The sequence below is a fragment of the Camelus bactrianus genome, chromosome 2 (genome assembly GCF_048773025.1).
Source record: "Camelus bactrianus isolate YW-2024 breed Bactrian camel chromosome 2, ASM4877302v1, whole genome shotgun sequence".
NCBI classification, from domain to species: domain Eukaryota; kingdom Metazoa; phylum Chordata; class Mammalia; order Artiodactyla; family Camelidae; genus Camelus; species Camelus bactrianus.
Genome location: NC_133540.1, coordinates 50,726,313 through 50,798,401, shown reverse-complemented (window position 1 = coordinate 50,798,401; position 72,089 = coordinate 50,726,313). Strand labels below are relative to the sequence as shown.

The 72,089-nt window shown below is 39.4% G+C and overlaps 1 protein-coding gene across 2 annotated transcripts; it reads right to left on the bottom strand.

Moving 5' to 3' along the window:
- Positions 1-15,620: 15,620 nt before the first annotated feature.
- On the bottom strand, positions 15,621-63,734 carry TNIP3 (TNFAIP3 interacting protein 3). Of its 2 annotated transcripts, none has more exons than XM_074341495.1 (12): positions 63,612-63,734; positions 47,138-47,224; positions 43,896-43,976; positions 42,149-42,214; positions 40,297-40,428; positions 38,103-38,231; positions 33,971-34,090; positions 30,957-31,082; positions 27,179-27,229; positions 26,180-26,278; positions 23,257-23,317; positions 15,621-16,688 (listed from the first exon to the last, which is right to left on the bottom strand). In XM_074341495.1, exons 1-12 carry the CDS (start codon positions 63,642-63,644, stop codon positions 16,660-16,662), a joined length of 1,014 nt encoding a protein of 337 aa, XP_074197596.1. In that variant the 5' UTR covers positions 63,645-63,734; the 3' UTR covers positions 15,621-16,659. The 2 variants fall into 2 exon arrangements, with proteins under 2 accessions (XP_074197596.1, XP_074197595.1); XM_074341494.1 differs by having other exon boundaries at positions 26,180-26,293; positions 63,612-63,732.
- Positions 63,735-72,089: the final 8,355 nt, after the last annotated feature.

The window sequence follows — 72,089 nt, the reverse complement described above, 5'->3', positions numbered from 1 at the left end:
TTATTTAGCCCCAAATAAATCACTGAAATAATTGGAAGCAGGAAGAGCTTTTGCGCACTGTCCTTCTTTATTTGACTGCTGCACACATCTCTTCATAAACTGGTTTTACCCAATGAAATGACAAGGGGTTTAGAACTACTATGGAATATGGTCAAATTAGTGAACCAGTAACACCATTGGTTCCAAAAATAAAAATGTGTAGGCACAGAATAAGCATCATAGGAAAACATTACCGAATCTTATTAGGAATGCTGTTGGAAGTCGCTCTGATGGGAGGGTGGAGCCCAGTTCCTTTAAGAGGAAGGTTGGGACAATTGAGTTCACTCTCAGCTCCTCTCATTAAAAGGGACTTAAATGAAGACTCCTGACTGCGAAGGGGAGGCCAGCCAGGCTGGGTGAAGGAGGAGGCTTCTGCTAACAAGCCTGGTATGGGGCCTCATACAGAAAATCAGCACAATGGACTTCTTTTGTTGCTTCCACATGGCCTGATGTAGGAGAGAGAAGGCCCTGATGGGTTAGTTAGGGATATCCCCTTTGAGGGCGCCCTAGAAAAAGAGCCAGATGGTGAAATAAAGACCAGCTGAGATCAGTGTGACGGAGGCTCCACAGCACCTTTAGCTGTGGCTCTGTTACGCCAGGAGAAAACGTGTCTGTTCCCTTTCTAGTTAGATGCTCTGCTTGTGTGGTGTGGGTGGCTCAAACGTGCTCCTATAAATGCAAAATGCCAAGAGCAATGCAGAGTGTTGTTTTAACTGTACACACAAAGGCGCCCCAATTAGCCCACTTCCCGGGATGTAAGTATTTTGTTGGTTGCCATTTTACGTTCTGCCTCTGGGGAGGAGCTGGGCAACCATAAATCGCAGATGGGCTGGTTGGGAAAGACTTACTCTAACCCACTTTAGCCAAGCAGCTCATGCTCTTTTAAGCACTTGCAATGTGCTCAGCACCCTCATGTCCTCGGCATCTGTGAGTATTCGGGCTTCCCAACAAAGAGGAGGACCTGGTCCCTACAGTTTATTCCCCGCTGCTTGGCCTTCAGATACTGTTCTTATCGTGAGTGAGTCCAAAGGAAAGGTCAGATTCAAAACTGGACAGTCACTATTGCAGGACTGTTTTCACAAGGAAAGTGTGAGGAAATCGCTCATGAATTGGTTTCTCCCTCATACACCAAATGGTGTTATAAAAAGTGCTGTGAAACCAATGGGATAGAACCTGGAGAAAGCTGCAGGATGGAGGCCTTGGAGGCTGGAGATGATACAAACGGTGAAGAAAATTTGCAGAGTTCACCTTTGTATTGTCATGATTTTTGCTGCTTTGAAGGGATTCCCTTAAGAGATTTGTTTATTGCATCAAAGCAAGACAGCTGACTTTTCAGAATATCTATTATCTACACTGACACTGGCTCTTCAGTTTGCCAAACAAGAATTCTTGCCATATGTTTGGCATCTGTAAAGTAGCTTTTCTCCTTATCTTCAATCAGTGCCAGAAGTTCAGTGATCCTTCGCCACTTCATTACAAAGCACTGGTGGTTTCGTCTTGGTCTTGCTGGGTAGTATTGTGTTCAGTTAGCTAACGCGTTTCCCTTTTGCTTTCATTTCAGTTGTACTTAAATGAAAAACTTATTGTTGACATTGGTTATTTTCAATTGTTAAACAGTCCTCAACTTTTGGGGGGTCAGTTTTAGGAATTTTATGTGTGATTCTGTTTGGGGAAAGACACGTACTGAGTCATGGCAGTCATGACATTGTTTATGGCGCAGGTCGACTGCTTCTCAAAACCCAGGCATCGTTATTAATCTTGCTCTAGACAAGCCTAAGTATCTACAAAGGTAGACCACCACCACCGCCACGGCCAACAGCAATGACACACTAGCTAGGGGATGGGGAAGTTTCAAGAGAATGAGCTAAAAACAGACAAGGTATTCCAATAAGTAGATTCTGGAATGGAAAAAAAAAAAAAAACCCTTATTGAAAAGAAAAACCAAACCTTGTGACCAAGAGTCCTGTGGAGGCATGCGCATGCATATGGCTTTCTTTTCATACTTCAAAATCTCACTTTAAGCACTGAGATCTTAACTATTTGTTGTTAAAGCCATTTCTAAGGATACCTGAAAAGACTTCTGGGTGGAGTCTTTAGCACTAATAAAATTCAGAATGTCAGGATCACACTGTCTTTCCAGTTGGTCCACCATAGACTTTCTCAATATGGTTTTGGTCAGCTGTCCAACATGGGCTGGAGAGGTGAGCCCCTGAGAGCACCCTCTGCCCTGAACCTCTAGCTGCTACGTGAGCAAGCTTTCCCACTGACAGGACTTCTGCTGAAGGGAAGGCAAGTCCAGCTGGAGGCTTGCTCAGAAGCTGTGTGCTCACAGGATGTCTGAGTCCATCTGAGCTGCTAAAATACCACAAACTGAGTGGCTTATAGACAGCAAAGATTTCTTCCTCACAGTTCTGGAGACTGTAAGTCCAAGACCAGGGTGCCAACGTGCTTCGATTCTGGGGAAGGCCCTCTTCTGGGTTGCAGAACTTCTTGGCCTACTTCTTCTGAGTCCTCACCCTCTCACTGTAGGGGAGTGAGCTGGCTCTCTAAGGCTTCTTTAATAGGGCACTGATCCCATTCATGAAGGCTCTGCCCTCGTGACCTAATCACCTCCCAAAGGCTCCACCTTCTAATAACATTACCTTTGGCATTAGGTTTTCAACGTACGAATTTTGAGGGGACACAAAGATATAGACCATAGCACCAGAGTATCTTTAAGTCAGCAAGGAATACTCACTTGAATTGTGCCCCCCAACCCCATCCATATGTTGAAGTCCTAACTCCCAGGACCTCATAATATGACTTTATTTAAAAATAGGATTATTGCAGATACAATTAAAGTTAGGATGAACTCATACTGGAGTCGGATGAACCCCTTTTCCAACATGACTAGTGTCCTTATAAAAAGGAGAAATTTGAACACAGATATGCATATAGGGAGAATGCCATGTGCAGAGGAGGCAGATATGGAGTGAATGTTCTATAAGTGGAGAAAGCCAGCGATGGCTGGCTAACCACCATAAGCTAGGGGAGAGGCATGGAAAAGATTCTTTCCTACAGCTCTCAGAGGAACAACCCTGCTAACACCTTGATCTTGGACTCCTAGCCTTCAGAACTGTGAGACAATAAATTTATGTTACTTAAGTAGCCCGGACTGTGGTTCTTCACCACTTAGTCAGGTCCAAGCCTGCTAAGAAATTTCTGAGGCAGTCTTATATGACGGTGTCATCTCTGCAGGTGTTTTTATTTTCTGGTTTCTCCAGACCTTGGAAAAATTTTGTGAGGAACTCTAGGCTGAAACTGTTTACCAGACCAGGACCAAAACCATATTGAGAAAGTCTATGGGGGACCAACTGGAAAGACAGAGGAGGAATGTTGTTTTTCTTTATTCCTTCAACTCCTGAACCTTGATCTGCAATTGCCCAATAGCCTAGCTTGTGGGGGCTGGGGGGGGGGGATCCCAGGAGCAGGAGCTGTGCACAGAGCTGTGGAGGCTCGTTTATCTGAGTATGATTTCTTCATGAATTTTGAATTAAATAGCCATTGATCTGACCCTCAAGTTTTGCTACCAGATTAGCTAATCTAAGTATATTTTAAGTTTCCAACTAGAGAATAGAAAAGTTAAGTGGAATTTGAGTTGATGTGGAAATATACTTACCTCTTAAATGTTAGATTCACACTGCATTAGAATGAATTAAAATTAACTTTAATATTACTACTATTAATAATGTTCAGCACTACCATGTTGATGCCATGGTGGTAAAGCAGTTTCTGAGGTTTTGCTGAAATGTGACCACCGCTAATAACAACTGTTTTTTGAATGCCTACTATATGCCAGGTGATTTATGTATATTATCAATCACCCAAAAACTCTTGTCAGAGATGTAAACCTGCAGTTAAGATATAGGGACTCTGTGGCAAAAAAAAAAAAAAAAAAAAAAAAAAAAAAAAAGCCAAGTAAATTGCTTAAGATTGTCCAGGTAGTAAGTGGAAGAGATGGACTCAAATTTAGGTCTAACTTCAAATCCTACAAATTTCCATGACATTGTGTTATTATTATTATTTTTTTTTCTTTAAGAAGGAACGTTATTTTAATGTAGTTAGAAACAATAACATATTTTTATTTTAAAATTTTGCAAGGCAGAACAGGAACATATTCAATCATAAGAGTAAGTTTGCTCTCCCAAACCCCAGGAAAATAATGGATGCCTTTCCAAAGGAAGCTGCCATTCCTCCACTGGTTTTGTAGAGCGTTCATCTACAGAATTTAATTTTTTTCTAGATTCCCAGTTTTAAATAAAATTACTTTCTGCATCTTCTACATTTATTACACTAACTTTAAAATATACTAATTAGTTGATGGACATTGAACTAAGGAATTTTCAGTCTAGTAATTATGTTAAGTGGTGGCACCTACTGACGATGAATGATACTGCAGTCTAACATCGTTAGAAACCGATTCTCAAGACTTGAATATAGGAAGAAACTGTTTTGTTAGGTTTTAAAACTACAGAATGCATCTTCCTGGGGAAATATGCTATGTCTAGACTATCAGCAGTTACAGAGCATGCATGTCACATTTGTCTGACATCTCAGTTTTATTCAAACTTTATATATGAAAACAAATAAATACTGTGACTTAGACGGCACAATTAGCCTGAAATTTTTTTTTTTATCTATGATGGAAATCTTCCAAAACTGTCTATATTTCAAACACGTTCATTCCACGTCGGTGGAAAACTTTTAGAAATATTGGGTCTAGCTCGTTCCCTTTGTGCCAAAGATGAAAGAGTCTTGTCCCAGCACTGGGTCTAGGCTCAGAGACGAGTTCAGGCAAGACAGAGTTCTAGACTCTTACTCTTCATTCTTTTCATCTGAATTCACCACAGGATCCCCATTTGTGTAGTATATACCCAATCCAAAGAGAAAAAATGTTAAATTTGGAAATCACAAACATATGGTCAAAAGAATTTGGGGAATGTGAGAAGTTCCATAACCTTGGAATGACTGAAAATTGGTAGCGATGGTAGAATTAAAATCTACCATGTGAGAAATTCTGCAAGTTTTTAAAGGACTGTGAGCAACTTCTAGTAAGTCCAACAGCAAGCACAATTTCAAACCTGATAATCAGTCTCTTTTTGCTGGAAGTTTTAAAATTCAGTTCTACTTGGAGTTCTTGGTTAGAAATATGCCTTTAATTTTATCATGTAAGACAACAAATAAATCACCAGCATTAGCTGCAAAACACAGTCAACATCCTGAAACACATCTATTATATATAAAGAAAGATACTCAAATTTAGGCAGAATTTTTAAGTTCAAAGAATAGCTTTATAAAACTGAAGAATGAGTCTATTTATTATTTGATTTACAGCTGGTTAGATGTCCAGATTTTTTTTCTCATACATGCCTTTGTGTTCTACTTTGCTCTGTCAGACACCAAAGGGACTTAGGTGTAGCCTAACAATAGGCAGGTCACTTCAAAATTGCCAAGTGATTGCTCAGAATGACATCATAGACCGAGGCTGGCAGAAGTAAGCACTGAAAATAGGTACGGATATATTACTCTAGCAAATAGCCAAGCCTGACTCAGATATGTGCACATTAGCTGCTACCATGTTGCTGAGAAGACATGCATTTGGCTTTTATTCAAAGTGACTTGGTCAACATGGAAACTTTATTGTTGCACGTAACTAGTGTTTCAGAGGTAGGGAGGCTCCAGGGCTTGTTAATTCAGCAAATCAAGAAAGCTATTAAATATTCTGAGTTATTCTTTTCATTCTATCATCCTTGCCATCTTGGACAGGCACTTTCATGCTTGCAAAATGATTACACATCACACCCATTCCTCCCATCATCTGCAGCTGTGTCTTCCTCATCGGGATCTGTAACACCGACTCTCAGGGTGTCCTTCCTTCTCTGTACTTCTAGCCTGTCCCATCCACTGAAGTTAACCCTGTGTCTTTGAGTGATATGTGACAAGATAACCCTTTTTCTGTTTGGTCTACTCTTTTAATAAGCATAATATATCTGAACTTAACAGAGAATAATCACTTTTTATGCCTCTGTCTTGCAGAGGTTAATCTTTGGATGGACTTCTGATTTTTGGTTAATTCTATTTACGTTCTCTTTCTCAACATGCCTTAAAATCTTCCGAAGGTGAGAACAGTTCACAATGTGAGGCTTGTTACTTGCAAGCTTCACATGAAAAGATGTGAAAGGTCGTACAGTAAAAGCTGGGTTGGACAAAGTGTTTCCTGCAGTTACAAGGACAGGAAATCCTTCCCTGCACAGCTCCTGTTTTCCTCCTACCAAGCACACTCTGGGAAATGTTACCCAAGAGAAATCTCTTTAACCAACACAGTAAGCAAAGGGAGTTGACATACGTTGATCACCACCCAAGTGCCAAACTTCACATATTTGATATGATTTAATTTAAAAAAAATCTTAGATTACTTTCTTGTCCCTTTTCAGTTATGAGAACTGAGGGTCATTAACATTACACACACTTGCTCATGTTCATACCTGAGGCAATCAGGAGCGAAATCCTTACCTGCCTCCAAATCCTTTGCTCTTTCTACAAAATTTTCTACAAAATTTGCTCACTTATTACATTCTTATTTGATAAAACAAAATTTCTTGCAGGACTTAAGATAAAAGCTCTCAATTACTTCTATTGGTAAAAAATCCTTATTTTTAACTTGACAACTTTTTTCATTTTACTGGAAAGCAATAGGTAGAGGGCACAGGAGATAGATGCTAAATTATTTGGTAATGAAGCAAGAATTAGAATTAATGTTCCAAGGTAAATTAAAAGTTTGCCAAATATTGGTAGTGGTAATTTCTTCTGAAAAACATGATAAAATTGGAAAATAATTAAATTTATGATTATAACATGAATTTATGTCAGAAACATTGGCTCTCTACTTTCCTATATTTAAAAAAATTCATTTTAACTTTGTAAATTTTTTTGGTAATGAATCTGTGCCCTAGGATTAACTTTAATGCTTAATAGTAAATATAGACTTCTGTCATAGTGTTAGAGCCTTATTAAATTAGGAATAATATAAAGTAAATAAAAGGCTAGTTGTCTTTTTGGGAAAAATGGGTCTACATTTTGCTGATTATTGAAATATTAATACATAATATTACATTATATGTATAATAATACACGTAATTTTATGTAATAATAATATACAATGATATATTTTGATTAAAAAATTTACAAAATTTTACTAGAATACTTAAATATTATATTTTGCTCAATTTAAATTGCCAAATTTTGATTGCTGCCTGTGATTTATAGAAGGTAGATGATACTTCTAGAGACCTTGAAAGACTAAGGAATAGGTTGGAAATTAAAAGGAGCTTCAATCTCCCCCCAGCTTCAATGCATTCTCCCCACAGCTGCTAGAATAATTTTCTTTAGACAATAGAAAGAATAGAACTGGCCTCTCTTTCTTTTGTATCACCTATCACGCCACACACACTACAGTTTGGTGCAAACAAAAGAAATTTCCAGTACATGACATTGTATTAGAATGTAACATCCAAAATAGATCATTGATGAAGATGAGAGTTAGGATATGTGTAGACTTGACCAATTGTCCAAAGATGTACTGATTCACAGAAAATTTTGAAGCCATCGGGAATTTTACCTTAACTTCTCATTGAGGAACTACTTTGTATTTGAAGCAACATCTTGCTGCAGAATAAGCTGAAATTTGTAAAGCTAGGATTTAACTTGGCTGGAAAGAAACACCACCTGATTTTTTAAAGCAGAACTCATCTGGTATAGCTCTTCCACAAAGGAATTCCATTTCCTATGATTTATTTATTAACAACCTATTAAAATGTAAATTATCAGTTATATGCAAGCAGGCACTTCATTGAAAGAAATCAGGAAATTAGACATGGGCTTTGGTGGTTTTATTTCATTGCAACTTTTCCCAAAGTTGCTTCATTTAAATACCTTCTTAAGGGGCTTTGTCAGATTTCAGAGGAAATTCAAATGAATAATGAAATCTTATATTTTATTATAGTATTTTCCACTTTAATGTATATTAAAATGTACTGTGCAGTGATCCAAGGTAATATTTTGTAAGACTGGCAAAAATAACATTTGAATTGTTTAACTCCTCTGATTATATTGGATTTGATTATGTTATTATAAGGCTACCATCAGTTCTACTTTCCATTTTAAAAGATATAATAAAAATATGTATATGTATATGTATGTAAATTCCTCACAAAATCCTTGACATAAACTCTGAGCTTTAACTCCATATTTGTGATTAAGATTCTTTTGTAGGTTGGAGAAACTAACTGACTTAAAGAATTGATTGGAGAGATACTAGGTTACTCAGATGAATAACAAACAGGGAAGTTGTAGAACATGGTCAGTCTTCAAGGCCAGGGTGGCAACCACTGCCTCCTGTTGACTTGAAGTCAAAGTTCTGGCAAAGGAGCAGCCAGCTGGCCTGGTTCAGATCACCTGGTTGCCTGTCCCTTGCCTAGGAGAGGACAGGATACTCCTCTTGGAGAGAGGGTAAGACCTCAAGGGCATCTGAAAATAAGTGACCATCATTATACTTATGACAATGGGGTAACGGTTTGTTGCTGCTGACAGGAGGACGAGAGTTGGAAGTTGGAGTAAAGGTCAGAGACTGAACACTAAGTGTAAAAAGGAGGAAGAGAAAGTAAAAATAAAAATAACAAGACAGAGGTGTAGCAGAGGGCAAGGCAGGGTGCACAAACACTAGATAGGAACCTGCAGCGGGGAGTTACAGATGCAATCCTCACTACCCCACAATCTTCAGGACAGCCTGTACAAACCATGAGAAACTTGCTGCAGGGATGAGATTACTTGTGGATCCTCTGAAAGGTTCTGAATTTCACATCTGGGTTTCCATCTGGGCTGACATGAGGTTTGGAGGTCATGGTGAGATAGTAAAATGAAGATGGCGAAACAGAGATGGCAAGCCATCTCAGAGGGTCTGGAAGGCACCGGGTAGTGTGTGGAATGCTTACTCTGGGAGAATCTGAAATTCACAGAGGTTGAGTAGTTTGGTCAAACTCACAGAGTTACTGTGCTGCATGCCGGAGGTATAAACATAACTAGGGTACCACTCTCTAGGAGCAAGCAGACAAGCACATAAACCAGTAGTTTATAGAACAGTGTTACTAGCATGATGGTGGTAAATGTATGCAGCAGGGGTGTTTGGGAGCACAGAAGGGGAAACGAGCAAGTGCCTCGGGGGAGACTTCTCTGAGGGCAGCTCTCTATGAGGCCGGGAAGGACGCCGCTGACTTGGCAGTGGAGGGTGCTGGAGGAAGACCTGTTTGGTTGTGAGTTGTCTTGGAAGCCATAATAAGGATTTGTGCACTATTCTACAGGCCACTGCTTTCTAAGCTTTTAAAACAGGGCACAACTTTGGTCAAATGAACTCTTAAATGGAGCTCTAATCTCCACGCCCAAAGGCAGGGAAGCTTCGCTGTGATCAGGTAGGTCCAGGGCCCTGCGCACTTGCCTCTCCATCACCCCTAGTGGTGACTCTTAGGACTGCTCCAGGAGACTTCATAGAAACAGATTCAGAAACCAGAGCCTCTGCCAGTTTTACTGGGCTGCCAAAGGGTGACATGTAAGCTATCTGACTCATTATTCGAAATTTATTATTTCTGTGAGTGTATGGGGGCTGTACACAGATTTGTTTTTTCACCAACACCAATTCTATTCCCACACTGTTTCCTTAGAAGAACTAAGCAATTACAAAGAGTGTTGGTTATAAATAAAAATCTTTTGCACATATTGTAATAGTGTCCTCACTGGTCTCCCCCAGTCTTCTACGGCACATTCAGGTGCATGTGAGGGATGCTGGGGAAAGCAGTGGCTGGGTGTCTGGGGTAGCTCAGTGTGGAATCAGAACAGCCTTGAGATGGTCTACAAAACTGAGCTCTTTCAGCTCAGGGCTCCGTGCTGCTAAAAAAAAAAAAAAAAAAAAAAAAAAAAAAAAAAAAATGTAAGCCGCTCCTGGAGAGGTTAGGAGGGATGCAGGGCAATGTGTTCAGCTGAGATGTGGACCGGAGGTGTAGCCCAGGTGAGGGGTGATGCAAGCACATCAACAGATGCTGAGGGGGAGGGCTCAGGAGAGAAACAGAGAGATTCAGGAGATATTGGGGAGGTAGAATGGGCAGCAACCTGATGGCCCTTAGAAGAAGCAGAGGGCAAAGGGGCCAGTGTTTCACAGGTCTCTGGTTTGCAGGACTAGATGCATGACAATTCTGTAAATGAAAAGAGCGAATAGAAGACAGAATGGCTTTAGAAGGGAAGGCGTGATTCATCAGTTTAGGACCTGCTGAGCTCTTTATTAGGAATCAAGAGAGGGGTCTGGATTATGAAATAGGAATCTGGAGACCCCCCAACGTAAGTTCCCACATCTCCTGAGAGCACTTGGGGTCATACTGTTTATGTTCATGCTAGCATCCATCATGCCTTTTTTGAAACTTGAGTTACATAAAAGGAATATGAGAAGACTATAAAAAATAGAGGAAATTGAAGAGAAAGACATATTTTCAGTTTAAGCAATTCAGGAGAGGTCAGGAAGCAGGAAGACATCGGGGCCTCCACCCAGGAACAGAGAGAAAGGACCTATGGAACTTAAACAGGATCAAAGGAGGAGAGAAGGTGTAAGTCTCATTCCTGACATGCCAACTCGTGCTCAAAGCTGTAACCCCTTATGGGAAATGCAGAGGATCTCAGCCTAGGTGGGGCCCTGCGATCTTGCTCACGTATGCCCTCATCCTGCCTTCCCAGGGCAAGTGGATACAGCCTGAGTGTGGCAAATGCCCGGGAGGTGACACACTGAGCAGCGTCATCAGCACCCTTATCTCTTAAAATACCCTCCAGATATGACTGTGTCAGGATCAAGGTTTTGTTCCACTTTGATTCTCCCAGCAAGCTCTCATTCCGTTCCCAGAGCTGGCTTGTTCCTGCTGCGGTGTGCTCTATGTGTTCTTTCCTGAGTACACAATCTACAAACCAGATTTCCAGGGGGACCAAGAGAAAGGTTTTCTTCCTTTGATTCCTTTTTCCATTTTTCTTCTGCTTCAGCACAGCCAGCCCCCCTGTTTGCAGAGGCGTCCCGCGTGGAGGGGGCTCGTGCTTATCAGCTGAGTGTGTCTGTGTTGGCTGACAAGGGTCATCATGCCACAGCCACAGAGGAGGAAGAAGGGAGCCGTGAGTTCCCCCACAGTTGTGCAAAAGGGATCGCCAGTCCACCCAAGCACACTCCTGCCAGCCGAGGGCAGACTCAGGAAAATCAAAATAAGATGGACACTCCCAGCAAGTTAATTCTCAGTGGTAAGTTGAACATGCAGGGAAACCTAAGGGTTGGGTGTAGTTTACTGAAGAAGTGGGTCATGAGCCTTATAAATTGTACTCTTCCTTCTGATGCTGAAATGGAATAAAGTGGAAGAAGAGCAGAGAGGAATTATTTCAACTTCTGAGCGCAGGGCGCAAATCAGTGAAACTCACATGCAAACATTAAATTCTCTTTATGCTACTTAGAGCGTAAGTAGCAAGTAGCAAGTTAACTGGTTTTTTCTTTCAGCGGCTTAGGATAGAGTTTGTCAATATTCTTGGCAATATATTATACACACAAAGATTTGAGGCAAGATGGAAAAAATTAGTGTGATTATGCAAAATTTTCTATTTAAAATCTACCCAGCCATTAATGGAGAAATTACAGACCCCCCAGTGTTGCCTAGAAGGTTGGGAAGGCAGAGGCAGGGTGTGTGTGTGCACACGCGTGCATGCGTGGCGTCTGGTGTCTGGCTGAACTCGTGGGTGTGTGCCTAACAAGTGTACTGGTAGAACTTTCCTCGTCTATGGAATCACAAAGGCTAAATGTATAACTGTTTCCCTTTGACACTTTTCTCCCTTGGAACAAAGACTGATGAGAGTGAAGAGTAGATATGTGAGAAGGAAACTAGGCAAGGGAAATGATTTCTAAAATTATTGAAAAGCAGGGATTATAGCAAATATTTTCTTTCCTTTTGAGCTGATAATTAGAGCTTAAGCAATTTTGAGCCAGCAAAAAGAAGTTCATGGGGTGGTGGCAGTGGCAATGCATCTGATTTTATATCTCCTTAGGATTTACTGTCATTCAGGTGCCCAGGAAGATGGGAAGAAAAATGACAGAAATGAAAAGTGGCAAAAGGACCCTCAAATTGAGGAGAATAATGGCTGCTAAATGACTCTGTCCTCCCCTCCAGGTATGGATTCAACCAAAAATAGTGCACAGAGCAAGAGGCAATGTGAGATATTTTGTGCTGCCTAGACATTTTTGAAAATAAGTGGGTATTTAAAGAATAATTGTTAAATTGAATTATTGAATTGGGAGATCATATGTCCTTTAGATTCAATTCTACCAGTGACTGAGCTACATGAAAAAGTACTGGTACATGAAAGCAACCATTCAGGACCATACTTGTACATTTAATGCATTTACATTTTTAAATTTTAATTTATTTTTTATTGAAGTATAGTTGATTTACAATATTGTGTTAGTTTCTGGTGTGCAGCAAAGTGATTCAGTTATACATATATATATATATATATATATATATATACACACACACACACTGAATATATACATACATACATATACATATATATATATACTGAATCCTTTTCATATTCTTTCCTATTATGGTTTATTATAAGATACTGAGTAAAGTTTCCTGTGTTATATAGTAGGGCCTTGTTATTCTACCATTTTATATACAGTAGTTTCTGCTAATCCTAAACTCCTAATTTATCCCTTCCCCAACCCCTTTCCCCTTTGGTAACCATAAGTTTGTTTTCTATGTCTGTGAGTCTCTTTCTGTTTCATAAATAAGTTCATTTGTGTCATATTTTAGATTCCACATATAAGTGATATCATATGGTATTTGTCTTTCTCCTTCTGACTTACTTCACTTAGTATGATAATCTCTGGGTCCATCCATGTTACTGTAATAACATTATTTCATTCTTTTTATGGCTGAGTAGTATTTCATTGTGTGTGTGTGTGTATATATATATATATATATACACACACACACGCACACATACATACACACATACCACAACTTCTTTATCCAGTCATCTCTCAATGGACATTTGGGATGCTTCCATGTCTTGGCTATTATAAATAGTGCTGCTGTGAACACTGGGGTGCATGTATCTTTTCAAATTTTAGTTTTCTCCTGATATATGCCCAGGAGTGGGATTGCTGGGTCATATGGCAACTCTATTTTTAGTTATTTTAAGGAACCTCCATACTGATTTTCATAGTGGATGCACCAATTCACATTCCCACCAACAGTGTAGGAAGGTTCCCTTTTCTCCACACCCTCTCCAGCATTTGTTATTTGTAGACTTTTTAAATGATGGTCATTCTGACCGGTGTGAGGCGATACCTCATTATAGTTTTGATTTGCATTTCTCTAATGGTTAGTGATGTTGACCATCTTTTCATGTGTCTATTAGCCATCTGTATATCTTCTTTGGAGAAATGTCTATTTTAGGTCTTTTGCCCAATTTTTAATTGTGTTGTTGTTGTTGTTTTTGAAGTTCAGTTGCATAAGTGGTTTGTGTATTTTGGAAATTTGCCCTTGTTGGTTGCATCATTTGAAAATGTTTTCTCCCGGTCCATAGGTTGTCTATTCATTTTTTTGTTTTGTTTTGTTTTGTTTTTTGATGGTTTTCTTTGGTGTGCAAAAGCTTGTAAGTTTGATTAGGTCCCATTTGTTTCTTTTTGCTTTTGTTTCTATTGCCTTGGGAGACTGATCTAAAAAAAGTTGGTACGATTTATGTCAGAGAATGTTTTGCCTATGTTCTCTTCTAGGAGTTTTATGGTGTCATGTCTTATATGTAAGTCTTTAAGCCGCTTTGAGTTTTTTTGTGTATGGTTCGAGGGTGTGTTCTAACTCCTTTAATTCATCTTAACGTTAAATGTATATGTTTCTTTTTCTACGTAGGAGCTTAAATGAGATTCTTAACTCAGGGGGTAACATAAATTCTATGCAGTATCTAGTATTTTTTCTTACCAAAATATTTTCTCCTAAGAAATATGCTCTTGCAGAGCAATTTGGTGAAAACCCATAGAACCATAAAAACAAGTAGAACTTGCTGGGGTAATCTAGAAAGCAGAATTGTGGCTTGCACAGAACTGGCGGCTCTGGGTCAGTTTTGAATCCTGGCTCTGCCCTTCTTTTGCCATGAGACCTTGATTAATCACCTGCAACAAGGGGGTACTTATAACTCTCTTGCCGGATGATGGAGCTCAATAAATAAACTAAGGAAAATCCTCAAGAAGTTAGTCCATGCTTAATAATATTAGAAATTTAGTCCAAAATATCCTTTTTGTTGATAATGAAAATGGGGTTTAAAGAAAAATTGATGCTATTGAGTGTTAAGGCTGGCCTAAATCCCAGACCTAACTGAACCCCGAGGAAAGTTTCCTTCTGACATCACATCACAACCATGACAAAGTAAATATACCCTTCTCTTCATGTCATACCTTCAAGTCAAAGCTCAAATTCTCCATGATCATTGAAAACCTAAAATGTGCCTAGTCTTACATTTCCAAAGGAAAAGAGACTGTGTGGTGTGACTTCCTCTCATTTCAAAGGGACACAGCTCTCCTCACACAGTTTCTACAAATTGCGTGGGATAATGAAGCAAGTACCACAGCGGAGGGGTATGGCCTTTCTAATGAGCTGAGACAGAGATGTCCCCAAACAAATGACTCAGGGGGAGGGACACAGGAGGGACTGGCTGACTCTCAGGCCAGGGCTGTGCAAATCTATCTTCTTAGAACGACAGTTGTACTCTGAGCAAGGGGTCCTCTTCGCACATCTGTAGTCACCCACGAGGAGTTCAGATGAAATTAGGTCTCACTTAAATTGGATTTTCTCCCAATACATTAGCATTTGTACAATCTTGCCAATGCTTGGAAACTTGCTAATTAGTAATAGGATGACTTCAATAATGGTAATAGGATGGTTAAATCATGTTTTACTGCTGTTGAACTGACCTGTATCAAGACTATCAAGGGGTACTTCTTGTATGTATGTTCAGTTTTTATTCTGGTGGGCACAGCTTGGTTGGCAAATAATCTACTACTAGAAGTTGGTATCACAATGACTTTTTCACTAATCTGAGGAAATGGAAATTTTAAAAAGTACACCAAAATGTTTCAATAAAACTGTTGTTTTTCTGATTCACTCAGTAGTGAAGTATTGGCCCAAAATGATGTATCTCTTTAATAAGTAGTAGGAAAAATAAAGCTTTAGTGAATTAAGAGAGGGACAATTCTTTCTTAAGAATTATCAAGAATTAAGTAGCCAGAGACTGAGGTTGAAAGTATTTAACTTCGTAAGGCTCTTTCCCCTTCCTACTACACAAAGCTTCAAGTATTTCCAGGAACTGAAAAACAAAAAACTGAGCTGGAATTAAGCAGCATAACTTCTGGAAGTCGGAGCTAAATTGTCTCAGCTGTATCTCTGGATTGTTTATTCGACTGCAGTTTCAGCCAATGCTCCTGGTTTTCTTTAGATCCTAGAAGTATGGATATCCATGGATCTCACATTCCTGCTTTATCTCTCCTCACAAAGAGGATCACCAGTTGGTCCTCGCAGAATCCTTATTAAATGGATGAACTTAATACTTTTAAATCTGCTTAAGCTTTAGACATCTGTTACGTCCCTGTATAAATTAATTGCAATAAAATTTGGCTACATTTGTTTTCCAATTTAATTGGTTTGAGAAGTCAGAGTTATGTTTTTCATTAATAATTACTCACATGCACAGGAAGGAAAACAGATTTAGCTGCAAATCCATATATCTCTGAACTACTTCTGTTAGTATGTACGAATGTAGCAAAGACATCACCATCACATTAGGATTTTTATATTTCATAATCTAATCCACCTACAAATGAAGTAGGCTCACAATTTCTCATCTTAAAGAAATGATTTGATTAAAGAATAGTTCCAAGTTTACCATTTTATTCAGGCTGAAATACTCATTTAGTTTAAGGAAATATATACACCTCTTCAATCCTATTTACCGGATCACGAAGACCAACAATGATGAACATAGCATCTAGTTACACTGGCTGAAGAATTAAGCCCCTATAAAAATAATGGGAGCAAATATTAAAGTTTTAAAGCTGCAGAAAATTTCCCCCCAAGGGGAAATTTTTAAATATTTAAATCAACATGCAATATCATTGCACCCCCAAGTGGAGGTGCTGATATCATGAAATCATCCCTGTAAATCCAGCAGCGAGGTGCGGAGGAAAGCTTGGGGGAGCGGCGCAGAATCCGTCGGCAAACCTCACTGGGAGGAAACTGGGAGCTGTGACGGCTGTAGAGTCCGGCTCCCCGGACCTGGTCAGCACCTCGGCCGTAGCGGCCGCGGCCGCATCCGTGCCAGAGGGGACCCTCAGCGCGCCCCAGGAGCGCAGCAGCCGACCGGCAGCGGCGCAGACACGGCCGCGGCAGAGCGGAGGGAGTGGGGGGGCCCGCCGCCAGGCTCCCCCCGGGCCCGCGCGCTCCTCCGCTGTGTGCGCGTCTACTGGTTGACTTTCTTTTCTGAGAAACCTATGAGAAACAGCAGGAAAATGTTTCAGATTCAAAATTAAAAATTCATCTCTCTTCTTCTGGCTGAAGGCTAACAAACTTCGAGGTTGGCCAGAAAAAGAAGTATTTTATTCATGAGCCCCTACGAGTTTGCACTGAGAAATCAGGCGGCGGCAAACGGAGGGTTATTCTTTTCGGCACTGACATACGCTCACCATTTGGTGAGCTCACCTGAGGCCTAGTTCTAACCATGCCCGAAGAGGAATAGTCTATTCTCATTCTCGCTGGCATTTGGTGGCTTGTATTTGCTTATGAAAGTAAGTCACATGTGTTACTATTCGGTTCAGTACTCACCCCAGAGAGAGAACCGCCAAATAAATTAGCTTAAAAACCCATAGAAAAGATCACAGTTCTTAAGGTGTGATAGTGTATCACGAAAACAGATACCGAAAATTTGGAATATTTTCGTAGGACCAGGACAGACTGCCACAAATAGAACCACAGAAAAGACAAAGTCGATGAAGTCTACTTATGGTAACAGGAAAAAAAAATCATGTTATCGCCAAGAAATAGGGTGTTTTCCTTATTCATGGTAACAATTTAGTGTATCTTAAATGTTTTATACTTGCTGTTCTGCATTTGGTATTTAAAAGACACGCTAAACCAACATTTTAGTAATAGGAAGATAAGAAGTTACTTTTCCAGGCTTAAAAAATATTCTTCTAAGAACTGTGGCCATTACATTAAAAAAAAAAATCTACTGGAAACCATAAAACTCCTAGAAGAAACATAGGCAGAACTTCTTTGATATACATCGTAGCAATGTTGTGTCCATTTTTCTGATCTAGGCCCTCCCTATCTATTTGTCTATCTACCTGTATCTATCCATACAGACTGCTAATTAGAATGTTTAGTCTTTGCTTATGAAATCAGTGTTTTAATAGGAATATATTTACCATCTGTATTTTCATATGTTGCTGTACATGTAAATATGCTTTTGCACTGTATTTAATAGTCCCTTAGCAAAATCACTTAGTTTACTGCTAAGCTGACCTTTAGAGCATTAAAGGTGAGGTGTCATTTCTCCTGGAATTCTTTTCTAACAATCTAGAAACAGGCATAGAATTATCTTCCTTTAAGTTTCATTAATCTTCTCTATTAACCACTGGCGAGATAATTAAGAAAGGAACGTATTTTACAAAAGAAAAATATTATTGATATTTTATCCATCTGTATTGAAAATTCTGCAAAGCATAGTCTCTAAGTTTCTTCTCTTACATTTCTTAAGTAGTTTTTACTATTTACACTGGTTCCCTTATCTCTTCATACTATTAGACGCTGGAAAAAATCCAACAAATCGAAGCTATTTACTGTTGTAAAGTCATCTGTAATGTTTAGATATAGACAGTTATAAAGAGAAACAAAGTGAGAAATAAAGATTCTGGCTTTCAGGACAGGACCATCAGAATTTATTTAAATAATATATGTGCAAAATACAACACTATTATATTTTACTTAATGTAGAGCATGGGGTGGTCCAAATTGCTTCGTGGTTATAATGTGGGCTTTGGAGTTAGGCTGCACGGGCTTGTCTGTGTCAGCTAACAACTAGCCAGGTGGGGTTAGACAAATTACCTTATTTCTTTGCTCCTCAGTCTCCACAATTTAAAAAGCAGGGACAGGAGCAGTCCTCGTTTCACAAGGTCGCTATGAGGGTTTTGATGAGATGATAAGTATAAAACACCTAAAATACAGTTCCTGGCATAGCTAGTGTTATGGGGTAAATTGTGTCCCCCCAAAAGATGTGCTTAAGTCCTTGCCCCTGGTACCTGTGACTGTGCCCTTATTTGGGAATGGGGACTTTGCAGACATAAGCAGGTTAATACGAGGTTATACTGGATTAGCCTAATCCAATAGCACTGGTGTCCTTATAAGAAGAGGAAAATTTAAACACAGACAAGGAGGGAAGACAGGCATGTGAAGACAGAGGCAGAGACTGGAGTTCTGCTGTGACAGCCAAGGCCATCTGGGGCTACTAGAGGCTGAAAGAGGCAAGAAAGGACCCTCCTCTGGAGGCTCGGAAGGGGGCGTAACACTGCCAACCCTTGATTTTGGACTTCTGGCCTCCAGAGCTGTGAGAACATAAATTTTTGCTGTTTTAAGCCACCTAGTTTGTGGAACTTTGTTATGGTAATGAGTTCAGTCAGTATTCAGTTAATGAGTTATTACTAGACATTGGTAAAGGCCAATTATAGTGGTTGGGCTTTGATCTCTGTATTGTAAAGAAATAATTGTGTTTGCTCACAACACAGTCTCACATCCCCAAATTTCGTGCCTCTCCAACTATGTAAGAGTTGAGCTCCACCTCATTAGACAGAGTTCAACTCGGCACCATATGGAAATTTTGGAAGGTCCAGAAGTGACTGGCGTACAACACAGGCAGAACAACACAGCCTTCTGACGTTCCACAAACGAGGAAATAAACAAGCTGTTTTCAAGGTTATGCTGACTCTATTGTGCCATAATTGTTCCGGAAACATGGAAGTCATTTGGCATCCCATTCTGATAACAGATAAAATGAGATTAAAATGTTCTTTGTAAAATCATAGGTTTAAACAGAAACTGGAACCCAGTGTGGGAAAATGCCATTATTTAATGCTATGAACAGGGAAAGCCAAGTAAGTCTCAAATAATTCGAAAACCTTTATTTAGATCTTTAGTTCCTGAAAGAAGATTTGATTTCAGTGTGTCGCCAAGGTACTCTAAAAGAACCACAGATGTAACTGAGAGCAAGGCTGGGAATTAGTTGACCTGAAGACTGTTCGATGTGGTACTCTGTACCTACCGACCTAAATCCTGGGCCAGGGAGGACCCTGCTCTGGCCTCCTCCAGCCAGACTCCCCCCCCCCCCCACAGTGTGTCTGCCTTCCTTTAGCACGAGCCTGTGGCTCCTCCACTCAGACCCCCAAATTCTCTGCCGAGTGACCCTGGGTCTGCTTCCAGGCCCCATGTGGTCCTCTTCCCTAGGCCCGAAGCCAAGGAGTGCTGTTTATGAGGTGCTGAGGGCGATATGGGTCAAGTTGTGATGTGCTGTCTGGACTGTCCTCAAATTCACCTTCAAGACCCCTCAGAGAGGGAGGGTGGGAGGAGAAGGTGGTGGACAATGGCTCTGGTCTCCTGGTGCCACTGGGTCCTGGCAGAGCTGGCTGGACTCTGAGCAGTCCGAATTTGACTCTGGCCTGCCAGGATATTTATCAATAGGAGGACAGACTATACTTCAATAGCTTCTAAGCTTGAGCCATAACATTTAAATATTTATACATAAAGTATGCAATTCTCCTTGCATTCTTGCCCCAGACCCTGGCAGTGTTACAGGAGGATCTAATGCTATCAGAGAAATTCGCCCATGACGCACCCACTGTATCTTCTAACAATCACAAGGCTACCACTCTATAAATATTCTATGTATAGACATAAGAGCCACTATTTCAGTTTAAATTATAAAAAAAAGGAATAATTGCAAAAAAAAAGATACTAGGATAAAGTACCTATATATACCTACATATATTGGGGTCAGAAAAATAAATTTGTCAGGAGTCATAGGAAATTAATAAAAACCAAGAACTAGGACAATCTATAAAGTACACTAATTGATGTTAACTTAAATATCCACATTTTTGAAAGGATCCTTTTCATTTAAATATAACATATTTTAAGTCTTTATTATCTGAATACAATGTATAGTGGTTTTAAGAAATAGTTTCTTTGTATAGATGATCAGAAACAGAGTCTAATTTTTTCACTCATTTTTCTTTCCATTGCTTGATTTTTGGTATTTCTAGCCCAAAACACAGACTATACTGATCATTTGTGTATGTATTCTTGAATAGTGCAGAATAAAAATATTAGTCATATAATAAGACAACAAAAAGATCTGTATCATAAAAAGATTTTTAAACCTACATTTGTTTAACAATCAATACCTCAAAATTCTTTTTTAGAATTTGGAGCAATTAGGTTGGACTTACAAATCAAAAGGAGCTTTCCGATTAAATGAAACAAAAAATAACAAGAATCAGTACGAAATTAAATGATGGCACGTGCGATGTTGGTGACAAGGGTGATTTCAGAGCGTCTGACAATTCTCATGACCTAGCCTGAGCTTTGAGATAGTGTCAGCTTTGGGAGCTGGAAGAGGAGCGACAGGGATCCCGAGCAGGTAGATTTTTAAGGAAGGGATTTCTTTTTATGGTGGTCCCCTCGCCATGATCAGCCCTTCTCACCTGCTGCAGACAAGCCACAGGCAAGTGCAGGGAGGGACAAATTTTGGACAGTAACATACCTTTTCAATTTCTACCAGGGCTGCCCAAGCAAGATCCAGGTCATAACACATTTATTATGCACTTACTCTTACATAGTACCAGCTACATAGTTCTTTTACCTGTGATATCCGAAATGTCAAATGAGAAGCACTGGTAATATATGCTGTGAGTTCTTAGGAAGAAGAGATCATTGAGCATTAGATACTAGCTGTATAATTAACCAAGTTAAGGCCCCCAGGCTTATTTTTATATGTATTATTTTAGAAATTTTTAATATGGTGAGAGAGGTTGATTTTCAAGGGCACTACAGGATGTGATTCAAAGCACAGGTTTTGAAGTCTTATACACCTGGAATCTAAGCCCAGGGCTCAGTCTTCTTAACTCCTAATTTCCTAATTTAAAAACTTCCTAACTTCCTAATTTAGAGATGCTACTTAAATTCTCCAAGCCTCAGTTTCTTCATCTGTAAAATGGTGTAATAATAAAACCTACTTGATAGCATTGTTGTGAAGATTAAAACAATGTTTTAAAAAATACTTAAGTTCCTACATAATAAGGGTTTATGTTTTATTATAATTTTATGTCTGTAGACACTGATACAAAGCATGTTTATACATCACAAAGCTCTTCTATTTCTTCCCAAGTAGACAAGAATCGGTAGGTCTCACACATTGACTATAAAATTATATTTCTGCATATTATTTAGTTTCTGAAGGTCATCACAATTCATTTCTATTTTATATAATCATTAGCTTCTATTACATTGGTCCAGGAAGAATCCAGTAGTGATATATAAATGGCTTTAAGAGATTATTGAAGTCTCTACTGGGTAATTGTACTTTTTACTGATTAAACTTCAATTCAGGAGGAAATATTTTTAATATTCATCCCAGACCAATGTAATATAAAATGGAAAATTATAATCAGGTGAAACTCAGCTGTTAGACAACAATGGATTTCAAAAACACAGGCATTATGCAGCAGTCATTATGGTTAACAGTATGCCTTTCTATTAAAAGCTCTCTCTTATGACTGGAACCCCAAAATGTCATTAAAACCAATGGTTATAGTTGTAATAGAAAGAAAAGAAAAAAGAAAGTGCTACAGTTTTCTGATAAATAGGTATACATTTTCTTATAAAGTTCTCACTTTTTATCTTTCTTCTCCATAATGCTACTGTAAGCTATGGCCTTTGCCACTCCCCATGGTTCTCTGTACAGCTGTCCAGGTTGTGTACTGCACAACTCTAGGAGGCTCTGTTTACATAAACTACCATGAAGGACCCTTTGGACTTGTGAAGTTCACAACCTGCAAAGCTACAAGTGGTATCTGTGGCTCCCTACTTCCACTCCATAATGGACCCCTTGCATTAAAAACCAGAATTCTGTGATCTCAGATCTGAAGTAAATGAGATTACATTTTAAGTATATGGCCTGAAATTGGAATATGGCTCATCTTCAGCTTTTCTCGATAGATTCCAATCTCTGGAAATGAACAGCCTAGAATCACAGGCATGTGTCACATGGATTTTAAACATGTGGCAGACAATGCCGACTTTTGACTATACGTGATGAGACTACAAGTGGGATTATGATCATAGCCCAGTTTACATAGCACACTCCTGGGTGGCCTCATGAGACCACAGAAACAAGCGGTAGAAAGGATAGCACATTCTGGAAAGAGAGAGGAGAATGTTAAACCAAAGAAAAATAAGACAGAAGAGTACTCTTAGTTGTGAGTACCTTGTAGGTGACTTTTTAGTTCTTCCCATAGTACTTCGAGGTGGGTATTGTGGGCAACTCTGGCCTAAATGTGGAGTCTGACATTTAGTCATTATGGAACACAGATCTGAGCCTTGGGTTTCCTCTGTCTGTCTGCCAGTGACATTTAAAACATCTGTCTAGCAAACCCAATCTGGAATAGTGGCAGCGCATGTGTCCTTTGTAGGAGAATTTCAGAGCTTTGTTGTTGTTGTTACAGTATGGCTCTGCTGGCAGTTCTCATGTCGAACCCCAGATGGAATACTGACTCTGAGACCGCCATAGGAGCAGAAGCCAGAACTGAGATCCACGCATGTCTGCATTCCAACATTCTCTTTTCCTAGAGGAGTGCAGTTTCACCCCAGGTGCATCACATTAGAGTTGTGTATGCAGCATAGCTTTAGAGTAGGTACTCCCAGAGAATGAATGGATGTTGAGTAAACATCCCCCCAAAGATCCCATTGAAATGTAAACATGAAAGAATGCTCACTACAGCTGTGGTCTTACCATTTGCCTTGTGCTGCGCATCTGGCGGAAACTGGTCAGGAGCATACCACTGATAGTCCGGCTGTGTGGGACAATAAAACGTTACTGTAGCAGGGTGGGCTTCCAGCAAAACAGAGTGGCACGTTAAAAATATAACCAAAATGTGTGGCTTTTGTTACATGGGCAACACAGTAGTAGTTTCTATCAAAACCTGTTGCCAGTCTTGCTCACCTCTCTTACCTCCCTCATCGTTACTACCATCTCCCTCCTCCCCTCCTAAATCCACTCTGTGTTTGGCCAGAATTTCTTCTTCTTCGGGACTGTGGCTTTTTTGGGAAACAGATGTGTTTGCGATATGTGCAGAAGTATAAACACTCTTGTAAAACTTACTATGGCCCATAAATAAAACAAAACAATTTACCAGCAACAAAGACTCTTTTTAAAAGCCTCACCCAGGAGGAAACAGGAAGACCCAGGCAAAAATTTACACGTTTCATGTTTTTTGTGGTGGTTCAAGGAAGAAATCTAAGCCATTATGTGAGGACACAGCTAACAGAGGCTCAGGATGTTAAAGTGAAGAAAATCTGTTCCTCTGCAGACTACTCTAAACTGCTCAGATAATTCAGACTAGAGAGGCAGCCAGAAGAGCGGGCAGACCTGGAGTCTTCTCCTGGGATTTTCTCCTAGATTTACACCAGTTAAGAACTGTGAGATATTGAACATCAAGAAACATGTAAAATGAACTGCATTGAACAAATCATAAGCTATAGACTTGAATTTCAAAACAGAGTTCCAAGGTCAGAATCTTTGTATTAAACTACTTGGAACAGAGCAACTTCAGCTTTACCTGCCCAGGAGGTGGGAAGGTCTTCCTGTCTTCCTGCTCCCCGTCCTCTGGCTTACACCTGCCTCCTACCTCTCCCCAAGACACAGAGAATTCAGACCTTTTGTTCTGTTATTCAATCACCTCCTGAAAATAACTCAGGAAAAATTTCTCCAGCAATGAGCCAATCGAGAACATTTTACAGGACTGCCAGACCACAGAAAGTAGCCCAACAGTTCAGTTGTCTGACAAGACACTAAGAAATGCTGCATTTATACAGTCTGACCCCACTGGACCCTCACTCAGACACCTAGGCTCTTAGCTGTTTTTGGTGCATGAAAAAACGCAAAGAGGAAGTGAGATCACTTCTGTTTTTCATCTTCTCGTTTATTTTTAGATGTCTCAAATAACACATAGGATAAGTGACGTGAGCTTCAGTTTTCTATTCCAGGACAGTTGCCAAAAGAAGGTGAATATACCACAATTTTGCAAACACCATCACATGTGCTTTAATACAGCCTTAGAAATAAGCATGAAACATGAAATATGCTTTTAAAGTGAACTCTGGGAGTTTCTGTAAATTCTATCATCATACTGAACTGAATACTGCCTGAAAATGTAGCCATTATAAATGGTTTAAAATCTTTTCCAATACAGACCTTTATTTGGTGACAATTTTATGTGATCTGGACTGTTTTGTCTCTTATAACTGATAGAAAAATTTGTTGAGCTTTTATAGCAGGTGAGTTTCTGCCTTCTTTCCACAAATGAAGATTTGAAGAAAACAGTCATTTTTGCTTCTAGATAAACTTGAATGACTCATTGGTTTTATAGTTAAGCTTTCACAAGAATATTTCCCCAATTCTCCAACCTGTGCTAACTCCTTAGTAAACTTCTCTCTTTTTATGTTTCCCACAATATAAATTTACTTCTACATTCTGAAAAAAAAAAAAAAAGTCTAAGGAATGAGTCTTGCATTTGGAGATTCCCAGAAATGTTTCTAGTGCAGAGTAAAAATTAAGCAAACAGATAAAGAAGAAAAGGAAATGGAGGAGGGAGAGCAGACAGAAGTAGCAACCAGAACAACATGACAAGAACCAAACTCTCAGCTGTGCGCCGTGTCACACCAGGGTCAAATAAGAGATGCTCATTAAACTCCAAAATCCTTCCGCCACCCAAAGAGTCATTATCTCCTCCCTTGGGAAAGCCCTCCCTTGGGCTTTGAGTCACACTCAAATGCAAAAGTATGAAAAGTTTCAGGCAAACGAGAACCATGCACGCTAGCTAAGTGCTCTTCTCGGAAAATCCCTAGTTAAAATCCCAGATCCTTTGCATAATTAGAAACACAGCTAATAGCAACTAAGGAGGAGGGGGTTGTCTGAGCTAATCCAAAATGCAGGAAAATGCGTAATTTACTTCGTGCCTAAAGAGTCTGTGTAGGCAAATTAGGAAGTCGGGACAAGTACCCAGACCATGGGGAGGGCGGGTGGAACGCTGCTACTGAGAAGGAAGGGGAGGGTGCTGAGTCTGACTTATTCGGTTTGATTGTCCAAATCAATTCCACTTACAAATAATTGCTCCACTCTTCATTTCATTTTGCCTGGGTAGATACAGTCATAGCAACTTAAGTGGGTCACTTTTTCTTGGATCATTTAAAGAATATCCTTTCAATTGGAAAATGTCAAAAACTATTTTGCACAGATGTAGCAATTTAGTAGTTCAATATTAAGTTTACAACTAAAAAGGCATCTCCCAGACTGGTTTGCTATATTCACTTCGCTTTATACACAGACATGTCCCTTTGGAAGAGTCAGTATGTCATTAAAAACAATCCCATATAAAATGCGATACGTTCATTCAGGGAATGTTAGCTCAATTTGATGCCTTTCAGTTAATTTATTCATATCTATATGTCCTGTGGATACAGTGTCCCAAAGATAATTATATTGCACATTGACCATTGTTAACTCTGAAGATTAGAGGCTGAGATAAATAGGAGCTCTTTATGCAGATAAAATAATGTGTCAAAATTCCAGAGGCAGACATTGTTTCTACCAAAAGAGAACAGCAGCACACATTAGAGACGTAAGCCATTGTTTGTTGGATGAGAGCTCTACTTACTGGGTGCTGCTGCAGATCCCGCATGGCCCCAGGAACTGCCGGTCCACGTGGATCCCACACAGGGAGCTTCAAGCCGCAGTTACAGGTTGGGAAATACATCTGAGGAGAATGGTGCTGCCGGTTCACCGGGAGTGGGTGAGATTGCAAAGTCACACTGACACTCACTTTATACAACCACAAGGTTTGGTTTAAATCTTAAGGCTTAGCCTAAATCTGGCATAATCGTGAGTCAAGAGAGGAGACCTGTCAGTGTAGACTGTGGATGGATACCAGTGAAGCTCCCAGGCCAAATTCTCCTTAAGGTAAAACCTTAGTAATTTTTCTGTGTTGAAGAAGTTAAAAACCCTGGAAAGGTGTCGAGAGTGAACTTTATGTTTCTCAGTTATCTTCCCAGGGTGTCCTTGCTTAAGAAAAACCAGCCATTAAGCCAAAAAATACATTTTCTTAAACTGCAGCCAGAGACCCTTCTGGCATAACTAAAGTCCAGAGAGGAAATTAGGAATTAAGAGAAATAATATTCATTCCTTAAGGCTACTAGAGAACAAGGTAGAAGGCTTCAATGCCCAAGAAGATACTCTGCTTTCTCAAAAGAAGGCACAAGTCTTTGGTGTAGTTTTCCATTGTCAACTGGTTGAGCAACTTCAAGAAACACCAAGGAAATGTATTTCCTAGGTGTTTGTGGGTCTATGAAGAAATTTCCATTCACACGAACATACACTAAACCTTGTGCTCCTGGTAACATGTTCTGTAAAGCGTGTGTTTTTCATGAGCATTAGGGTTGAGAGACCTTGGTGATACTTAAGCATTATCTCTCCACTGACGTTTCAGCTGACCATGAAAAACATGGATTGTTCTTAGGCCAATCTGTAGCAGAGCTTGAATATGCCTTTAATTGAATCCGTTAGAAACTGCTGTCCTCGGGAATAAATGTGTGAGTAAAACCTAAAGTTGGTATTTCAAACGTGACAAGAGGGTTGATGACTCTAAGGATCAACATACCTGTTTTAATTGCCTTTCTAGTTTTTCTTTCTCCATCTGACAAGCTTTGATCTGTGGAAGAAAACAAAGGCATTTGTGTATCAGAAAGAGCTCAAGTGTCCTAAAGCTATTCTTAACCTAGCTCGCGGTGACCTGCTCAGAAGCCCAAGGGTGAGGCACTGATAACAGTAATGCCAATGAAGAGTTGAGTTTTGGATTTTCCAGACACACATTGGTTCTACCTTGACATTCCCAAATGAAGTCTGGAAAGCTTGCTGGCTAAAAATTGTTATTCCAATTTGTTGGTGCCATTGTAACTCTCAGTTTTAGGTTGATCTATTTAGCTATATAAAGATATAGACATAGATATTAATATAGAAACAGCATCTACTGCTTACTGAATGTAATTGGGATTGATCAGTGGCACATTCAGAGGCTTCCACAATAAATTTTGGAAGTTGCATATGCACTTAATACATGCCAGACACCGATCTAAGTGCTTTACGCTTAATAACTCACCTTCAATTCTCCCAGTACCCCTATGTGATATGTAACATTGTTATTCCTATTTACAGGGGAGGACACTGAGGCATGAGATGCTGAGTAACTTGTTCAAAGTCACACTGCTATACTTCATGCTTCACACTATTTAAAGCCCAACCTTAACTAGCAGAGTCACCTACCTGGAGTTCCCCCAACATCTGGCATAGCAAGGGAAAGCTGGTTTTTCTTGGACTCTTGAGTCATGCCATTGTCAACCCTACACTCAATGCTCCACATCCCTGTGAAGCATGGTCAAATGTCTCCTACTGTATGATATTCTTCCAAGTCCCACCTACAGAATTATTCTCTCCTTCCTTGGTCCTCCCATTTAGCATTTTACATTTACTATATGACTTTTCAGGTCCAATGTGTACTAGGGACAGTCAATTCTCATCATTTGCATCAGTTATGTTCTATAAAGTCACTATGAACACTTAAATAGCAAATACTGAACCATGCATGACTCCCAGGGAAATGCAGGCTTGGGTTCCTACCAGCCCCTGGTCATGCCATTTTTGTTAACTGATTAATACATTATCTTGTTCTATGTGAATTTCTGTTAAAGTCACCTTATTTGATGAATATTCTAGATCCATTAATATTGAACTCATGGCCAACAGCACTATATTCATCTCTAAATGAAGCTTATCGGACATGTTTCTTTTCTCTGTAAAGCACGTGACAGCCTTCCTGTGCTCGGGAACATGAGAGGGCGCTTTGGCACGATGCTTGGGGGCCACTTTAAAAAATGATATCACCAACAAAAAGCACAAAAATGGGGAAAATGTGGCACTAAATAGTCCATGAAAAAGACGCTTCTTACAGGATGAGGACTGAAACAAGCATCACCTTGTGGACCTCAACTGGGAACAAGTGTTTCAGGAAACAAGTTTTTTGCTGCTCTATGCAAGTTCACAAATGACCTTGAAGGTGGCACAGGAGTTGATTTGGGGGTGACAAATATATCTTAGGGAGTAGGCAAACTTGCAAAAATGAAATCTGCAAATGGATGGACTATACATGTCCCCCTCATTATATTGTGAGTCTTTTAACAGCATGGATCATTTTTTAATTCCCTTACAGCATAAAGCTGACTGCTTTGCAGAAAGGAAGGATCAAAACTAGATTATGAGGCATTGAATGTGGCATGCTAATTATACAACTAAATGAAACTATTAAAAATTCCCCTTTCAATAGGCTATTTATGAAATACCTATGAGCCATGCCTTTAGCTACATGCTTTTGTAATGATTTTTTTCACTTAACCCTGAGAACAACTTTGTGAAGTTATGAGGTATGTATCATCATCTATATTTTACAGGTGAGTATACTGAGAGAGGTTAAGCAACATTTTTAGAGACAGAGGCTTCAGAGTCATAAGAAACATTTTAGAGATCATATAGCCCAACTTTGCCATTTTGCAGATGAAGAAAAGGAAGGACAGAAAAGTTGAATTATTTGCTCGAGGTGCTCACTGATTGTCAAAGCAGGCATGAACAGACTTTTATCCTTAAATTTCTTCTAAGTGTCTTTCACTTCACCACACCGACTATTTTACCAGTCATTGGCTTAAAAATTCCTCAGTGATAGGAACAACTAGTGCCGGACTGACCTAAAAATTCCTTTTTGGTCAGATGGTCCATTTGGACCACAGTGAATATGCTATTCAAATAAAGCAATGCCAATTCTTTAAATCATGGCATTTAATCTGTTATTACTACATTTAACGTAGATTGTTAAACTGACTGGTACATCCTATGAACTCTATCATCTTTCTATCTGAGTGAATGAGACTGTTGAACAATAAATGCTTGGACTATCATTATAAAGAAAAATTTGATATTTTTAACATACCACTAAGATCTTCCCTTAGTTCATAAGCACAATTATACCATATTGTAATTAGACAATACATTAATTTTGTTGAAATTAATCAAAAATTACTTTACAGATGACACAGGAATGAAAATTATTGTGGATGATGGTCTATAACATACATAGAGGGTTGTGTGTTTCCAGCAATACTAGAACTTTTATAATGGCAAGAACATTGCCAATCTAGACAAATATTTGTCATCAATCTGAACTTACTGTAACAGAATGAATAAAATTAAAATTTGGCAGGAAGTAAAATAGTTTGTGCAGTGACAACTTAGAAGAAATTAGGGCAACTCTGCACGTAAGACATAAAAATTGAGAGGTAATTTTCCTCGCCAAGAGCAATCAGAATGTTTTTTCAACCATTGTTGTGTAAAGTAGGTTGCATGAATTATTTTCAGAAAATCATTTTATTATATTTTACCACTATCTTATTCCTTCTAATTTCTTAGAAAGGAAATGGTTCTGCTAAATAATTTCCCATGTAAAGTTAGGAATTTCAATTTAGTCCTTGAAAAAGATGTCAAAGAAGAAACTAAATTTAATTCACAATCTGTTATTAGGAAGAAGAGGATGACAAGTAGTTAACATTTCTCCTAAGATTAAGAACCTTGAAGCTGCAGAGCTGTTAGAGCATGTACCATAATGATTTCTGATTTATTGAAAAGCATTGCATAATTTTGCAAACTAAAAATTTTGTGGTTCATTTTCTTTTCTGAAGCTAAAATTGTGTTAGCTACAGTTCTCTCATTAACATCAAGATTTACCCATCACAGCAACTTCCTGAGTCTACTTTTATATATATTCTATTACACTTAACTTTAATATGCTTGCATTGAATATATTCGGTTCCAATAAACTGGTTACCATTATCTGGCTTTCTTGAGAATGCTCCAGTTACATTAAATCTAGGAACCTACTGAACAAAATTCTTGGTTTCACTAGATATATAAATGACATTTAGAAATATGTATGTTTTTGGAGACAGGAACATTACACCACAGCCCTTCAAAGAAAATGACAAGAATATAGAAACAACTTCACTGTTCTAGAGTGTTTCAGCTTTGAATCTGAGTGCTAGGTAGTTCAACTCCCATTCTACCAGAATAAATATTATGAGAAAAAGATCAAAAGAACTGAATTTTATCAAGACTTTGGAATCCAATCTCTTGGGTAAGTCTTTAATATATTTATGTTAAAAGAAATGCCCAGTCATTTTCATCTCCTTACAAGATTGTTTAAGAATGATTTCATCCCAGGTGCTAACTTCTCAAAAAAAATCCATCAATTAATGGAGGCCAAAAAGTCTTGATTTTTTTAAAATGAGAAAATAAAAATAAAATACACATGTGCTGGTAAAGATTGCTTTGACTTATACCTGAGAATTCAGCTTATTCAACTGGGATTGAGAAGTTTGATTAATTTGTTGTAGCTCTTCCTTTTCTTGATTAAGTCTTTCTCGGTCTGATCGCTCCTTTTTGAAGTCTTCTTCATATATTTGCACCTAGGAAATAGTAACTTGCTGTTACTGTTAGTTTCCTTTTCTCTTAAGCCATTTAAATGATTTCAGAAGGGGTGCTATCTGGGTCTGTCCAGTCTGAGACATTTCTAACCTCTTTTCATGAATATTTCTTCATGGTAGGACTCCATCTTGATACATAGGACTATAATTTTATCTTTCACTTTGTTTAGAATGGCAGCTCTCACTTTTTCCTCCTTGGGCATATAACAGGAATTCAAAAGTAAAGTAATAATATGGATATTTTGAAAGAAAGTCCCCTTACCCATTATTCAATTTCGTTATTGTGATGACACCTGGCCTCCCCCTGGTCACTCCAAATGTTAAGTGTCACTGTTTTGGAGCAAATCATCCACCCCTATGACAAGACTTTGATGTACAAATTACTGCTTGAGGGTCTAAAGACAGTTTACTGACAATAGCTGTTAAGTGATGTCACTAAATATTGACATGCCAAAGTTTCTAAATATACATTATGTTGAGCACAAAATAGAAATGAAAGGCTCATGTATGTAGGAAAGCAAACAATGCTTGTTGAAAGGTATTGACCAGAGTTGCCCTTTAGAAGTATTGTGGGGGTACATCATAAAAAAGAGTAACATTTCAGCTGGAATGCCTCTCGAGAGGTACTCCAAATAGTCCAGAAAAGTAATCAAACAAAAAAAACTCCATATTTAATTATTGTTGTTTTAATCGGCATCGTGTTGACCGATGGCTAGAGACTAGAATACAGAGTTATGAAAACAAATGAAGCTTAAGGAATGAAGCAAAGGAATTCCTCTAAAACCAGATGTAAATTACAACTTACATGGGAACCTAGTAGCTAGATTTTTGTTTAGTAATGTTAATGTGAATTGCATCATCATCACCAACAGTGAAATAACCTTTAACTAGAGGTTTATCAATTTTAAGTCAATAATAACAGAACTAAATGTAGTAGGCAAGAGAGGAAGAAGTTAAACATTATATATATGGATCTAGCTGCAGATATGCATATTTAATTTTAAGGCTTTATTCACCAGAAGTGTTGCAAGGGAACTAAACCCAGTCAAGCTGACATTTTGTTCTGGAGTTGGTTTTTTGGGTTTTTTTGTTTATTTGTTTTTGTTGAGAGCTGAGGTTCAGATACAGAGAGAGTTAAACCAATGATCAGTGAATAATTACCAGAGGCATTTGAAGGGGATGAAGATCAGGTGATTACAACTGAGCAGTCTTTATCAAATACAGCACTGACAGCAATGTCAGCACTTAGGTGGCCAAGATTTGAGCTCAGTTCCTTTGTGGATTTCAATCCTTTAGGGTTCCACACAGCACTTGGTAATGTAATGACTGTGGGTACCTGATCAGAAATGTGCACAGTTAAAATGTGAAAGCAGAAAGTTAGCAAAAGAGCCACACAAAAAATAAGGAGAAGGATTCTGGTCTACTCTTGGGGATTATGAATAAAAGAATACCTGTCATTGTCTGTGTCAAATACGAACTGTACCATTACTGTAAACTCCCTGCTCAAGAGCAGCTCTCTTGCACGTGGTGAACATTAGATGAGAGCACTGAAGATGGTTCAAGTGTCTGAACATAAGCAGCACTTTTTTCAGAGGAATCCTGGCTAGCGCCAATGGTACCTTTGGGGTTGAGAATTTGCCAGAGTTTTAGCACTCTGCATATTACCCTTATTCCCTTCATGGGTTTGTTTTTAAGCTATATATTTGATCCTGGATGTATTGAAGCAGATTATCCAAATGGGGTTGACAGAAGAGAAAATCCAACTTTACCATCACATGCTCTGATTTTTTTTTTTTAGGTTTATAGATAGGCTAGTTCCTATAAAGTAATAACAATAAAGCAAATAAAAACAACAATATCAACAAAATCAGAGTTGCTCAATTCTTCCATGTATCGCATCAAGGACCCTTGTAACTGGCACTTGCTTAGCGCAAAACAGCCAATAAGTCATACCCAGGAGCAGCAGAAAAACAATGGCTCTTTGTCCTATGAAATCTTCTCCCCCATTGCAAATGTACTGTTGACAGTGTGTGTTCCAGGGATTGGAATTCCTTGATCTCTTTGTATTCATCCGTATCACCACAAACTGTTCCAGCCCTTTACCTGTACTAGTTTATTTAGCCTCTCATAGGAAAGGAGATGTGATGCGCATGGGTGGCCGCTCAGCTAAGTTAGCTCCAACTGGCTGAGCTCAATTTAGACTCAGGTAGGTTAGGCCATGCCATATCCCACAGCCGTGTGCTGCTGTTACACACAGGAGCTTAGGGAGGGCATCCTTTACTCTTGCTGTGCACTTGGCAACAGGGAGTGAAGCTGGGTAAGCGGGAAAGAGGACACCAATGTGCATCAGTAAATTCCTAGGTGCTGTCCTCGTGTGGGGCTAGATGAACAGGTCTGGCTCTGCAGCGGCTACGATCCGTGCAGAGTATTCCCTTTAAAACTGCCCTCTTTGTTCAAAAGCCTGGAGGCTTGCAGCTACAGAATAACAGCCCGCTGCTACCATCTTCTGAGAAGGTACAGAGTTTGGGTTCATAGTGTCTTCAAAATGAATCACGTCTCCATGAAACTCTCTAGACCCAGTGCTAATAGAATCTCACCAAAAGGTTAATTAGCACGCTCATCTTTTAAGAGTGTGATCTTGGACAAGCCACTGAACCCGTCTGAAACTCAATTTTCTCTTTTGCTGTGTGTGTGAGTGTTGGACTAGCTGATCTGTATTTTCCCATAAAGTTTTAAAATTAGGTAATCCTAATTAAAATACATGCAAAAGCTTTCAACACATTTTGAACAAGACTTCCAAAAACGTCTAAAGGAGGATGAACAATAAGCACTAAATTCTCCACATGGTCGTGCCACTTTCAACTTCTCACCTGCTGTTTGAGGACCTCCATTTCTGTCCGCATCTCCTCACGGCTGCACTCCGCTTCAGACTTCCCCAAACAGTCCTCAGAAGGTGAAGAGCACTCCATTTTCAAGGCATCCTGCAGAGCCTATGTCATAAGCACATGGGTGACCTAAGAGTCGCCACATCATACGAATTCCTCTGCAGTCACTTCAAATGCACGCCCAAGGTAGAATTTCACTTTTAATGCTACTTCCATCATTGAATAATTTTCTTCTTTCTGATTTTCTGGCACATATATATATGTGCCAGAAAATATATATATATATATTTTTTTTTTTTTCAGAATCTCTGTCTATTCTCCACGATGATGCTCATGATAGTCAACTTTCACTGTTACTTAAGAGAGCTTTGATGTTAGAGCCCCCTCCACATAGCCAACCACGAAAGAAAAATAGTTCTATAGCCCTTCTCTAGATTCTCTGCTGCAGTCAGATATACTCTCTATCAATTAGGCTCAAACTTTAGGCAGCATCAGAATCACCTGGAGGCCTAGCAAACACTCCCATCCCTGGGCATTGCCCCCAAGGATTTTGAATCCGTAAATCTGGGGGTAGGATCTGAGAATCTGCATTCCTCACAAGCTGGGGCTCCTGATCTCAGGTGACATTTTGAGTAATATGTTTCTGCTATGTAACCACGTGCCCAACAGGAGAGTGGGAACCTCACAAAAATGGGAACCCAGGCAGATTCACTATCCGTTAGATGCATTGTCCTTTCTGCTCTGTACTCCTTTGGCATACCCTGCCGTGGCTTAGCCACAGTCATACTTATTCTCCAATAAAACATCCACTAGCCCACTACAGGGTGGAGAAAGAGAGTGATCTGCTTTCTTGACATTCAGTACAACTTGGGTGTTTTCATCGTGGGGTAAGGAGGTGAAGGAAATGAGACACTTAGATTTGCCAACCAGATTATCATCCTTACTCATAAGCCCGTAGTACCCACACATATACTCTACTTTGTCAGATTATATAAAAGACATTGTCTCTGTTCTAAAGACTTTGGGTTCATGATGAATTCAATAAAATGGCCATCAAAAATTGTGACAGAACATAACTCACTCATCCTGTTGTGGTCTCGGAGCCCACACACAATATGACTACTCACTTATTATCAAATGAGTCCTCTATGCAAATTTTAAAAGGTTCACTTTCAGAGCTCCAAGAAGTCAGTTCCTTTATATTTCTTTAGTAGATTCAATGATACTCATTTGATGATACTATTAACTCACTTCCTTGCATTACTATACGATATGGTCATAAAGGTAGAAAAGCAAAGCAAATTTATGGTCTGATATATGTGTAGTAGTCAGGCTATAAATTTCCTAATAGATGTCTTATAATATACGGATGCTGTCTAATCTGATGTAAGTATCATTTTTCAGGAAGTTGTAAGAAAAAACAAAACTTTTTTCTTCCTCCAAGAATTATTAAACAGCAGAAGTTGTTTAATAATTTGTGTTTTGTTAGAATCTGTTGCTAAGCTAAGTAGTTCTAGGAAGTATCATAATAGTTATATTTAAAAAAATATATTAATAATAGGAGAGATAATCTCGGGTGGGGTGAACCAAGTGAACTGAGACAATTAAATATGCTGGTTCCATATCCTACAGCTGTGAATATACTATTTCGTGGTTCTTGTTATATTTGAGTTTCCTGGTCTACTTTTCAGGCCATTCAGACTTCTAGAAATCCTGTAAATGAGTCATAATGAAAGGTAAGTCTAGTAGACATTTATTCTATCTTGGGGTTTTCCAACTTCCTTGAAGAAACACAGGTAAGCTATTCTAGAATAGCAATTTACCATCAGCACAGATACACTCAACAGATCTGCCCACGTCACAACGGTGGCATGTCAGACAAGTCAGTTTTGCCCATGAGTGGCACTGGTTGGCTGACCTCAGGTTATTTCTTTCACTTAACATCTGGCTTCTCTTCAAGAGCTTGATGAAAACAATGCCCTTGGGTCTCTCCCTCAAAGCAAATAAACAGAACTGAGTACACACAGTTACGTGAACTTCTGAAAGCCATATGTTAACTGCTAAGCTGACATGCTACAAATTTCTGCTGAGGGACTGGGTCTGCAAGCAGTCAGTTTGTGTAAGTAGGGCGAGCCCCAAATTCCATACTGACGAATTGTGTGCAGTCAGCTACCCAAATCAACATTTTGAGTAACCTCTATTTACTACAGTGGTTAAAAAAAAAAAAAAAGAAAATTCTACAGTGTAAAACAAAATAATAATTTCTTACACTTCATTAGACACTGATACTTGCACTAAATGAGATAGGAATCTCTCTGCATAGCACATCGCTTTCTATCCACATTTTTAAAGTGACAGTTGACGGTATAGATGTGTGGGATGAAATCTTTTCTGGCTTGAAGTACCCTTTTGTTTGTCTTCACTACTCATAAGTAATGTGTTATGCCTATTAAAGCGTGACTCTCAGGGCGAGAATTGGCTATTGAATGTATAATGTACTAGTCAATTAAATTAATTAGCTTAATTCATCCATTCATCAAATACTGAATAACATAATATGAGCAAGGCCCTGTTCTAAGCACTTGGATTACAACAGTGATCAAAATAGAGAAATTCGGGGCCCCATAACGACTGCTGTCTTTGTAAGACCCTCCAAATAAATATGTATTAACATTTTATTTCATAACTGCAGAGAAAGGAATATATTAATATAACATGAAAATATTTTTTCAATCTAAAAGGTTTTTTTTTTCCTTCTGATTTTAAGAGAAATTAAACATATTAATGGGCTACTAAAAGTATTGTGGGCCCTCAACACTGTGCCTACTATGTGTAGGAAAGAAGTCAGCCTGGCAAAAATCTTACTCACGTGGAGCTTACGATAATTAGGGAACAGAAGAAAATATCAAAACTTGGAGAGATTTCAAATATAATCTCAGTGTTAGCTCTTTGAATTCATTTGCCAAAGATTTCCAGCAGAGAATAAACAGGAAAAATCGTTTGCTCTGAATCTGTATCTCTGAACATTGTTTCTCTCTCTTAAAGAACAGAGAAGTGCATTGTTTATGAAGTCAATTTCCAATTTCCCACTTTTCCCTGGGTAATAACTTTCCCCACAAATAGATCAAATGTAGCACTACATTTGGAAAGCACCTTATCAACTATACAGGCAACTACACAACTATCAACTTTGGGGATCTTTAAAGGACAACTCTGAACACAAGTTAACTACAATATGGTGCACGTTTCAAAATACAAGCCCTGAGCACGTGTTGGAGGCCAATCACCTACTCCTGTTTTAGAAGACAATTTCTGTTACTTTGATCAAGAAATATCTAGCTTGAGAGATGAATATCTTGACTCAACCATGCACTACAAGTGGCTCTTGGAAAAATCAACAGCAAAGGACTTAATGTTTTTCCCTGAACAAGTCAGCAATCCCTTCCTCCCAGAAAATTAAGACATTAGTCCATAGAACAGCACACACAAGCACACATGCACACACACGCGCACTCACATGTCATCCTTTTGCAGTAATTCACAGACAGCGTTTTGAATATCTAAGTTGGAGCAAAGGAATTAAATCAGCAGCATTTTCCTAATAGACCTACTCCCCAGACTCCCCCTTTAGAGATAAGTTTTAGTCTTAGTCTCAGGACGGCCACCATCACAGCCTTAGGTTTGGCATTTAGCGTGCTTCCACATAGTCTGCATCACACTCAGCGGCTCCATAGTGGTGAATTTAAAGAGCACCCTGTTTCCTCAGGAAATGTTTGCGGTTGACTAAGAGATACACTACTGTTTGCAAACACCCACTTGCTTTATGTGGTTCTTTGAACTAAAAAAAAAGTGTTCTTACTCTCTTCTAAAATTTCTCCACGTCTCTCTTTTTTCATGACAATTCTTTGTAGGGACATGAATTTCCAAAAAACTCCTTAGCCATGTATGCCTGAACAAGGCAGATAGGAGTGATTTAGAAAATTACAAAGACCTCTAGTGCAAGCCTCCAAAACTTTGAGGCACACTGCAGTGTAGATTTTGCTGAGTCTCAATCAAGAATATGCTTTTGGTACAAAGACTTCTCATCTGATCTCCCCAGCTTGACCTGGCCTGATACCTTATTGAGGCGTTTTATTTCACATTCGTAATGTTGCTTCTTCTGGTTTGCGAGAGCATTTTTTTCCTTCAAAAGCTTATTCTCTTTCTTCAGTTCATGTAATTCTTTGTTCAGGCTCTCCTTTTCCTTCTGAAGTAGAGAGCAAGAAAACAAAATCAAAATCAATAAAACTCAGATGTAGGAATACTCCTGAAATATAATAAAAACAGGACCTGCTAGATTTTCACTTAGCAATCCATCTGAGCAATATTCTCTGGGTGGAGGCCAGGATTAGGACAGAAGAAATCTTTGTGTTATCCTAAGTTCTAAGTTCTGTGATCCCAGAAAAAGACATCAAAATCCCTACTCCGCATTTTTAAGGGTCAGATGGGTCTGCACAATAAGCTACTTGCCAAGCACTGCTACAAGGTGATGGATAGGTGACTCAGTAAAAATAATTGAAAGCTCTAAAAAGCAAAAAGTGTCATTGCAACAAAAAATACCAAATATCTCAAAGCCCAATCCTGCAGCCTTCTGGACTGGAGAGAGCGAGAGGAGGATAAAACCTCAGGCAAATAAGACCCTTTACCACATAATTATTCAGAGCACTGTATTGTTGTGATTACGACTTTTAAAAGGTAGAGATGAGCTAGTCCAACTGCCTATCACCCCTCCACGTTTCAGGTCACCTTCGAGAAATCCAGTGTTCTAAATAACCAAAGCGAGGTCGGTGGCTTAGACACTAGCAGGCCCTGGATTCAGTCAACATCTCTTTCCTATCTCTTAATTTTATATTCTAGACAGTAGACTTTTTGTGGAGGGAATTGGATTCTTAATGAGACCGCAATTTTAACCTAGTAAAATAAATATTCCGGAATTTAGGTAAATCACAATGAGAAACTGTCTTCTATATGTTAAAATATGTTATTTTAATAACTAAAATTTCCCAATAGAATGATTAGATTTAAGAAATCTACTTTAGGTGAATCATTTACCTTAAAAGTGAAAAGATTTCTATTTCCTTTTGTTTAAATACAAAAGGCCTCTATGTACACGAAGAAAATTTACCAATCTTCTCCTAATTTAGCATAATTTAAGAGAAAATTATTTCAACTAGAAAATACTCTCAACTGCATCAGGAAAAAAAAAATCACCATGATTCCTGTGCTGGGTGTAAATGGAACAGAACAGAAAGGGCCTCTTACGTGGCAGAAAGGGAGTTGCAAAAATCTTGTTTTCCTAGGACTTACTATGGCAAGGAAATCCTTAGCAAGGTAGGAAACCTGGACTGATGTCGCCTGCACTGATTTGTGATATTGCCTTAAAACTTGTGCACTTTTTAAAATACAGCCAATGCAACACAATAGCAGTGATAAGACTTCACCTGAGAAAATGTACCCTTCTAGTTTTCTCCTAAGGCACCTGGAAAAAATGAGAGGCCATTAGAAATCAAGGGCCTCCTCCCAGTTTCTATGATATCCATGAAGTCCCATAACTAACAGTAAAACCGGGACTCTAAGAGAAGCCGTCCTCCCAGTGGCCACCTGCCAGTTCCCAGCAGGATTAGTGGGGCCTCGGGATCTGGAGACTGGGTTCACGTCCCGCTTGCCCAATGCTACGTTATCGACGTTGACAAATCATCTACACTCTACATCTCATCTCTGAAATGGCGAAAATGTGATTTCCCCCACAGGTGGGCTGAGAACGTTAAATGAGAGGATGGGGTTGAGGTAGTTTTAAAATATTATTATTATTTTTTTTTTAGGATGACAAAAGTCGTACTTACGTATAAAACTTCGGTAAGCTGACAAGCAGCTGTACAAATACAAGGTACTATCATATAATCAACACTGGTAATAAAAATATGAGTAAAAGCAAAAAACCGAAATTGATTTTCTCCTGGGCTAAAATGCCCTAGAAAGAGATCCTCAAATCCGAGGATCAGTTCTCCAAGCGGGTAGAGCCGGGCAAACTAAGGCCAGCCTACTTGTGCAACAAAGGAGGAAGTGAGCGGGGCCCCTCCTTCCTTTTGATTCTAGAGAAGTGGCCCTTATCTGGGGCTCTGGGGACTTGCGTAACCCGAACACCCTCGCACACTCTGCTCCGCAAGGGCTGATTGTAATAAAACGGTCGCTTTTCAACAGCCGGGGGACCAGAGCCCGCCTGCCCGCCTCGCTCCCGGAGGCGGGGCGGTCGCTCCCCGAGCCCCGCCCACCTCCTCGCGCCGCAGCCGCTCCCGGGTCCGGCGGTGCTGCCTGTCAATCTCCCTCTGACTCTGCAGCCGCTCCTCCTCCAGCGTACCCAGGAACCTTTCGGACGCGTCCAGTTTCGTTTTCAGCTCTGCAACCTAAGGAAGTGGGTCATAGACAGCTGCAGCTAAACCCCACAGACAGCTCTTCTAAACCCCACATACCTCTGGGTTTACTCCCTCCCAGCCTAAGCACCCGAGACAGAATTGCCCCACTCCCGGGCGTCCCCTAGGGAGAGGCTCTACTTCACGCCCCTAACCCAGATCAGGACGTTTGCATGTAAAAAGAAACAAACTTATGGTTACCGGGGCGGGATGGGGGAGGAGCAGAAAGGGCGGGAGGGATAAATTAGGAATTTGTGGTTTGCAGATACTACTATATATAAAATAGGTAAACAAGTTCCTACTGTTTAGCATAGGGAACTATACTCAATATCTTATAATAACCTATAATAAGGAATATGAAAAAATATATATGTATAACTGAATGTGCTGTACACCAGAAACTAAGGCAACATTGTAGATCAACTATACTTCAATGAAAGAAAGAAAAAGAAAGAAAGAAAGAAAGAAAGAAAGAAAGAAAGAAAGGGAAAGAAAGAAAAAGAAAGATAGAAGCTTCTGATACAGGAAAGCCAAAACAGCCGCCAGGGTTTCCCTTTCTCCAAACCACAGTACTTTCCAGGGACTACAGGTAGACAGGGAGCTTTCTAGGCTTGTCATTCTACTCTCAACTCTCCAGTTAATGCCTTGCCCGAGCTGCAAACGGCAGCGAGGGATAGGGGTAAGTGAGTATGCCTACATCACAGAAAAGGGACATGGCCTTCATCGGTAACCTGCAGGGCTTAATCTGCTACTCAAAACCAGATTAGTAGTCCGAGTAACAACCATCCAGTTTGAGAAGACGGGCACTTGACCAAAGATGGGAATTGTTCCCCTTGTTAACCCGAGGTCTTCATGCACCTGCAAGTCATTCAGGAAAGTAGAGGAAAGTAGCTTAAACATTTTTTTTTCTGGGATCCTGTTCTTTAAAATTGGGAGACCCACCTCAGAGTTGATATTACAAGGTGGCTTGACTATGGCATTGTGGAGGGGGACATTATCCTGCTCTTTCTAAATTTGATATGTCTGAGTATCAAAATGGGGAAGAAAAGAGCAATACTGCTGTATTACTCACTTGTGGTTAAGTTTCTTAGTTCTGAATTATTTAGGGGTGTTTACTTTCTCTTTCCTCTCTTTTTGAATGTGGGATGATTTTAAATTATAAATTGACTTTTACCCATTAAAAGATATTTTCTCCCAGAAGTTTCTTGACAGAGGACATAGTCTAGAGAGAGGAGGGGATGCCCCACTTCCCCTCACACATTCACTGCTCACACTGTTTCTCCATCTGTGGAAAATAGCTTATCCCCCAAAGAATTAGAGAGCTAGCCTTGCATAGAACAGTCTGAACTTTAAGCCATCTCTGCCCTCACATATAACCTTGTGTTTTTATGGCTGCTAGTAAGAAAGTCGAGGCCAGGATGCTCTGTGAGCTGTGATGAATGTTCGTGCCAACTCTAGAGACATCGCTAGAGGCTATTTTAAGCACTTTCTTTTGCCACACTCAAGACAATTCACTGACACCCTCCTTTGTTCATTAATCCTCAGTATCAAGGGGCCAGTAACACACTCAGCACCCCCACCACCCCCTTATCATTTTTCAACAGACCGCTGGCTATCCACAAATCTCCTCTAGCTGAAATCAATGAGAATCTTCACACCCTTGGCTCCCCCAGATGACTGAGTTAAAGCAAATACCAGGCAGAGAAGTGTTTACCTTTCTTTCATATAACTCTCTCATGCTTCTAAACTGCTGATCCCATTGCTGGTTAACTTCCAGGAGCTGAAATTATTAAAATTTAGTAAATCAACAAAGGATTTCTGCCCATTTGGAAACTTAGCCAAAATGAAATCACTTTTTTGAGGTTACTGAAGTTTATTAGAAGCCATGGGTGAAGACAATTCCACCAAGTTCTGGTAGATCTGAGATGATTTACTTGAACACACTCTCACCCTTTCATAATTGGTTCACATATGAAAAACTGTTAGGTCTTAGGTATGATTAGTCAGCTGAACAGTTTATTGGCAACTTTTAACTTTGCTTAGTTATTTGAATTTTCATCTTCTTTCTTTAATCCAACCAGATTCTGATAAAAAATATATTAATGGTATTCTGTGAGATTTATTAATATATGAAGGGCCTTTTTTCAAATCTTTTCATATTTTTCTCTGTTCTTACATTGATTATTATAATGAAATATTTCTTCTAGCTTTTTAACAGCAGAATTTCTATTAAAAAATTCTGAGCCCTGTTAACTGATAATCATTTGCTTGCAATACTATGGTTTTTTTTTTTAAATCAGCACGTGATTTGTAATATACACTCAGTGAATGAATAATATCACCTTTTTGAAGGTACAGACTTTCAAGGAATAATAGTTTTGTCATAAGGCAATATTTAGAAATAATTAAGCAGAAAACAATTTGAAAGTTTTAAAACAATGTGCTAAATAGATAAAAGAAAAAACACTATGACTTGTTTTTAGTTTTCCTGTAAGGGAAGTCTACAACTTCTCATATTAAGAGAAATTCCAACACCTATCAACATGGGACAGACATCAAGGGGATAGTCAAATGACTAAAAGGTAGCAAGATTTTCTCTTAATTACAAAACAAAATATCTAATCCAGACTAGCAGTTACTAAGTAACTCTTATGCTGGAACTAGAGATGACTATTTAGTATAAGACTATATAATATTATTATATAAAGATACCTGATCTGTTGTCATTTTAGGGACTAGCATTTCTATGCTATAGTAATTTTACTCTGCTAGAGCTCAGTAATTTTCCAGAAGGGCACAATATTTTATGCAGTACAAAGAGGGGTAAAAGGCACTATAGGAGAAAACATGAAGGCTGTAATACAGAAAATGACTTAGAAAAGGAATTACAGAATTGACAACATAGTGCTAAAATTGCTGACTTTTCACTTCTTTCTCTATCTAGGAGAATAAGGAGGTTCTAATATTTATTATAACTTAGAAAACAAAAAAGAACTCAAAATAATACCCATCACATTCCCAAAGCATTTTAGAATAAAAGATTCTTTTTAATGATAATGACCCCAACTCATGAAGTCATAGCACCTAAGTCAACTGTACAATAAAGCCTTTGACAGTTTGAGTTTCAGGGTATGTCAAGTTGCAGGGCATAAAGGTGACAGGTGATAAGCTCACCTGGCCCACACGGAGGAAACATCTCAGCTTTGAAAAAAGTTAAGATTATAATTATTGGATTTATGACTTTGCTATTTTTTATTCATTTTCTTAACACCGAGAGGCCAAGTAAGAAATATGTAGGTGAATTAGAAAGATGCATTTGCTCTCAAAGTAATGCAGTCCAGGGTCCTAGAGATAAACACTGTGACCCTATAACAAAAATAAAAGGCACTAGGTGATACACTGTCTGTTTTATTCTCAGCATCAATCCATGCATGTTGCTTCAACTAGTATTTCAGAATTACCTCTTTCCTCTGTTGTTCCAAGCACTTTATCTTTTGTTCAAGAGGATTTGGTAAGTTCTTTCTTCTTGATGATTGAGCACACTTAAAAAAAAAAAAAAAAAGTGAAACAGAACAGTCTATTAAGAAAACAGGAGAAATGCTTCTTTCACAGACTCTCATGTTGTGATTTTTAAAAAATATTTTAGCAGTGGCAATCCCCACACTGTAGCCTTTCATAGAGACCTGCTGATGAATAAGCTTTATATTTTGGACTCCTTTATATGAGTCAACTACCAAAATGATGCTCTTATAAATTGTAAATGTGTCTGTTAAGAGGCAAGCAAGAAATTAGGATTTTATGAATTTGGATTTCAACCCTTTTCAAAAAAAAAAAACCCAGCATATCATGTGTATAGAAATCAGGTAAGTTTCATGGATACATGTTAGGTATTTATCTAGTAAACATTTCTGAAAAATTATGTTTGTAGCTGTGTCCATGATCTGAAGAGTGGCCCGGGCAAAAGTCAGAGGAGTGATAGAACCATCAAGAAAAAAAGACCAACACCTGACAGTTAAGTGGCAGCAAACCGATTCTGGAAACTACAATGAATTAACTACCCTCAATGACCATCATACGATTATGTTATGGAGGTGGGCATAGATTACCTGGCATGGTGTAATTTTAAGCAGTCTTTTGAATAAACCCAATAGGTTACAAATTTAGATTAACAATAAATCATTGGCACGGTGAAAAAGTTAACCACCTTTCTTTACAGGGTTTTTTCTTTTCAATGTATTTAAAGAAAGCACAAAAGCTCTGGAAACTGCCTGCCATCTGTCTAAATCGACCACCAGCAAGGTTCCCTTAAGTACTATTTTCTCTGTTCCAACTCAACAGTCTTATAACCACCTCACGGCTGAGTCATAGAAGTAATACAGTAAATTAGGTAAAGAGGGTAGTCCCCAAATCTGCTATTCAGTTTCAGGCTCAGTAGTTATTGTGGACCACGAAATTGCTTAACGGTATTCACGAGCACTTAAGAAATATTTTCAGAACATGTTGGCCTTTGTCAGAAACGTTACAGGAAATGCTCTTTTGCAATCATCATGGGATTTCAAGGGCTTTTTGCATTAGAAATGACTTATAAAACTATTTTTCTATCTTTACTTACTTTTGTCTCACTCAGCGTTCTAGGTCTTGATGGTATCTTACGTTTCTATAAACGCAGTTCTTAGTTTTCTTAGCTACTTCCTATTCAGACCCATTTATAATTAAGACTGCATTTTAAAAGAGACATTTTTTTCTGTGGGTCAACAAAATCAGAATGATTAGACCTCCTTTGACCTCCAGCTGGTTTGGCTGAGTGCCAGAAGTGACATCAATTTCTAGGTGGCAAGTATGTTTGGTCCTGCAATTGAGGTTTCTCCTTTTCAGGACTTCCAGGGGTCTGGACTCATTCTGGATCAGAACAGACTAAATATTAGGCAGCTTTGATGTGGAAAATGCTGTGAGCCAACCCTGCTGAGAGTGTCTTGTGCTCAGCAAAGCAGAGGTGCGGTAAGCCTGGACTCTACGCCAGGGGTTCTCACCACAAGAGTGCATCAAAATCTCCCTAGGAGCTTGCTACACATAGAACACTCTGAACACTGAATCAGAATGTCTGAAAGGGAGCCATAGCACTCTATCTTCTTGTTTACAATTTTAGGTCACAGCAAAACTGAGTGGAAAGTATAGAGATTTTCCATACACCTGCTGCCCCTTTACGTGGCAGTCTTCCCCATTATTGGCATCCCCTGTCAGGCTGGTGTATCTGTTAATAGATGAACCTATATTGACACATCATTATTAACCAAATCCATAGTTTATACTGGGGTTCCCTCTTGGTGTTGTGTATTCTATGGGTTTAGACAAATGGTTTTAGAACAAATGTGTAAAGATGTGTAACCATCATTATAGTATCATACAGAATGGTCTCACTGCCTTAAAAATCCTCTATGCTCCACCTATTTATCTGACCTCTATTTTTAATAAATTTCACAGACTATCATATTCATACTAAAGTTCAAGGTTGTTGCATTCCACACTGTGCTTCGGAACATGGATTTTAGGTCCTCAAAAAGTCTTTTCTCCATCTATGATATACACACACAAAAAAATCTGTGACCAGCAAACATTTGTATGACCTTGCCTTCTGGGAATTTAGATTAAGAGTAATCAGAGAGTGTGCATTTTTTTCCATATACAATTTTCTCTGAAAAAATTATGAAATATTTTGACTCTTGATTTTTTTTATAAATAAGTTATATATAAATAATTCTTTATAAAAATCATTTACAAGATCATCACAACAATAGGTATGGCTTATAGGCCATAAATGTAGGGATTTCTCTGGAAATCAATCAACATTTTACCATGGTTCATATGTCTTAGATATGTATTAAAATGAAAAAAAATCAATTAAATACAAAGTTTGGGGGAAACTTTTCATTTGCATTTGCTTTGCTTTCCAGTTGTTAATAAAGCTATTTGCAATAAATAGGAAGATTTTTAGTCTTTGGTCCTTCTAAGGGCCCATTTAAAGAACAGTTATTCCCTATAAAATGTAATCTGTGTTCAAAGCGGCTGGGCATTATTTTCTCATTTATCCTAATACCAGACCAACCTCTAAGATATTCAAGTTCTGACATTGCTAAATTAAACACCTAAATGAACAAGAGTCTCACTGAGTTTCCTACTATATCTTAGTTATCTCTCAAAAAAAAACCTTTAAGAAACATTTTTATTCATTCATTCATTCATTCATTCATTTATTCAATTAGTATTTGTTGCAGTAACCAGTTAACAAAGATTACATAATTAATTGCATATATAAATAAATATTTTACCATAGACACTCTATTGCTATAATAGATTTTATTTCTAACCGCATCAATATAATATTCTTTTTAAATTTTACATTGAACCAAATTCCTCTAACTCAAGAACAAAATATGAAACACACAGAATTGAAAAGCTGAGAGGATGGAATTTAATTTCTCATTTTGTAAAAGAAGAAACGCAGCTCAGAGGTGTTAAAAAAAATGCAACCATCACCTAGTTTTTTTGTTGTTGTTGAATAACATTGTTAAAAAATATAGAGCAGGTCTTAGCTAAAGAAAGCAAACTAGCCATTTCTACTCTTAATAATCATTGCATAATTAGCCAGTAGCAATGCTGTTGATGCTAAATACAGTCAGTTCACCCCCTAGAAATGTGTTCTTACCTCTGCAAGCTCCGTACAACTTTCCGCACCACTCATTCTAGTTGTGCTCTGGACGCAAGTTACCACGGAAGCTGTTTTTCCTGGAGTCTTGGATAGTAGGAAGAAAAAAAGGAAAGAAAATGTCTCTTATGGTATCTTTTAAAGTGAGAGCAAATACATCAAATTTAAAAAAGATCACACAAACAGTTAACTCATGATAGAAAATCACAGGAACAGTTTTTCAATATTTCACTGAAAATGAATAGAAGTGACTCTGTCCACGAATTCCACAGAATAAGCACAGCAATGGTGATTTTAACTTTTCTTCTCTTCCAGATAGGGATTTCCCAGGATGTCTCAAGTAGGCGTGCTGTGACTAACACACAAGGCGGATTAGCCTTGCTATGGTATGTAAATTGTCATTCTTCCTTTACTGGCAGTTTCTCCCGCTGGAGGAGGAAGTTACCAAGAACGCCTGGGCAAACCAAGCCTTTCCTCAGTAGCCTAACTGCCATAATTTCACTGTATTTCCCAGTGCAAGTAAGTAACTGTCGACCTTTTGACAGCTTGGTTACTTGCTTCCCTAAAGGCAGGACCTTCTGACAGTGTCCTGTACATGTGAGCTTCGCGGTGTGACATTTAATGAATCATAGATAATTCTGTAAGTGCTACTAATTCTTATGGAACTGAAAGAGAAGATAATTCATTATAAAGATATCAGGCATTGTTCATAAAGCTAATCTTCCATATTAGCAGGAAGATTAAGCTTGGTTCTCAAGATTCAAGTCTCCAGACTGTCTTTTTCATAAGTTATCCAGGTATTCTCGATGACTCCACGATAAAAAACTTTTTTGGGGGGGCACTAACATTTAGCTTTAATAAGCTGACTTGTCATTTTACAGGGCACTAAGGTAACGGCACACTTGCTAGATAGTGCAGATAAAAGCAAACGCTTGGAGCTGCACCCATGGCCCAGGATAGAGCAGAAGACCTCATTCTGGACTCGGAGGAGAGGGAGCAAAAGAAAAGGCAAGGGAAGAATGTGCTGTTGAAAGGAGAAAAGAAGGAATTTACAGGCAATCACTGAATTTACATTTTTGTTTAGATCTCCCTATTTGGTCTAATAATTTTACTGTACTGACACCTACAACTAGAGTATAGGGTCTTAATTAATTAATTAATTAACTTTTAAATTCTTATTTTTTATTGAAGTGAAGTTGATTTACAATGTTACTTTCAGGCGTACAGCCACGCACATACGTATAGGATAAATCCTAAAACTCCTGAAATTCAAATTCTTTAGCAGGAAATGAGTGGGTGGCCAAGATCTGACCTTCCTTTGTCTCCTTCAGATCTACCACTCTCCAGTTCCCCCTGTGCTCCAGCCCTGCTGAATTCCCTCTGCTTCCCGAACTGAGAACTGAGTCATACCCCCACACACGCACTCTCTCCACCTAGAATGTGTATGTCTGTATGTGTATGTATGTGTGTTTACTTTCTGCTGGCTTCTTGGTCTGTTGGGGGGGGTTCATGTGAGTGAAACAAAATGATCTTTCCTTAAGGCAGTTTCCAAAAATACAAGTGGGAATCAAATTTGTTCAGAGTTCTAAAGGTAAAACTTATGACTCACATATCCGATTTTATGGAATGTAAGCAGGGATTTCCTGGAGACCGACACTTCATTAACACTAAAATCTACTCATCAGAAAAGAAAAAAAAAGACAATAACATAAAAATATTTTTCTTGCCCCCTCAACACACACACACACACACACACAACAGAGTTACATATGGCTCAAGGCGTCTGTCAGCCTTACCTGTGTATTTGGTAATAATAACTCAGTAATGTGGTAACACTGATCTAAAGAAGTGGTTAGAAAGAACATTGTCTTTTTTTTGTTTGAATAGTCAAGTCTTTAAGATATCCTGAGTCAGTTAACGTATTTACTGACCAAGGGTAAATTAAAATATCTAAAATTCATACATTTTAAAATTCATAGAAGTGATCTAGCAATTTTACTGCATTGACATCTACGACTAGGGTATAGGGCCTTAATTAATTAATTAATTCTTATTTCTTATTGAAGTTGATTTACAATGTTACTTTCAGATGTACAGCGAAGCAATTCAATTCTACGTATACATACATACATACATATATATATATTTTAAAATTCTCTTCCATTGTAAGTTATTACAAGGAATTGAATATAGTTCCCTGTGCTTTGCAGCAGGTCCTTGGTGTTTATCTATTTTATACATAGTAGTGTGTATCTGTTAATCCCAAACTCCTAATCTATCCCTCCCCGCCTTTCTCCTCAGTAACCAGTTTGTTTTCTAAGTCGTGAGCCCAAGAAAGAACACTGTCTTGCCAGAAAGTACTCTCCTTGGCACTGTTGTCTTTGGGCCCCTTGCACAGGTATCCTGTTGCACACTCATTTCGTAGCACATCATGGTGTGATTGCTTCTTTGAATGGAAATCCTATATCTTTGCATTTTTCATTATAATTCCTCTGCCTCTTCTGCTATGGCAGTTTAACAAAAAACAGATTTTCTATTAGCTCCAGAGAGCCATGTGGTGATTTATGAATAAACAAGAACTTTGCTAGAGAGCTCCAAGTTTGGTTTGAGGAAAAAAGGGATTTGCACTAGTCCAGTCCTAGGGAAAAAAACTGGATATTTTCTGTTACATATGCCCTCTTCGCCTCACCTCCACCCCTCTCGCATGTGCTGTATACTTTAAGAGTCTGGCTATTAGTCAAGCTTTGTTTCATAAGTCTCACTGGCTGCAATAATTTTCAGAGAAATGGACACATCACTCCATGTTTCCAAAGTGATTTCGAAGAGTCCTCATTTCTCAAGTGACTAAAATAATATCTAGAGGAAAATAACGAACAAAGGGAAATATGGCGAAGTAAAAGACCAAGGAACTACCCATCGTTGGTCTGTAGCTATCATTCAGGTTGATGATAATTCTCTCAAAATTAGTCCAAGAGAGATCATCACATTTCTATAAATGCTTGGAGGGATCCTTTGGCAGGTAAAATAAACATGGCTTTTTCTTTAATACTCTTTCAGTATTGAGGCTGAAAAACCTCCTTTGCTTCCTGGATCTATTTGCGTGGATTTTTAAGTGACTGTGCTGTCTAGGTAGGAGACAGAGTGCCTCATGGTGACTAAAAGAGCTGACTCTAGAGTCCAGTCATCTGGATTTGCAACTCATCTGTACCATTCATTGCTTGTAAATTCAGGAGCAATGTGTAAGGACCCTAAGGCTCAGCTCCCACATTTGTAAAATGGGGATAGGAGCAGTGTTGCCTTCTTAGAGTTGCTGTCTGCGATAATAACATGTGAGAGCTTAGATACTAATAATTACATGAGCTGAAAGATGGGGCCGTCAGTCATTTACATACCACTTACCATGAACATGGTACTAAGCGGGTTCCAAAGGAAAATAAAAGTTCTTACTTCCAGTGAAATGTCTGTATATATATAGACACATACACACACAGTTTGTGTAGCCTGTGTGCCTGCCTGTAAGAAGTCAGAGAGCGAGCGCATTCTCAGCTTTATTTCTACTGCGGGAGTTGGAGTTCTTGCTGGGCCTTGATGGGTGGAGAGACTTTTCATAGATGGTGAGAACTGAGATATTTAGAGATCTATTACCATAAGGGGAGGAACTTAAATGAAACAGAGATGGACAAATCTAAGTATGAAGGATGCTGGCAAGCCCAGTATAACCGGTCTGTCTAAAGCTGATTGGATCAAATTGTGAAAGGCTCTTAATTTCTGACGAATGAATTTTACCTTTATTGCATAGGCCATGGGGCGCTATTGAAGACCTTTGCACAAAGGTATTACGTGATCAAAGTGGATTTTAGTAAAAATAAACCTGGATATGTGCGTTATGTACTACACGGATGAGATTGACAGCTGTAATACCACTTACTGGATATTATCAAAAGTAATATTTAAAATCTTTAACAACTCGTGGTAATTGAAGTATTTAATAATCAGTTCACCCGGGGTGCTCGGAATGAATCACACCTCTGAACTCCAAAGTCCTATATTAATTGCCTACTTGCCATCCTTATTTGGATGCTTACTAGGGACTTCCTTCTGCACTTGTATAAAAGCTACTTTCTGATCTTCTCCCACAGAACTTGTCTTCCCCATCACAATCGATGACAACGTTCATGCTCTGGCCTAAGAACCCTGGAGTCATCCTTGACTCCTCCTTTCCTCTCACAGCCTTTACCCCAATGCATCTGGACATTTTTTAAGGCTCTCTGAAAATATATTTCAAAAGGAGAGTAGTATGTTGCCCCAGTGCCTGGAGACTTCCCGCTTTAAGTGGGGAGTGGTGAAATGAAATAAACACGCATATTTATAACTTTTCAAAATGGGAACTTCAATGATTGTTTCCTAATTTTATTCACATGAAAATTCTTAAGAGAGCATCCGGTAGTGACTGGTTTCTGTCTTTGTGTCAAAGCCTGATTCCATCATTTACTAGTTGTGTGACCTTGGGCAGGATGCTTAGCATCTTTGCAATGACCAAGCCTCCATCGCCTCTTACCTGGATTATTGCAGTAACCTAACAGCCTCCTTGCTTCCACTCTTGCTCTTCTCTCATCGATTATCAATCTAGTAGCCACTCTGAGTCCTTAAAATATACCATTTTATGTCACTCCTCTGCTCAAAATCTTTCAGTGGCTTCCCAGCTCACTCAGAGGGAAAGCAGAACTCTATAGTGGCGCACAGGGTCCTACGCACGCTAGCTTGCGCTGCTCTGACCTCTTTCTCAGCAATCTCCCATTTGCTGACTCAGATCCATGTCCCAGCCACACTACTGGTCCATGAACCTGTCATGTAGACTTCCTATTGTCTCCGCCAAGAACTGTTATTCTGCTAGATAACCTCATGGCTTACCCCTCAACTCCAACAGGTCGTTGCTTCAATGTCATCTCTTCATCGAGACATTACCTGGCCTCCCTATTTAAAACTGCTTTCATCCCAGTGCTTTCCTGCTATATTTTTCCATAGCACTGTGTATCATACTCTATGTATTTCTCTTCTTTGTTCATTGCCTCCCACTTTTAGAACGTAAACTCCATGACAGCGATTTTTGTCTGTTGTGTTCACTCTATGTTTCTCAAACCTAAAATAGTGCCAACGATTTTAGTGCAAGTACACGTAGTGCTCAGACACACAGAAAGCCTCCTCCCCACCTGAGACTAAATCTATAGTGTTGCCGAATCAGGTATCTTCTCAAGAGGTTATAAAAGATCTAAAGATCAGAAATGTCAATTTCTTGGCCTCCAAACTAGCAGATTACCTCTCTTTCATACCCCATATCTGGGCTTGGACTAGAAAAGGCATGTTCCAAATTCTGTAGCCTCATAGGGGACATATGCCTGTGTCCCTCTAGGTTGGAACTTTGAAGCAATTCTTTCATGCCATGTCTATTTTCACTACACACTTAGTTTTTAAGGCATATCAGATACAACATAGGGCAAATTGGATTTTGCCAACCAGTCTGTGGTCTTAATGAAAGTGCAGACTATATGAAACCTCCATGCCTGCCTCAGCGCTGCCCAAAGCAGTAAACCATCTGACCCAGCCAGACTGCCAGCCTCTTCAGAAGGATCCCCCGGTTTTCCAAAGCAGTCAGTAACCTCCTCCTTTGTGATCCCACGGCGCTTTGTGAAGCATCAGTTCCAGCCCTTATCATAAAACCGCGGTTAGTTTTATCTACCTTTCTCTCCCGAGAGGTTGTAAGCCTCTTGAAGGTAGGATCAATATTAATCATTTTAGCTTTGGGAACTAACATGGTACCTTCAGAGTACAGAGTAGTGATATATACTTTAATTTAACAAATCTGTTTATGTAAAAAATCTTTAGTAGGAAATCCTAGTACACTTCTACTTCTCAGAACACAGCTGAGAAGAGAACGACCACAGGGATACACAAAGTTATGTGTTTTGTCTCTAAATCAGAAAGGATCAAGTAGGAATATCAATTCACTTTTTAAAAGCTGTTCTCTTTAAATGTATTTTCTTTTTATTCACTTTATAGGCAAATATTTCACCCTTTCTTAATTTGGTTATGTGAACAACATTATTTTGCCTCCATACAAAACCCCCTTAAATTTTTTTTCTCCTAATCTTGGTGAATATTTAATAAATAAACAACGTAAATAATCATACATGCTATGGGGGAATTTTAAAAAGGCATAAAGGTGGTCTTCAATAACATTTCCTACATTTGCACTGTGCTTTATTATATCTTATGAGATAAGTTAATGTGTTGCAGTGTTAACTGGTGACTCCCACAAGCACACACAGTTCTTCGTTTCATGTAGTTAATCCTTTGCTCAGTAAAGAATTTCTGTCTCGGGGCTGAATAAGTTTGTCATTGACTGCAAAGGGAAAAACAGCCCCTGTTCAGCTTTTGAATTTCCAAACAGACTCTTGAAACTCTAGAGACCATCCTGAAAACCAAAGCTTTGAATTGCAAGAGTGTGTTTATGAAAATTGTATATATATATTTAATTTTAAAGATTAATTCCTTTTGTGTAATTTGCTTTGAAATGCCTCACAAAGTAACATGGATTGATGGATGAAAAGAAGTGGGCAGATGGATAGATACACAATAAACAAGTTGAGTGAAATTTTAATGGTATAATGTACATTTTATGGTACACCATAAAATCCTTTCAACTTGGCTATATATTTGAAATTTTTATAACAAAATGTTTGAGAAAAAAATTAGAATCAAGGCATAAAATCTTATGCCATAAACAACAAGGGGACAGGGGGTGGGAAGGGACAGACTGGGATTTTAAAAATGTAGAATAGATAAACAAGATTATACTGTACAGCACAAGGAAATATATACAGGATCTTGTGGTAGCTCACAGCGAAAAAAAAGTGTGACAACAAATATATGTATGTTCATGTATAACTGAAAAATTGTGCTCTATACTGGAATTTGACACAACATTGTAAAATGACTATTACTCAATAAAAAAATGTTAAAAAAGCAAAAAGAATCTTATGCCATAAACAACTGATAGAAAAGAGAGTAGATGAAGAGACAGATAAACAACAAAGTCCTACTGTATAAAACAGGGAACTATATTTAATAGCTTATAATGGCCTATGGTGAAAGAGAATGTGAAAAGGAATATATATATATATATATATGTAAATATATTTTATTCATATAACTGAATCACTATGCTGTACACCAGAATTTACAACACTGTAAACCAACTATACTTCAGTTAAAAAAGAGAGAGATAGTATGACCTATTTCTTCCTTCTCTGCCGCACCGGCCCCCCTCCCCGCCCCACCACCACCACAGTGCACAGAGAAGAGTAGATAAAGTTATCAAGACCTGAGGGAAAATGAGAAGAGAACAAAAAGAATAGGGAAAAAGAGTACCTGAATGCTGTGAGTCATCTTGAGGAAACTGAGTCCAGCTTTTCTACTTTCAGGGACTCATCTCATCTGTTGAACTGCCCAGATTGAACATCAAAGAGCAGACAGAGCTTTAGCTTTACCCCTTGGGTTAAGCCTGGGAACGGCACAAGTCTTGAAGAGAAGCTCTCCATAGCACCATGGCCCACAGCTGGAACTCTGGGGCATGTGAAGGTAGGAAATTTCTGAGACAGACAGCTCAACCACAGAGTGGTCTGGAAGTGGAGCCAGAAATTTCTTACATTCCTGAGAAGGCTGCACAAGTGGTTAATTAAAATGATTTAAGGAGTCTTCACCATCTAATTGAGGAAAATGCAGTATTTACCACATGGATCTGAAGACAGGAGATAAGAAGAGGGACTTGGAAGCTTCACTGATTGCCACTGAGGCTATATGCCAATGAAAAGACCATAAGGAGTAGATGACACCAGTGCTAATGGCAGAGTAAGATGGTGGGTTATTGCAGCCCGGATGCCTTCACCCCAAAGTTGCCAGAAAAACCTAGAACATCCAGATAAATTTGAATTTTAGATACACAAAATTTTTTTCCTGAAAGTATGTATGTCCCGTACAATATTTTCTTGTTTATCAATGCAATATTTTCTGGAAATTCAAACTTAACTGGGCATCTGTATTTTTATTTGCCATATCTGGCAACCCTATTCCACCTGGATTTCTTCACAAAACCTGCTTCACGGACTGTAGGTGCTGTTATGAGTAGAAGGAGACAGAAGAGAGAATTCCTACCTGTGACTGCACTGAAAATATAAATTGCCTGAGAAAACACCAAAGTGGCTGAGATTTCCTGCAGTCAACTGGATTAAATTATCTTCTAAAAGACAGGATGGCAGTCCTAGATTGAAACTAAATTCATCTTAAAACACAAAGAAAATTACAATTTTGCACATGTGAGTTCTGAGGTTTGAAATATTTATCTGCTTCAACTTAAACTTCAGAACAGCCCTGTGAGGCTGTTAGGAGAGGCATCTTTGATGTTAATAAGGATTAAGTTGAAGTTCAAAGATGTTAAGTGACTTGCCCCCGTCATCCCATTACGTGTAGGTGGCTGAACCCACACTAGAACCCACTCCCCCTGACTTAACCCCCTCACAAAAGAAGCTTTTCCCTACGTGGGGAGACATGAATAACACAGCTAAAAGTTATTGGACAAAACATAATTTACTTGTTTGATGCAGGAACCCATTAAGAAATATAATTCAGAAAAGTTTGAAGGGAAGTGAACTTTCTTGAGAACTACACATGAACTGGCTCAACCTCCGAAATCATGTCCAAACAAAATCTTACCAGTTCCCACCACTGCTTGTCCAGAAATTAATTTCTACTGCCAATGAATGGTGGTCAAAAGAGAGGTTTAGCCTTCAAAAATTGTAATTCTATGTTTGAATGAAAAATAAATGTTCTCTTCTCTGCCAGGACTATAATCCATGATCACTTAATGTCATTGCAAATCACTTTATTTTTCTACTGTACTTTGCCTATGTGTTGACCTCACCTTCACTCATGTACTCATTCTTATAATAAACATTTATTGATTATGGACTGTGGATTGGGTGTTTGCTAAGTACTAGATGAGCAAAACAGATATGTCTTTCATATACTTTCTGGTTTTTTAATATAAGATCTGAAGATTAGAGGGACCACTCCACTGATGAAGAAATCCATTCTGCATCATTTCATAATCACCAAGTGACTGACTTGGAGACCTCAGGTGAAAAAGACTGCTTTCTTCCTGAGACTATACATTGCAACATTATATCAGATATTTAAATGCTATTTTTAAACAACCAAAAATTATAGTTATGTATAATAATCAAGAAAGAGCTTGTACGTATAAAAATGATGGAGGAATAACAGGAGACTATGGTGATGACTTGTGGGGACACAAGTGATCAAATAACATATATTGGGAGTGTTTTGTTTGAAAACAATCCCGACGCAAAGAAAATCTCTCAAATTCCGAAATTTGTAGATACTGACAGGCATATGTAGAACAGATAAACAAGATTATACCATATAGCACAGGGAAATATATACAAGATCTTGTGGTAGCTCACAGTGAAAAAGAATGTGACAATGAATATATGTATGTTCATGTATAACTGAAAAATTGTGCTGTACACCGGAAATTGACACAACATTGTAAACTGACTCAATGGAAAAAAAAGTTAAAAAATCTCTCAATAGGATAGCCTGCAAAAATTGCAAACATTTGCTAACTGATCTTTAGTGATTTAAGGAGCATTTATTTTAAAACATAAATCTTCCTCACTGGAGGAAAAAAAAGAAATCAATGATCTCACTTTTTGCTGCTTATATCCATAATCCTATAGGAAAAGATATTTATCTAATTTGTGTGTCAAGCCTCACTCTCCTCACAAGTACAGAAGAAGGTAAAAAGTCATAAGACGCATTTCATCTAGAAGGTAGACGTTAGAATGAGCTAAGCATTCCTCAGTGAGAGCTCAAAGTGCCCATTTGGTTCATTATTTCCCCCCACACTCATTAAATAAATTGTTTCTAACCAAACTAGAAATGGGGAAGACTGTGTGAGAAAGAAGGCTTATTGAGGCATTAGATTCCAAAACCCAGCTTGGGTTTGGAAGTCCCTAAGAGAGATCCACCTCCATCACAGAGCTAAACAGATCAAGAACCGAAAGAATATCTATTTGCTAAACAACTCTTACAGACGTGTTATGGTAACTCCCACGCCAAGAATTTTGCTTCCTTAATAGTGTCACAGATTTACAAACTTCTGGACCCAGAGGCTTATGTTACTCTTCTTTTTGTGTAATAAGAAAGGCGTATCTAAAGTTTTTTCAAATGTAATTGGTGAAGTCATAGAAGGCTAGGAGATGACAAGCAAAGGTAGACTAATGATTCCAAAAGTAAGGATAATATTTTGAGCTCCAAGTGCCTTTTCAGTGGAAACCCTGAGACTCTCATTCTCTCTCTTTGCTTTGCAGGCTCCTGGATGCCTTATGTTCTTTTAATCACTTAAAATGATCAGATCTACTATAACTTCCCCCTGGATGCCGCCCTTCCCACTCTTCCCTTCAAGGTCTGGTGGCTTCCTCCACCCACACCCCTAGTGTTGTTGTGCTGCTCCTCTGGCCGCCAAAGTGGCCTGCACTGGAGTTTCTAGGATGATTATTTTCACTGAGACAGAAAGAGTCCTCTTCCAGCTACTGCTTGCATCTCCCAAAGGACAAGCTGTGCCTTCCAGTTTTCTCGAATTCCTTCTCTTGTGAACTTGGGGCAAATCATCGCAGCAATGGAAAAGAAAGACGTTGAGTAAGAGAGTGCCCGGCTCAAAGTGTCTTTTACTTACCAACCAAGAGGAGCCCCAGTTTTTTACCTCACTTCTCCTCTTCCTTAGACAGCCATCTGTGCAACAAATGGATGCCTCTCAAAAGTCAGGGAGAGCTTTTGTCTCCCTTCTTTTGTAACAGTTTTCATTCTTGTGTCTTAGAGTGTGATTTTAGCTTACCGACTTGTGTCTCTGTTTTCCTGTGCTGCCTGGTGTTGTACTTCATTATAAAATAGGGTTCGGGGTGCGCATACACAGCGAGATCTCCTTATCTGGACATATATCTGATATTCACACATAGTGGAAGCCTTCAAAATCTTTTCAATGAATGGAAAGACTAGTACGTCATTGATTAGTCATGGGATCATCCTAACTCTCTGGTGATATTTTGGGAGACACAACCCGGCCTCTTAATCCACTCATCTGTTTAGCTTTGAGATTTGCTTATACTTTTAGAACCCTAAGACTACAAACGACTCACTGAACTCATAGGTAAGAGAAAGATACATAGCTCATTTCAGTGTCTTCACCCAGGTTGCCAACTGTGAGCTTCAAACACCACGAGGTGCAGCAGCTGAGCTGAGACCTGCCTTCTCATTGCCTAAGAATTTGCTGTTTTTTCCGGCCAACTATTCAAACATTTCCCAGGGAATTGTAAACAGAGCCTCATACAGCAATGCAACTTTTTTTCCCTAACAGGAAAAAAAAAAAAAGAAGAAGAAGAAGAAGAAGAAGAAGAAGGATCGAAACATTCCACAGGTACTCCCACTGAAAATTATATAATGGGATTCAAAGAGGAAGCAAGTAATTGTATGAGAAAAACTCGAAAGACTTTGAGGCTCAAGCTAATCCCACGTCATTATCATCAAAAACAGGGCTTGCTTAGCCCTTTACACTGACAAAGTGCCTGCGCATTTTCACTCAAGTCAGTATATTCTTGCCACTTATAGATGAGAAAATAAGATTTTGATAATCCAAATTATATTTTGGTAAAGAAATATAGATTAACTTTCAAAAAAGGGAAATAAGGAAAGGGAAACGAGATCTTTTTTTTTTAAACTATGTGGTTACAGAAAGTGTGTGTCAACTTACTGTAGTTTCCAAGAAGATTTTCCCTCATAATCTTTCGAAGTGTCATAAGTTCAAATTACTCTCTGAACCAGCCAAAGCATTTTCCCACGGCTTTTTACCTTGAGAACACCCAGAGCTAGAATCTGTCCCCAGTCCCTGGGAAATCTTCCCTCAGCTGGTACCAAAGTTATTAAAAGCCAATTCCTAGTGCCGTCTTTTAGTTAAAACCGGAAAGGCAAGATTGAATCTAAAAGACAAGACAATGCTCTTAAGCAAATTCAGTTCTGGTGGATCATCTTAAAATGTGGACACTTTTCCTTCCCACCCCCAGGTTGCATCCTTGTTCCCAAGCATTGCTGGAAATCTACTTGTTTGTCCAGGAAATACATTTCAAGCCTCTCATTCACTTTCTTTGCATTTGAAGATATACAATTACAGGGCCATAAATTATTTTTCGTATGTTAATTTTCTCATAGTGTTAAGACCAGGTCTTGGTTTAGTATAACTTCCATTAACACCCATTTTGGAGCTGAATATTGTTCTCACTTAGACAGTTATTTGTCCTGGGGGAGGGGATAGCTCACGGTAGAGTGCATGTTTAAAATGCATGAGGTCCTGGGTTCAATTCCAGTGAAAAAATTTTTTTTTGAAATAAAATTATTTGTCAGTTGCCTACAAGACTTTCAGTGCTCTCTGTTCACCAACTTTCTACCTCAACTCTCCGGGAATATTAAAACCTTCTTACACACTGATGGAATACCTCATATTCCTCAATAATGCTTTTCTGTTTCCTCAAAGCAATGAGTCAGTCTGTTCACTTTTCCTTATAGTAATTCTCCCTCTTATTCTTGGCAAAGACAGAACAAAAAGGGAACATGACATATGTCTCAGGCCTTTTCATTATATCATATTTCTTTTATTCAGCTACACTCTTCCCATCACATGAAGTCATAAAGAAATTCATTTCCTCCTCCTGGAAAGGGAGGGAGTCTACCTTACTGTTCTGCTTACTTCATTCAGTGGGGAAGTGACAGATGCCCTCCACACTTCCTCTGTCATCGGCTCACCCTTGTCTTCCTCAAAAAGAATTTTTCTTACGCTTTTTTTTTTCAGTCCCATCACTATCTCAGTGAGAACGTAAAATTTTTGTTTGTTTTGAATGTAGGATTTCCTTCTGCAGAGTATTATCGTAAATAGTAGTTCAGCAGAGATTCCAGCTGGAAACTAAGCTGTGTTTACTTAAGGAATCAAATAGTTGGAGATACTTCAGATGACAATGGAGGAGGATATGACAGAAGTCTGTGAGAAAAAGAGAGACTTCTGGGGATGGTTCCTGGGAGACTTCACCCTCAGAGAGAGCAAGAGAGAGGGCAAAGCCACAGCAGCTTGGTCCCAGAGTGATGCTTTAAGCCAGAAAGGCTTAAATGATGCTCTGACAGCAGCATCATTCCTAACACCAACTTGAGCTCGGGTGCAGTCACCAAATGATTCTTATATGAGGAGGGTGGGGAGCTAAAAGCACCATGTATAGGGCAATGTTCAAGTTCAGACAGATCTAGGTTGAGGTCCAAAATCCAATTCTACTGGCTGTAGGACCATGAGAAAATTATTTAGCCTCACTGAACCTCAGTTTTCCTATCTAGATAAGGATTAAATGGGTTGATGTATAGAAATGCTTTGCAAACAGCCAACCCAGAGTGGTCACTCAATAGATGGCAGCTAAAATCCAAACCACGGAAAATCAAAAAGACCGTTACACATACCTCTGACAAACACTGACTGTGTAAAGTACCCCTGGGGACCCGTGTAGCTAAAGTTGGGGGAGGGGAAATCTTTCCACTGAAGTGGAGAGAGTAGTAGTGCTTAGCTGCTTTTGGGCTCTGGAGAACATATCGGAATATTAGGCTGACTTGGCACAGTGAGTGGTGCCATGATGACGCATTCGAGCACGGTACAGCTGACATCTAGAAGCTGCAGTGATAGGTGAGCATCTGACAACCAGTGGCAGTCACCAGCTTTAGGATACGATACTGGGTTTGTGAGTGTACATTCAATAGTCCCCTGTAGACTTTGACAATTATTTGTGGAAGGATTCTGGAGATAAGTTAACCTGGGAGATGGGCAATGGAAAGTTGTGGGGGGGAACTAAGCAGTTTTAGCAGGAGAGATATTGAATTCACCTTTGAAAATGCTGAGTGAAGTTGATGTGAATATAGAAAAGAACTCCATGTTTAGTAAGTGTCCCCATGTCATAAGTCATCAGCATGTATCTTGTAGTTAATGAGCCAAGGACTATGGACAGATCTCTAGGTGACATTGATATAACCCAGGAAGGTGATGTAGGAGAAGTCAGTGAAGGTGAGTGAGAAGATCAGAGGAAAACAGGGAGGGTTTGGGGGGATAATTTTATAGATGTCAATGGAGTAAGACATTTTAAGAAAGTTGAATTCATGAATGGTGTCAAATGCAAATGAGAGGACAAGTGAAAAAATCAGATGCAAAATGACCACAGATTTATCAAGGTAGAGCTTGTCAGTGGTGTGACGGGGCCAGAAAGTCTTGGACGCCATGATCACTAAGCTTGGCTGTGATGTGTAAGAGCAAGTTAGAACATTACCCACAGAAGAATATGAGGTGTTATCTGTGTTCAAAAGTGGAGGAGACTTGAACATCTTTTAAGCTGGTAAGAGGTGATGGAGAGACTGAAGATACAGTAGCCCAAACACAGTTTAGTGATTAGTTTTATAATGTGGTGACTCAAACTCAACTCAGTCTTCATCACTACTCAGCAACTCACTTTAGTTTTGCACCTCTCTCCTGTCTCTCTGTCTCTCAATGTCCATGTCATATCTTCCCCTGTTTCAAACACTGGACCTCACCTGGTACTCTCTCACCTTCTTAGCTAGATGTCTTTAGCTCACACTTCAGGTGGAAAATAAAAAAAAACATCAGCCAGGAATCTGCTCTTCTTTGCCTGGATATGTATAGGAAAACGAGCAAAGTTCCTCAAGGAAGTAATAAGGGAAACAGTATCTTAAAGAGATACAGAGGTTCCAGTCAAGTCCCCAGATAGAGAACTAATTAACCAGAGGACGGCAATAAGGATGTAGGAGTGGTCTTCAGCATACAAGGAGGAATCTAGAAGACGATGAACAGAATGGGGAGGGAAGTCAGTCGTGAGCAAATGAGTCTTAGGGGCTGAGACTCAGAGAACATGAGGGTCAGGGTACCGGAGGGATTCAAGTTCTCTTCATTAACTTTCTTTCTGGGATAGACAAGACAGCTGCTAGAGAAAAGAACACATTCCCATGAGGGGAGGAAGCCCTTGCTGGGAGTTAGAGGTGTATGTATGAGGGTTGGGAGCGGGGGCCAGAAGAGAAGAAAGGGAGGGGAGAGAAGTCTCCTTGGCCTCTCATCGTTAGCAGAGAGTCACTTCTAACGTGGAAAAGAAGTACTTCATTTTCAGAAGTAAGTTTCTAAGCCAGAAGAAGTGCATAGATATAGAACACACAAAATACTATTTGTTCATTGAATGAATGAAAGAAAGAGGTACAGGGGTATCCACAACATATGAAGTGAAGAAGAGGCAGGTTTAACAAAACAGAGTGCGTGCACACGTGCGAGTGTGCACACGTGTGTGCGTGTGACAGAAGGAGAAACTAAGTTCCCAAATGCCCAGATGCCCTCTAGCAGGGGGGCTTGGAGAGGGTTTCAGAGGCCAGTACATGTTTGGTGAGGCCTGAGGCTTATACAATTCCAGGGCCTCCTTTAAGAGAAAAAGGATACAAATTTATGAATGCAAATTAGATACAAAAGTAAATATTTGTTCTGGGAATGCAAGCTTCACTAGCTGCACAAGAAATCTGTCTCTACATGGTTCTTACAGTTTTCTCAGAGCTTAGGATAGCTTTTCCACAGTGAGTATGAAGTACCTTAGAAATAAGAACCAAAGTAGGAGGTACGTAAATGTTTCTAATGTCAGTCATGCTCTCTCATTTACTTACATTAGAATTTTTTGAAGTGATCATTAGAGATGTTTCTAATTGGAAGGGTGGCAGAGCTTAAGAGCTTATGTTGTCATTTATGATGTATTTCTAGAAAGTCACCCACAAAAGTCCTAGCTTGAGCTTCTCCTTGAATTTTATTTGCTTACATAAATCACCATAGACAAATATCTTGAAACAAGAGGAAATTCAAACAACTCCTTTAATCAGGAAAATCTTACTTTTCCTTTAAAAAATGGACATGAGATGTGCTGATTTTAGTAACCCTGTTTAAGTGGGTTTACATAAATTAGATGACCTCCTTCCCAAAAAAATGAGTTGTCGCTGTATTAAGCATTCTTACCGAGGGCATGAGCTCTGCCCCCTTTCCTGTGGTCACAGTCGCCTGGTATCACACTCTGAACTGGAAGGACCTTCTGCTGAAGGGTTTCTTTAGTAACAGGAAGTGACTGTGTAAGAGAAGTTTATACTGGTTCACTTTGTCCTTTCAGCCATCAAGGAAGTCTGTTACTGTAAATGACGTGGGGACTGTCCCCATACCTTCCTCTCGGTGAACACGCTCTTGAAAGGTGTATGGAGAGAAAGTAGAAAGAAGGTGTTTTCTTACCTTGACAGAACACAGACTTCTGTAGCTTGGCATGGCCCCCGGGGGGAACCCTTTGGGATCAGGAGAAGCACTCCTCTCAATCAGATCGCAGATTGTATTATCCAGCTCCACGCTTTCACATCTACCCGGGAGACACGGGAGAGTCAGGTTTTACAAAGGTCATTAAAATTGTTACGTGTCTGTGAATGACTCGGAGGTGCTATTTGTGTATGATACCTCTCTAGAATCTTCAGATCTCTAATCTCATTTTATATTCATTAGTTGCTGCCATGAGAGCACTTCAAAGACTATGAGAGTTTAATTTTCACTTACTTGCACATTGATTCAAAGTAATGAAGTAAGATACCAACAGGCTGACGAATTTTCACGGTCTGATGACAGTGACCAGAATTGAGCGTGCACAGTGAGCCTGAGCTTTACATACATTTTCTTACTCAGCGGGCACAATCATCCATGGCAGTAGTCAGCATTCCCTGCATTTTACAGATGCGCAAACTTGGACCTAGGAAGTTAACCAAGTGACTAATTTATGTGAAATCAAGCTGCAAAACATTGGCAGGGCCAAGATCGGACTCAGATCTGTAGGATTCTATAGCTTGTCTCTTGACCATTTTTGCTCTGTTTCCAATTAACCTGAGAACAAATCCCTAAGCAATTATTTGCCACCAAATGGAAATAGTATATTAAAGCCAAAGAGTATCTGGAAGTTACTTTAATGACAATCTAGTCCAACTTGTATCATTTATCAGAGAACCTGAATGAATTGCTCACATTCCCATGACAATTAACTGATAACGTCAAGATTTAAATCAGATTTTCTGACTCAAGTCCATTTTTCTTTCCATTAGATCATGTTGGCTTGATGGAGAAATTTTCTCATAAAAAATACAGTTCATGAGAAAAATGCATTCATTTTGTGATTTTTTTTTTTTACTTTTTTTTTGCCTGCCTCACCATTTTTCACCCCCTAAAAAATAACCCCTTGGATTGAGGTAGGAGTTCTTTCAGGAGCACTTTTAAAAGGTGTCTCCAAGTAAAATAAATATGTAGGTGGGTGACGTAATCACATGGGCTCTCTGCCCAGTCCTTTACCTCCTTTGAGAATGGCTCCCAGAAGGGGGCTCTGACAGCCATGCTTGCTGACACTACTTGACTTCACTTCCGTGGTTATAACTGATTGGACCAAGAGTAAACAACCGATCCTGGCTTGGCCAGTGAGACTCTCTTCTCTGCACAGAGGGAGCTAAGAATGAAGCAAATGGGTCGGGAAATGCAGAGCAGTGAGATGGAGTCCTGGCAATTTTCTAGTCCTGAATCAGCCCTTTGTAAGCCATGAATGCCCTTCTACCTTTACATTCTGCTAATCACCCTAAATCTTTACAATGAATTAGCTTTGTCTTTTTTTTTTTTTTAAGCTAGGTTTTTGGTGTCTGTTATTTGTAATAGAAAAAAAAAATCTCTAAATAATACACCTCAACCCTTCCATTTTATATTTATTTATTCTCTCTCTTGGGCTGTGTAATATTGGTACCTCATGTCCCACATATGATGCCACCATATATAACAAGCTACTGGGTGTACAGTAAACCCCTCGTGGCTCAAACGCTCGTCGTGCATAGCATTGAGTTTGGACCGATCCTCATGGCTTCTCACAACTCTCAGAGAAGAGTCACAAAATTCCTTTAATAACTGCCCCCAATCCTTCAGGTTAATTAGATTCCCAATTAATTAATTAGTCCAATGGAATTGGACTAGACTGAATGCCAAGCCCCCGAGGCAGCTTTCTGACCTATTCTGAACCAGACTTGCCTGCCAAGAGGTCGCAACAGTTTCTGGTACTATGTTCCACTGTGGCAAACATGTTACTGAATCCAAATCCCAGAGGGGATCATTTTGAGATTACCCGCTGTGACCTCCTCGTCCCAAAATGATCCAGCTCCCTTGCTCTGCTTCTGAGCTCATCTTCTATTCCCCTCTGCCCTGCCTTTTTCTTCTAGGCCCCATCACAGTGTCCAGAACGTGCCAAGCATGCTTCCCACACCGAGGCTTGGTGTGTGCCCTTTCCTCCCCTCGTGCCACTGAGAGCCTGCCTCGCATGTCACTTGATCACAGAAGCCTCTGCTGAGCAACTCACCTGAAGTAGCTTTCTCACACCCATCACTACTGGCCCTTCATTCTGTTTTATTTTCTCCTTAGAATTTGGTATTATTTTGATTTCATATTTGTTTACTGTTCCTCTCCCCAGCTCCCATACAGGCCTCACACCTGCCCCGTAAAAGAAGAAGGGCCTTTGTCTGCTTTTATTCACTGCTCTGTTTCTTGGCCCAGAGTGTGACCTCCCTCAATAAATATTTGTTATTGAATAAATGTGACTCCATGATGAAGTTTAATTCAAAATATTAACTCAAATCTTACAGTGAATTACTTATTTAAGATGTATGCAAATAATCTCAAACTCACAAGACCGGTAAAGTTGGGACAAAAATCATTAAGCAAGGAGACGTTGACAGCAGCTTTAGTGTGGACACGTGAGCCTAGCAGTTACTGCCGTCGTGTGTGCTTTTACACTTGAATTATGTGCCTTCTTCGATACTCAGCAATCATTCATTGAGTATCCACTATTGCAGGGTCCCGACTTTTCGCAGAAATAATCACAATCAGTGATGATCTGCACAGTATTTCAGCTTTAGTGGTGAATATGCTTAGAGGCCAACGGCCACCTTTTTGTGTCTTACTAGGACACATCAGCAAAGGTTCTGCCTCAGAAGAGGGGCCCTGCTCCCTGCCCTGAGAGCGGGGTTCACACTCGTCCCTCAGAACAATAGCCAAAGAGGGAGGGGCCCTTGTGGAACTCATGGGCTCCTGGTCTTGGAGCAGAGTGAGCCTCTCTGGTGACCAGAGCTTCAGTGACTTTGACCCCCATGGAAAGAGGAGAAGTGATGGCAAAGAGGAAGAGAAACAGGCGGTGGGGACCGGAGGTGGGGAGCTTCTGGTCACACCTGTGGGGATGGGGGGACTCAGTGCTGACCACTGTGGCAGGGACAGGGCTCGGCCCCAGGAGCCCAGCTCAGAGCTGAAGGGCCATGGGTGGCATGGAGCTAAGAGATTATAGCTCAGCCAGGACTTGATGCTTCGTTCGCTTCTCAGGGCCATTGTCATCATCATTGTCATCGCTAATGACTGCGCCTCAGAACTTCCATGTGAAGCTCTGAAAGAAGCATTATGATGCAGTACAATGGAGAAAACAGGCTTTTAGGGTTGAACATAACAGTGGGACCTAGGGTAAGTTTCTCACTTTCTATGGCCTGGTTTATAGGAAGAGAAAAACAATGCTGCACCGTGAGGCTGGCAGCAGGACCAGTGACAACATACGTCAGGGCGCAGCACCAGACCTAGGTCCTTAGTGACTGATGCCACTGCTCTTACTCTGAGGCTCTGGCCCAGTTACTGAACATTCTAACAAATAAGTTTGGAAAGTAGGAACCATAAATGTAGTATGTCGCTGAAAATAAAAATAATTTTAAAAGCACAAAAAATTTGGTTAAAAACATAATCAGCAGGTTTAGTCACACCTTGGATAAAGGCTATGTTACCACTTGGGTTTTATGAAATTCTTCTCAATCTTTTAGATTATTCTTTAACATAAGAACTTAGTGAATGAAAATAGTTTTATATTGTTTTTAACTAGTGAAATTCATTACATTTTATGAATTTTAATAGGCCTTAGAGTTATTTTACAAAAGAAAGTACTATTTATCCAGGTTGATTTCTTTCCTATAAAGCTCTAAATTCTGACAATTGAAAGAAAGAATTAATAAAAGTTGTAAACTCTCCTTTTCTCTTCAGATCATTAAATAATTGCACACAGCAAAATTATATTCTTAATATAACGTTATGACCCAAGGTTTGGAGTAGAGTTAAAAAAAAACAACACTCTACCAAACTTTTAAATGCAAATAGAACAAATCCTACGTAACCTTGCCTCAGTTTTCCTGCGTACCTCTTATCCTCACCTTAGGATCTGTTCCCTGGTTCTACTCAGCTGATTAGGTGAGGGGTGCAGCTCCACTTGTCCTTACTCTGGGCCCTATCCCTTAGCCACCCTTATTTTTTCAGATAAGAAATGTGAGCCTCAGTGAGGTTAAGTACCTTTTCTTAAGGTCACTTGACTTATGAGGGGCAGGGTAAGTACGCACTCTGAAGCCCATGGCTTTTTAATTTACCATTGGGTTGCTAGTGATTTTAGGAAGAGTGACTACAGCCGGACCACAGAGGACTGTGTCATTCCCAACTAACTAGGCTTAGGTTTTCCATTATAAGGGCCATTTCTGCTTCATTTCCAAAGAAAACAGCCAATTGGTGCCCACAGCTGACCTGTGGCTGACCTATAAAGTCAGGTATTAGGAGAGGCTTAGAGACAAGCTATGAGGACCAGGTGCTTCACCAACAGCCTATCTTTTATGTGGCCCTGGTTTTCCTAAGTTTGGAGTCCTGGACCAGAGTCCAGAATGAGATGCAGCAGGTTCATGAATCATCCTAAATCAAACTAAATACAAAATTATGTATGTTGTAATTGTCTCTTTCTGAAGAGAGGGTCTATTGTTTTTTCTTGACCTCTCCCGTCATGAACCCATGTTAATTTATTGCCATGAGTGACTACTTTAAATTCGAATCTCATCATCATTTGTCTGAGTACATTTTGATTTCAAAAAAAAAAATTTAGCACAAAAGAACTGTGAAAATTCAGAAATGACTCTGAATCGATTAACTAAAATCCTGATTTGAGGTGGCCTCCTTATGAAATTGAAAGTAAACAGAGAATTATATAGGTGGTACTATTAGGCTGAGAGCTCTCCTAGTAGTGACAGAACTCAGTGAAGCCCAGTAAATTCCTGTTGGGCCTTTGGCTTATTCATTGCTTGTTTTAAACTTGCATGGATGTGAATCTCCTTCGTTACTATCCCTCCTTCCTACTCTTCACCCACAAGAATAAAGCAACCTAGAAAGTAAATAGAAATGATATTAATATGAATTAGATTTTAGCAATAGAATAGTAGGCTAAGCCAATGTGACCATGAAGCTTTTTTCACAAATAGCTTTCCCTAAGTTATATATGATGTGTGAACTGTTTTCCCCTAAACTGCTGTTGGGAGGTGACGACCTGCCTGGTAACCCAGTGAGAAACCAGAGAAAACAGGGAAAGAGGGGAATGTGTTTCAGGTCTACTTGGAGCCCTCAGACTTTTATCCCATATTCAAGAGTCTCCAGTACAGAAGCCTCCAAAAAATTATCCAATAAAGCAAGCGAGGGACACAGCATGTCTTTGTGTGCTATTATTTAATAGGCTTATCTAAGGTTTATTAATGATTTAAATGTTACTATTTGATTAGAGCCTAGACATTGTTCATTTGCAGAATCCTCACTGATAGAAAAGATAATCTCAAGGATTTTGGCTTACTGCCTTATAAGGCATTACCAGTTTTTAAACATAATCTAAACATCTTACTCTAATATTCCTTTATTAAATTGCCTGTAAATACCCAGTTCTTCAAATACTCTTTGAGCGAGCCTTCTTATCTTTCTGGATACCTCATTAACCACTGAGCTGAATTAAAACAGTTGACGTGCATTCATTTTATATTTGTAGGACAGTCGTATTTTCAACTTTTTGTGCCTTGTACATGAACACCGCTGGCTATCTATACTTTAAGACCACAGAATGTCCAGTCACTGATAATGTCTTCTGGTAAGCGTGCGGCCCAAAATCACCAGACCTGATTTTTATGGTTACGTGCTACGGTTGCCTCATTATTCTTGACAAGTAGTGTAAATTCCTCAAAAAAAATTTACATTTAATAGACAAAACAGAAACCACAATCTTGGAAATAACCTGAAGATCATTTAATTCCTCTCCTGCTTCTAGAAGACAGAGAAATGAAGCTCAGAGGGGTTAAATGGCAGATAGCAAAGCCAGGGCAAGAATTAGGGACACTAGGGTTTTTTCTTCTTACACACACTCGCCCACCTCAAATGTCCACATTTCCTCCCAGGCTGCTGCCAAGGTCACATTTAATGCTTTGATCTTCCTTCACAAGCCAAGTGTTTTTAGGGAAGATTCTGGAGAACAGAGCGTATTTTCAAATACAAGACAAGGAAAAATCAATAGCAAGTTCTTCTCTAAAGGAAATGCTTCCAGATGTTCAAAGACCAGGAATTGTAACCTCTGGGGACCCAGAATAAGAAGTGTTGTCTATAAACCTACAATCAAGCAGTAACTTGTAGGTTTTACTTTTTGTCATTGTGATCAGTACTCAGCGTGCACTCCTGGCTATTTGGGGGAGAAACAAACTCTCAATAAAGAAGTTACTCTGTGTAAATGTGTTTTAGACCCACAAGTCATGGCGTTTTAAGTATTTTAGTAATTGGGAACTTTAACATTTGTGATTTAAGGAGGTAATGGGAGAGAAAAGGTTTGCTCACAGAATTTTGAAAGTAGCATTGGCCTCAGGAAAGAATGAGTATTCCTAGAGTTTAGCCCAAGGCCATGTGGCTTAATGATCTAAATATGTGTCTAAAAGTGGTCTTCGCAAGTCTGAAAGGAAAGCCCAGAGGATAGGGATAGTTTTTATAAACTCAGGCTCTGTTATTGCCCTCAATCTGCATTCTTGGCTGGATCCCTGTTTACTTCCTCTCTGCTTTTGTGATGTGCCAGGTAGCTGAACTGAGGCCAGGGACCTGAGCCAGACCTCTCGTGGCTGTGCCCTGGAGGAACTGGGGGGCAGAGGAGCCAGACTGGAGCAGAGATAAAGCGCTGCTGCAGGTGCTGATCAGACCGCGAAAGGTTACAGGTCTGCACGGGCTGTAGGACCCACATCCCCTACAACTCTCCTGCGGAGATAGGTTTGGCCTCCTTATTGGAACTGTTCTGCACCAGCGAGACATTCTCATCCACGAGGGCAGAGTGACAGACTGAGACAGGGTACAGCGTCTGTAGACACACACAGTTTTCGACTGAAGATACTCTGGTACATGCACAACTTGGCCTTTTTGCCTGGCTAAATGCCGTTCTCATCTTAAACCTGGGATGGAAACTGCACCCGAGATTGCACGAGGTGTTCCAGCTATGTATTTCCATGGCAACCTGTATTTCCCCCACTCCACGGCTTATTACACCTGATTGTAAAGGCGTGTCTACTCGCATGTCTCCTCCATTAGATGAGACTTTCCTGGAGGCAGGCACAAGTTCATCCTCTCTCCAGAGCCTCCCAGTGATTATTTAATGTTTGACAAGAGAACAAATAGTCAAAGACAACTAGGCCTGAGGTCAACAAGGATACCAGGTAGTACTGAAGGAGGGGAAGCTTGTATTAAAAAGTCCCACGTAAAGGGGGGAGGTCATAGCTCAGTGGTAGAGCGCGTGCTTAGTTAGCATGCCTGAGATCCTAGGTTCAATCCCCAGTACCTCCAAAAAAAAAAAAAAAAAAAAAAAAAACAACCTGAAAAGTCCCATCTAGGCTCTCCTTGGGATCCACGTGATTTCTTCCCTCCTCTTCTCAGCGCATCTGCCCCAGGAAAAGGAGCTGACCAAGGCCTCACAGTGAAGACTGTGACCTGGGACACACTTTTCTGTCACAAGCTATAGACTTTCCCGCATCAGCAGGAGGGATTTCGGAGTGGAGGAGCCCTTTCCAATTCCCGGGAAATAAACCTATGGTCAGGTTGCTACTTGAGAGGAAACATAAATAAGGAATAAAATCTTATCCAAAGGCAAGTAGTCAGCATGATTCTCCCGTCTCCTAACAAGCTCCGTGAGATTTTATTAAGAGAAGAATAACACCATTTTTACACATTAGATCTGATGCGTAGGCTGAACCTAAAAGACCAAGGTTTGCTGGGGTGTGAGTTTCTTTTCTCTGGGAAGCAGGGTCCCTCGAAGAGGAACAGCAGAAAAACAAAGTCATGCCAACATTGCTACTTTCCCTACTATTTATTACAGAGTTGAAAATGCCACAAAATGCACCCACTGACAAGAATACAGGAAGACAGAGTTTGGTAGCTTTATGGGTCAATAGAGGTAGATTCCTTGGTGTTTGTGTTATTATTATTGTGTTAATATGGCATTCTGTCATCAAGGTTGTTTCTCACTTGTTTAAAATTTCATTCTTTTGAAGAAGCAAAGACTATAAAAAGTCAATAATCTTAAGGATTCAGGTGATAGGAAACATAACTTCCAACCAGCATCATGAACAAGTTAAACCTCTATTTTTAGGTCAGGAAAGCATTGGCACTTATTCTAAAATTTGTTAATGCTTTTGCACATGGTTCTCCAGGGTAAATATGCTCGTACTGAGTTATGGAAATCAAAATTAAAGTAGCTATCCATGCAGAGAAAAATTAGATATTTAATTGTGAATGCTGAACAATGGCAGAGTATCCTGCCCTGAAACATGCTACTGCAGCATAAGGATTATTTTGAGC

Coding starts and splice junctions, on each gene's coding strand:
- TNIP3 (XM_074341494.1), bottom strand. CDS start 63,644: ATGCCAAGCTACAGAAGTCTGTGTTCTGTCAAG. Junction 38,232..40,296: donor AGCGGCTGCGGCGCGAGGAG/GTGGGCGGGGCT, acceptor TCTCTACTTCAG/AAGGAAAAGGAGAGCCTGAA. Junction 26,294..27,178: donor TAGAAAGGCAATTAAAACAG/GTATGTTGATCC, acceptor GTGAACCGGCAG/CACCATTCTCCTCAGATGTA.